We start from the raw sequence: 71764 nt of genomic DNA on the forward strand, positions 1-71764 counted from the left end.
GCTGTAATTTCACTGATTTTCAGTAAAGATGTAGGCTACTTCTTCCATTTGCAGAAAGATACTTACTGGATCATTCAGAGCTGAGTGTAATGTTGATGCTATGCAAGCCATTTCTAAAGTTTACTTTTTAAAATGATCATACGACAGTGTGTGTAATTGACAGCTGTGTGGGACACTACACTTAAAACGTTTTAGTCTGAACAAGGAACTTTTGACATGTGGGCTTTGGGAGAGCTCTGAAGTTGACGTCTCTCAACATAGTGAATGCTCTTACTTTGGATGTGGGGAGTTTAGAAATGGGAACCTTCCCACTTCCCAGCCGCATGAATGCATGGTGCGTTCATGAGCAACTGGGAAGTGGGAGAATTCTAGAGTTTAGGGTGTGTTTGTCATACCTGAACTGGGAACTTCCCATAGTTTCATGCATAGAATGCCATCACTTCGGATGTGGGGAGTGAGAACCTTCCCACTTCCCAGCAGCATGAACGCACTAGCGGAGTGGACCAAGGGTCTCCAACAGGTTACTCGCAGCTATAGCTCCCCACCTGTTTCTGAGTACCTCTAAAAAAAAGTTCAAAGAAAATGTTTGCGAATTTGATATCAAAGCCACTTAATAAACTTTATACAATTCCTATCAAAACAAATTCACAACCTAAAAAGAGTTGAAAGAAGAGTTAAAACGCATAGGCCTACAAAAGTTGTTCAGCTATTTTGGGTGGAGATCAGCTATGTGAATACATGCTACTAGCCTTGAAAAAAATAGTAGCTCTCGGCCATGTTCATTTCATCAAAGTAGCTCTTGGAGGGGAAAAAAAGTTGCAGACCCTTGGTGTGCATCAAAGAGCTGCGAAAACTTTGAAATAATGGAACGAGCAGAGCCCCACCCAGTTCACAACTACAGAACTATGGCGCCATCTAGGGTAGGCTTACAGTAGGGCCTAGGCCCAATACAAAACATGGAAAAAGCACTAAATGATTTCACTGAATTAAGTTATCAATGAAAATATAAATATCTTTCCATGTTTTCCGTATGCAAAGAAACGAGTCCACAGTATTATATCAATTTACTTGTAGTAAAAACCAGAGATAGGCTATTGGTAAGGGTTGGGGTTAGGTTTAGGAGGTTGCAGCCTTATATGCAAACTCCTTCATAGTTCAGACTATGCAAATGCACTTATTATATAATTACTTGAAATGATAATAACATTCAAACACATATAGCCGACATGATGCATGCGGGTAATATTTTTCTCTGTAAGTTTTACCAACACCTATGATGGTTAGCCTTCAACATAGGCTAGGCCTACTATGAATAAAACGGATAATGATCATGGTGGCGGTAGGCTACATATCAGAATAGGTCTACAGTTCTGAGTGATTCTTTCTAACAACATTAACTTAAGTACACGCTTGGGTGCACAATTACATCCGATTAGGGAGCAGTTGGCTCCAGCTAGTCATAATCTGTCTGTTATCCTTCTGGAAACCCGTCGACGTTATCAATGATCGTCTACAGTGTAATTTCACGTACATTCACTCATTTAGCCTGTAGCTTAATTAAATTTAATTCTGAATTCAATTAGGCTTTTGTGTGCATCACTGAGCGTCTATGACGGTAAGGTCGGTATAGGCTACCTTGTGCAGGGCCCTCTCTCGCTCGGACGCGGCAGGAAATGGGGGAATGACTGTTGCCTCGGCTGAATTTGTGAAAGGGAGGGAAATAAAGAAGGCGTATTACGACGAATTCAGCCGGTCTCATCTTCCTAAATCCACACAGCAGCATTATATCGGATTCTACGTAGGCTACTGTCACGTTGGTGCCTCTCATCTGTCGTTGCTTTCTTTTTTGCTTATTGTCTTGCTGCTGTCAGGCACTTTGCGGAAGATTGCACAGCACACCCTTATCCCCGCCGCCTAAGGGTAGGTGAAGCGCTTTTTCACTGTCAAAGACTGTCAAATGAACAGGGTGCATCTTTGTTTCCTTTCTGCTCGGACTGTTTCATGGGTGTTACCGCATAGAACTAGCTATAATAAGTCTACTTCTCTGCCTTTTCCCAAAGTTGCGTTAAAGTGTGACGAGACACCATGAGCGACGAACCTCAAGTTGAACTCTTTGTGAAGGTAAGCGGAATGACAAGTGAATGACAATGAAGTCGGAAACTGTAACCTACTAAGTTGATATGGCGGCCATTAGCCTACTTTGTAACTTCTTAATTACCACTGGAAAGATTACGTCATGGTAGCATGGTGGATGAAGATGTGACTGTTGATCAGTTAGACACAGTGTTTTGAGACAAATCTGTTTACCTTGGCGTTTTATAAACATGATAAGTTATCTTCACAATATCGGGAGATTGCATAGTCTACATCTTTTGAACACTTTGACATGTTTAAACAGTTTACCACTGTTACTTCGAGTCGTTTCTGTGAGATGAAGACGTCTTTGGATATTTCTGTCAAGTGTTTGCATTGTGTCCATTGGGAGTATTTAAAGGCTGGATATAGGCTAACTTGCCTGGAGTTCAGATGAATTCTCTAGTCTATTTATAGTATCTTATGGTTTGGGCGTTGTCGTGTGCGTGGAAAAGCAAAATATATACTCTTCCGGTGTCCAAAGTCGCTCACATAAGGTCCACTGTCTGAGAGATTATATATTTCTAAATTATTTTCTTTACGCATAAAGCTTCTTTGTCGCGATTCCCCTCTACACCCTGATATCCGGTCTCCTGCTATACGACCCAACCTGCTACAGTTCAGCAGAGAGGAAACGGACACAACCACCAACTAGTCTAGGTGGCCTACAAAAAAAATAGAGACGCGCCCCTAAATTAATCGCATTAAGACATGTCCAACGTCTGCTTTCGAACACCAAGGCCATTAAACAAATGGAAAGCTCTAAGGTCCATCTAAGTAGATGAGTAATGAATCTAAATGATGAGAAGATGAAGTTAGGCATATAATGTGTTGAGTATTTCTGAAATTCATCTTTCACACACCTGTTAAATGTAGGCTACAATATGCAATTCATGGTAATTTCAGGGTGTTCAAAAAGTTTCAGGTGTTTGTCTACTGTCTAGGCTCTGTAGGCTATGGTAAAGGCACATGATGGCTGCATAAACAAACCCAGCCAATCAACAAGGTGCCTCAGGAGTGTGGAGGGAAAGGGTCTAATTTGATAGGCTGTTGTGCTCAAACCTCAACAACCTTGAGATTTGATATATTCAGTAGGCTACCACAGTGAAACCGAACTGTTGATTTAGCCTTTGCCCTAACAGAGAGGTACACACTGAGGAGTGCATTCACATGTTGTTCATAGCAAATGCCTTTTGCCAATGGCTTGGGTCACCTTTACCAATAGACACCTCTCTGCTCTCCAGGCTGGCAGCGATGGCCAGAGCATTGGGAACTGTCCTTTCTCCCAGCGACTCTTCATGGTGCTGTGGCTGAAAGGGGTCACCTTCAACGTCACCACCGTGGACATGAGGAGGTCAGTCCATCCCTACACATAGTGACTGGCCAGTGAAGAGCTGTGACTGAGCCAGAGAGGTGCACTACAAAGGGAAGTTACCGGCTTATGCTGGAAACTTCAGGAGTAACCACTTATCTAAAGAACACTGTGATGTGTTCTTTTGAGATGAGTGGTCACTCTTGAAGCTACCTGGATAAGAAAGTAATCTCGCTTTGTAGTGGCCTTCATCCCTCTAATGGCCATGAATCAACTGATCCAAACTCAGATGTTGCCAGTGTAGCTTGTTATACAGGGATTTGCCAGTTTTTAAGGACATGTGTCCATAAGCGTTTTTCTCTGGCTGAATGTGCTGGTGGGAAAATGGTGGAGATTATTTGTTTGTTTCTATGACAACATTTTGACTACTAGTTACAACCACCCAGAGCCATATAGATATCTATATGGCTCTGCAACCACCATTGTATGAAATACTAGCATCGTCCCTTTGTGATGACACAAGCGCCTTTCAGGAAAGTTCAGAGATTTTTCTTAGCTAGAAGCACTGAGAGCAGCTGCACAAAAGCATGAGCACTCGGAATCAAGATACTGGGTGCAGTGCTTTTATCTTTAGGCATTGTCATCTTATATATGAACAACTGAAAAATAAAATTCTATATGGACACACAACCCTCATCAGTTTGAAGCTGTTTAAGAGTATTTGCATCTGCATCCATGTGTTGACCATTCATTTATTGGCCCACAAAATGGGGGAGAGAAATAAAATATTCTGTGATTATCAGTCATACTGAAATCTACTATGTGTGTTGTTTAGTCAAGCCAGAAATAACTAGGGAAAAGGTCATTGCCAATCAGCAGTGAGTACTGATGATTTGGTCAGTTGATGTATCTTGTAAGTTGCTTTTGCATCCTCAGATTTTAAGACATCTGTTCTCAATGTCCTCTCTGCTGTGCGTGCTGTGTGCAGAAAGCCAGAGGTCCTGAAAGACCTGGCCCCAGGTGCTCAGCCACCCTTCCTGCTGTACGGGTCGGAGGTGAAGACCGACACCAACAAGATCGAGGAGTTCCTGGAGGACAACCTCTGCCCCCCAAAGTACACTACTTCATTCATTCATTCATTCATTCATTCATTCATTCATTCATTCATTCATTCATTCATTCAATCAATCAATCAATCAATCAATCAATCAATCAATCAATCAATCAATCAATCAATCAGTCTGTCAGTCAGTCAGTCAGTCATCAGTCATTCATTCATTCATTCATCCATACTTTCGCCATGATCAACATGATTACCCATGATTACTTCCTCCCCTATCTTTGTCATTACCCCCATTCCACCTTAGGTACCCCCGGCTAGCAGCCCGCAACCCAGAATCTAACGGCGCCGGTGTGGATGTCTTTGCCAAGTTCTCGGCCTACGTCAAGAACTCCAACCCTGGTCTGAATGATAGTAAGTGAAGTGCACAAACAGACACACACACACACACACACACACACACACACACACACACACACACACACACACACACACACACACACACACACACACACACACACACACACACACACACACACACACACACACACGTGTGAAAACCATGGTGTGGTTAACCATCTCTGAAACAATATTGACATGCTACTGTATATCACCTTTGGGTTAAAACCTGCTATATGACCTTTAGGTTAAAACAAACCTGTGATGAAACATGACAAAATGAGCAGAGTTGCTAGGTCAATCCTCTCAGGTCTTAGTAGCTTTATGCTTGCCTCTCTTTCGGTTTCTTACTCTCTCACTCTCTCACGTCTGTCAGATCTCGAGAAAGGCCTGCTGAAGGCGCTGAAGAAATTAGACGACTACCTTGGCTCCCCGCTTCCTGACGAAATTGATGAGAACAGCGCCGATGATGTCACTTCCTCTTCGCGCCCCTTCCTCGATGGTCAGGACCTTACTCTGGCAGACTGCAACCTGCTTCCCAAGCTGCACATTGTCAAGGTGAAAAGACTATTTAGTTTACCTTACAGTCAATGGCAAATTGTGTCTGATAAGGATTGTGCATATTTACCTCCCAAATTACTGTACTTTGAAAGCAATATTTGTTTCAATATTTGTTTGTCAAATTATTGAATGAGATTTTTTCCTATTATTTGAGAAAGAATGCACATATTGTATATGTCTCTCTCTCTCTCTCCCTCTCTCCTTCCTATTTCACACACACACACACACACACACACACACACACACATACAGGTGCTTTAACATAGATAACTTTTTAATAATATAACTCCTCCATCCGCAGGTGGTGTGTTTGAAGTGCAGGAACTTCTCAATCCCGCGCACCCTGGCCAACCTGTGGCGGTACCTGGACGCGGCGTACGCCAGAGAAGAGTTCTCCTCCACCTGCCCCACCGATCCCGAGATCCACTTCGCTTACGCTTCCGTGGCCAAAGCTCTCAAGTAGGCTGAGGATGGGATCAGACAGGACATGAAAACACACACACACACATACACACACACACACACACACCACTTTTAAACAGAAGCACATAGACATGCACAGACACGCAAACACACACACTAGAATATGTAAGGGATAATGTATAGAACGCTGGTCATTATCAGAAAATAAGGACCGATAGGGCGAACAGGACCCCGACTTGAAGCGGAGGGGTCTTGTTTCGCCTGAAGGTACTATTTTCCGATAATGACCAGCATTCTATACATTATCGCGCTTATTATACGGCTACTTGCCAATAAGAGAAAAGGGAGACAAACGTTTATGTAAAAAGTCAATGAATAACTTTTCAATCAGCCGTTACCGATCTATATGCAGAGTGAACCCGTTGCCATTGGCAGCGGTCATTATACTTTCGGAGCGGTCATTATACAAAAATAACTGACCTCAGAACGTTGGGGAGGCCCATTCAAAGTGAATGGGAGCTCCCTCTGCATTCCAGAGAGCCGTATAATATATACATACATAATAACAACCCCTTACTCACTCATATTTGTATATAAACATACACTCCAAAAATTTCAAAGGCGGGTCTTTGAAGGGGAAACATTTCAGATCTCGTGTGCAAAGTCATCACACAAGGCTAAAAGTTCAATTGAAAAAGTGTTTTGCATGTTATATGCATCCTCCCCCACCTACACAAACACACACACACACAACACACACAGTCACCTACAGATCATAGTAATGTATATTTCTCAGTTCATTTGTTTATGTCGTGTCCAGATAAACCCATTAGCCGGTCTAATATATCTCTCTCTCTCCACTAATGTACTAAAGAGAGAGGGGACTGCTCTCCTGGTCCAGGCGTCTCAGGTCAAGGAAATCTCACTTTCATATCATGTGCTTACTCTCATAGACTTGTTTAAGCATAGCTCGAGCTTAATCTAACAGTGCATTGCCAGCTCTAAATGACTAGTGTGTTTTCATTGTTTTGTCAAATGTGTCCTCGGTGTAACCTTTGAAAACACATATTTTATCTAATGTTTTGAAAAAAAAAGCGTCATATCATTTCCCTCTATGCAAATTAAGACATTTGTCAACGTCCTTGAGAACCAGGCATACGGGTTGTGCACACACCTATGCAGCCAGGGACACACACACACACACACACACACACACACACACACACACACGCACACAGCTAGACATATCCACACACAAACACACTCACAGACACATGGAAACTCTTTGTAGCCTGCACACCATATTCCATAGGACCTCTGCTACTTCCTATACTTTATGTGTAGCGTAGGCGTTTATTTAGTCACATCTGCTGGTTAAAACAGTTAGTGCTCCTAAACCTGTCCCTAGGAAGAAGACAAAGCCAGGGTAGGCTTGGAGCTAACGTTAGCTGCTCATGATAGGGCGTAACAGTGAGCAGTTAACCACAGGAAGCTATTGCCACAGACCTTGGCTTCCTTTTTCTGTTGTCTAAAAACCTCACCCATTCTCTGTCAAATGGCAGTGAAGGAAGATTCCTGAGTTCCTGAGAACTGAATGACTATTCATGTGTAGGCACATTTTAATGCATGTTTCTGATGTCAGTCACTCAAACTATACACTGTGGTTTGTTGTCTTTTGATAAGAGCACAAAGTAAGAGCTTACTGTGCAAGCAAGGTCTAGTTAGCCTGATAGGCTAAAAATCCTTCAATCCTCTGTCTCTCCCTACTTCCTAGACATGCTGTGAGGTGCCTTTAGATTAACCCCAATGTTGAAACCGTGCCACAGTGTCTGTTGCTTTTTTTATACTGGCATAGATGTCCAATGAGTGATTTCCAGGTCTCTGTTATTAAGGCTGGTGAGGTTAAGGACTGTTAACCCCCTTCCATCAGGTAAAAGTAAAGGTCTTTAGAAGCAGTATCACCGAAGTGCACCTCACAACATCATTCGTTTTTGAAGATCGTGATGACATTAGCCTCTACTTTTTTTATCTTGTGTGTTAGCACTGATGTGAAAAAGGAGGTGTGTTTGTCAGTTTAAGTTTAAAATGTTAAAATTGGTTTAAGCCTTTTGCTTGTTTAATGCACCATTCCAAGTAGCCAATTTTTACCAATGAAATCATGACTGAATTATGTGGTAACACTTTACTTGACGGGTTCGTTCATAACACATTCATAACAGCTGTCATAAACTGCACATGAAGCATTCATGACTATTTCATGAAGCATGACTCAACATTCATACCAACCCTTTCATGAATGTGGAAGACAAAACGTCAAAAACTTGTCAAAATAAAAGTCCAACAATCGCAATGGAGCATTGCTGTCTTTTTTGTTTTAGCCAACCTGATCATGTCACATCTTAGTCAACGGGGAAGTCCAGTGTCCAGGAGAATTTAGTTTGTCTGTTTGTTTATTTTATGATAGTAACCTCTGAAGAATGCAAAATTGTCTATAGATAGATATAAAACAGGAATGTCCAACCATTCAGAGGTCCACAAATGGTCAGTAGCCTAGTTCACTGCAGTATGATGAATACTTCACAACTTGTATAGTAAAGCAACATTTGAAGTAGACTATTCATGAGATGTTTACAAACGCTGGAGAGGATTCATAATACCCTGTATATGGATTACTAGATTGTTGGACTTTTATTTTGACAAGTTTTCGTCGATTTGTCTTCCACATTCATGAAAGTGTTGGTATGAATGTTGAGTCACGTTTCATGAATCAGTCATGAATGCTTCATGTGCAGTTCATGACAGCTGTTATGAATGTGTTATGAATGAACCCGTCAAGTAAAGTGTTACCAATTATGTTAGTATTTAAGATATCTTATAAGCACAGTGCATGAGTACATGCACAAATGGACCAAGGTCTGATAAAAAAAAAACCAAGCATGGTGTCTTATATGAAGTGGCCAAAACTGTATATTGTAAAGGACCAAGTTGCTTTAGAGGCGTGATAACTGTAATTGTTTTTTGTAACTATTTTACACATTTTTAGATGATATCAGAGACTCATATCAATGACATACACAAACACAGTTGTATTGCATTGAATTAGTATGCTTTAACATACGTAGGTAGATTTGATGGATGGCCTGTTGACAATCAAAATATTGTTTCTAACATTTTTATATGATCAGAGTAATGTGACTTTTTCATGTGAGGAAATTTCAAAATAAAACATTTTTTTGTGAGGAAAACATGTTTGTTTCAGTTTTTATACCGTTATGTTATATGTAAATTCAGCAACAACAGCACAGCACAAAAACAGATAAAGGCCTTCAGCTTCTCCAGTTCACACACAGTCTAATACAGAACACACAGAATCCCCAGTAAGCAGGGTGCTAGTAGAGCTCAGGCTCAATCACTCACTGTAGCTTTATGTGAGTAAGCCTGCTTTCCGGAGATAGAGGCAGTACTGAAACCAACTGACTCATTTTTAGCTTCGCTGGTTGTGGTCATCGTGCGTTGTTTTAGGCCCAAGGCCTGTCTTCACTTCCTCTTATTGTGAACGGGTGCTGTATCGGTTTGTGCACAGCCACACGTATGTGAGCGCACAAGCACGGGAAACTATGTATATCATTAGTCATCGCTGGAACAATGAACTTGTTTAGCGTTGGACCACGTGCAAGCCACTTTGACGGACACTACAAATGCATGTTTATATGAGTGTGTTAATTTAAGATCTTGAACCCCTTTCAGCCTCTTCAGGTTATACAGTCTACAAGGACAGGGGGACAAAGAGAGTACAGATGGGGTTGCAATGCAGATTATGTATCGGATCCAAGTCTGCATTGGGATAATTACAGGACATGCATCTTATCAATTTTGCACCAGTCAGCCTTGTATTTCTCTCTGCAGCCAAGCCCGGTGCTGAGTGCTTTTCAAAGTACTGGATCTGAATACCCAAGTGTAGTGAATCACAATCTCTTCTTAAGAGTTGAGAGTTACTTTTTAGACTCGCCTCTTAACATTCTGTCATTTACTCTGCAGCACATTACCCTGAGGTGGGACTCACCCTAACCCCTAACTTCTGTTTGTGTTGAGCGAGTAGGTAATTTTTTGACTCATTCCGTTAGAGTCACGTTGAGTGTTTGAGGTGATGAGGTTAGTAGAGCACAAGATTACAGTAGGGACTTCCCAAGGTCCTAAGGGTTGGGGTGACACGCTTACATCAATGACTGCATACGGAACAGTGGGAAATGCAGTGTCTCTCTCTTTATACATTGTCATTGGCCTACACCAACAGGAAGTGACTGACCTAAGGGATGGTACCAACACATTCTGTCCTATTGAAATTGTTTTGGTGAACCTGAGGTCCCACCCAACAGGAAGCATGTGTGTGTGCCAGTCATTCTGTAGAACCACCACAGTGTGTTTGTGGTAAACCTCTGGCCACCAATTGTGAGGTTAACTGCTTTTGATGCCAACATCAGAATCACACCTCACTATTACTCTTGTGTTTCTACAGTTAGGTCACAGTACACACTTTCTTATTTACATTTCAAATTGGAGAAATGATATGTCAACATATTGGTTTTATTCTTTACGTTTACGTTATGTTATTTTTACATTCCTGCAATCGTTGAGTATGATAATATCATGGTTATATCATGGCATTATCATGCCATTTCCAAAGTAGCAAAACAAAACAAGTATTGTATCTTCATAGCTTTAGTTTTTGAATGACACTTGCCATACTAATTCAAGTGTAAAGACATCACAAGCTGTTACATTTAGTGATGTTGAAAGGCAGAAAATAACCTGCCTCTCCCTCCCTCCCTCCTCTGTTATTCTCAAGAAGAGCCTGCTGTGTTCTCAGCTATTTTTAGAGATAATTTGACAGCATGACAAGCATTTAAGGACTAATGACCTTAATTAGCAGTCACTGTGGGGACATTCACCTGTTCATTGAGTTATCAGGCACAGTATGAAGGAGTGGGAAAGCTACAATGCACTCAGTCCTTATGTTAATGAGTATATGCGTACATATAAACATAGTTAAGCCCAAAGGCAGAGTAGCATCTGTTTACTGAAGTGGATGAAGATGATGCAGTGAATACAGTCTGAAGAAGGTCCTCTTGAACTCAGTTTTACTCGTCCTGGTTTTCAGCATGTTGTTATGATACTAGATTTACTGTATTACCTCTTCTCCCCCTCTCTCTCCCTTCCTCTGCAGGAAGACATGATATGTGTGTGTGTGTGTCTGTGTGTGTGTGTGTGTCTGTGTGTGCGTGTGTGTGTGTTGTCACATAGTGAAGTTGAACCTGTATTTTTCTTCCTAGCCTTTCTCAGAGTTAATGCCCATCCTTTTGTTATTGCACGGGTATAATGTTTCTATGAGTATGCGCTGGATCCTCTCCAAGATCTGCTTTTATTTTCAGACTCAAACCTGTTTGCTGAGATGAAAAGAGGTTAAGGTGCAGGAAGATCAGGTGTTTTTTACAGGTTGACAACAGAGATTGCAGGTGTGATAAAAAGGACAAGGAGTCAAAATGCATTTTCTCCCGGTTTCTTGTTGCAAGCATTATGTTTGGTATCTCATGGTTACTGCTCCTGAAAACAAAAAATCATGACAAGGTATAAAGTTATCTCATATTAATGAATAGAAGGTCAATTTAAAGACCAATACTTCTGCACATTTCTTGTACTGTCATCATCATTGTGTGGAGGATTTCTTTTGTTGTTATTGATGAAGTTCTCCCTTCATCAACCCCATTTTGGGGGGCCTAGTTCAGATACACGCAACACACACACACACACACACACACACACACACACACACACACACACACACACACACACACACACACACAAAGACTTTAATTTAATTATGTAAGTCATTTTAATAAGATTGTTGTAGACTGTTGAATTTCATAGAACAGTGTCATCACACACACATTTTCAAGATCATTGTCAGTTGCTGAGTTTGCAGACAGAAAACAGGACTTTGACAGGGTTTTTTCTTCCATCTCTGAAATAATGGCTAAAGACTAAATAAAGTTGACACTGACACTGTGGATAAAATGATTACATTAATCTTTTGTAACAATGTCATAAAAGTCATTGAATTTTTCACATTATTTCTTCTCTGTGTGTATATTTTTATGTTCTAGTACGTTAACTCCAAAATGTCTTCGTTACACAGACCCAATTCTTAATGAGTTACTTATTAAAGGTTCTTTAAGCACGGTTGGGGAACGTTACTGCTGCTGTTCTCCCTCCCGTGCAATTGAAATTGACATGAACGCGCATCTCACCGGTGATTGGCTAGAACAGTTTGCTATGTTTCATGGTCCAGGTTGGACCAGGCTGTTTTTGTTGCCGTTTGTGTAGCCTGGGCTGTCTACTGTATAGTGTATTCCGTGGACAGGCAGCTAGCGGATTGTGAGAAGATGTTTGCTGTATGTGGCAAAAAATGTTCTAGCTTAGAATGCACATAACATTGCATAGAGCACATTTAAAAGGTGAGTAGTGTGTTCACACTACTAGTAGGATGGGTAAGTTATGATGTCAGCTGAGGTGTCATGCTTTCTAGCTATACCAACTTATGATGAGTACACTGCTATTGAATAAGTTAATAAGTCCAAGTACCAAGTGTGGTTGTTATTGCTATGAATTAGTCGATTTGGTAATAGGATACCAGCAAAAGCAGAATGAGTTTTAAAAAAAGCTCACAGTGCAACTAGAGATTGCAACCAAGCAGCGATAGTGGCCATTATGGTTATTTTGTTCCTCAGTGTATTTTCAACCCCCTCGTTTCCTCATAGGCTACATATGCATGTGCCTTGTTTAATAGGGAAGTTAGTTTGCTTCAGCCTAAAACACACCCGTTATATTTAAACTATGAAAATATGTCATGCCATTTTGATTGTTTATGTGTAGACCTATGTCTCGTCTACTGTAGCACCAGGTGTGTGGAATTGACTTTATTCCCACTCAGCCAAATAGGTGCACCAGGGGGAGTGCGCTGAGGCACAGTACCAGGCCAGTCCAGGAGGAGGCAGCAGTGCCTGTGGCTGCATTGCACAGGTCAGTGTCGCAGCACTCGTTGCTGTAGGTGAAGTTGAGACCTGCGGCGTGTTTCTCCCCACTCAGGCCACACTGGCCAGGCATGGCACAACTCCTCTCGTACAGCACCAGGCGCAGGCTACCTGCAAAGACAGGAGGGGGCGATGTTGAGTTGTTCTCCACAGAGCCGTAGATGGAGTTCAGACAACCCAATTCCAACTGTTCTGTTACGTTCTGCACTGTATTTATATAGGCTGATTGGATTTACTGTATGATATTAATCCGTTTGAGAGTGCTAGACATTACAATGTTTACAATCACAGTAAGGTAGACACCAGAGCCATCTGACTTTAGGTCACAACATGGTGCCTTTCCAGTTGTCCCAACTCTAGCTCTGGCCACTTTATCTGGTCATTGTAACTGTAAACGTTTATAATGCCTGGACTCACATACAGATTGATAACACAGATTCATTTAATACAGTAAATCCAATTGGCCTACAAAAATATATAGGAGACGAGAGAGAGCGTTAACCTTCTTTAGTAATGATTAGTTAAAGATAGAACATGCAATTCTGGCAAAAGCCTTCAACAGGCAATCACATTATCCTAACCTCCTGAAGCAATCTGTAGATTGCCTGGAGCAGAGCGACTATTTTTCCTCACCATCAGGACTGTATACACACTACACCTACTGAACACGCTGCAGGGTTATCATTAGAGGACAGACCACTTATGTGAAAGTATATTGAATTAGAATTGCAGACTGTACCTTTAATATAGAAACTGTTGGATAAACAATATGCAAGCACAGACAGACACACACACACAAACATATGCACACACTCCACCTATTTCTCTCACCCTAACTCTCTCTCTCTCTTTCCCTCTCTCTTGTCTCTTGTACACACACACACACACACACACACACACACATCCTGCTGTGCTCGAAACTATTGAGACATAATTTGACAGCATCCCAGGTATTTCTGTGCTAATCTCTCCCTTCACTCTCTTGATTAGGAACACCTACTGACTCTTTCCCTCTCACTGTGACCACCACACTGAGAGATGCTTATGTGACAGGAACATTCTAACAAACACACAAAACAACTTGCAAAGTGCAAACCAATTTAGAGATCTGTTGTTAAGGACATTTCGAAAATAGTGGCAAGTACCATTTTTGAAGTAATTTATCTGAATTATTCCAGGGCCCTATACCTACTATGAGAGTTTCCATAGTAATTATCGATAGCATTGTTGCTCTTGTGCAGGGAAGTAAGATCTGATACACGAGAGACGCTTGGGAGATCACATTTAAGGCCAAGTGTGTATACAACTGCTTAAAGGTGTGAAATTGCCAAGATTGAATCCTATCTACCATGTGCGAATGTATGGGGCCCGTCTATGATTAAAGTTTTTGGTGTGGACGGATCTTACAGTAAAGGTCAGGTGATTTCAAGGCCATAACATTTTTTGTCACATTCAACAATTATAATGTAACAATGTTAAAAAAAAAACTGTAAATAAACAAGTGGGGGCAGCCTGTCCCCCAAACAAAAACCAAACCCTGTGTGGAGAGAGGGGTCAGCTACCGACATCTTGCACATTCGCTGACTGTGCCTTTAATATCAGAACAGGCCTGATCTTGAGTGACATGGAGATCTAGATCTTAACAGATCCAATCAGAATCATCTGTTTCGACAACTAGGGGGTCTACATATCGCCCAGACATGACAACTAAATCCAGTAAGCCAAACACTGCAATGACCTCATTTTCATGGGGGAAAAGGATCTGTAGAATACAGGGATTATTTTTTTCATGTAAAGATACTTGCACGATGGATCTATTGTGAAGAGATTGTATACACATTTCATGTGAAAATGCCATGCTGCTCAACATTCAAGGTAGGTCATGCATATTGTTGTTGTATATAAATGGGACCATGAAGATGAACATCTTTGAATTTTATACATATGGGCTGAAAGCTAATCTACTTTGTCAACTCGGCCTTTTGACTAAAGACACAAGAAGCCAGGCGACTGCAGACAGAGACTTCCTAAAGATGAGACACCGCACTCAAAGAATCCTTCGTAGAAGTGCATGGGGTTAGTTCACATTTGTTCGTTAGTCAGTTAGTTAGAGAGACTGACAGACAGACAGAGAGACTGACAGACAAAGCATAGATACGATAGACAGAGAAGCAGACTTGATTACACCTATTGGGACGAATGAGGATAATTAGATGCAGCAAGATGTAAGTCTGGCACAGACTGATACGGGTTCTGGACCAGATCAGGTGCGGAGTCCTCTGGCACCTGGGCCAATGCTGCTAGCGCGCTCACCTTGGGACGCTATGGCAGTGCTGGCCAGACAGCGCTGACCAACGGGACACTCCTGAGGATACTTCAGGCAGTCCATGGGGGAGATGGAGGGGAAGATACAGGTGTAACAGCGCAGAGACATCACTGAGAGATGGACAGAGAGAGAGGGGTGGACAAAGAGAAAGAGAGAGGGAGGGAGGGAGAGAGAGAGAGAGAGAGAGAGCAGGTGACCACTTAAAATTTTGAGTGAAATTGAGTTTACATTTTATATTCTTAAAAAATGTAGGCCTATATGAAGAAAATGTCAGGAGTCCATGTATTGAGAGGTGCAAATCCCCTCTACCTTTAGGTATTGCTCAATAGCGCCCCTAGAGCCAAAGCTTTGATTCTGCATAGCCACCAAAAACAGTAGGCTATGTGGGGAAAGATCCATTATTGAATTTGCCCAGCTGTACCGCCAGGACATAAATTAGGGCACACGAATCACAAGGAAACTGGTATTCACTCATTCTTACTGGCACAATGCAGACAGTATAGAAACAAACAAACTGACAAAGTGTCAAACATGGAAAACAAAGACATATGTGCCATTCACACTCTTTCTCTCCCCCCCTTCTCTCTCTCTCTCTCTCTCTCTCTCTCTCTCTCTCTCTCTCTCACAAACACGCTCACACACACACACAACACACACACACACACACACACACACACACACACACACACACACACACACAGAGAGAGAGAGAGAGAGAGAGAGATTCAACCTAAAGCTAAACTAGACAAGACTCTAGTTCCATATTGCAAACCAGATGACTGAAATGTCTCCTCTGACAGTTTGAATGTTATTCCTCATATTTGTAAGTCACTTTGGATAAAAGCTTAAGGGTGAATGTAAATGTGAGTGAATAAATGTAGGTGTGATGTAAATGAATAAATGTGTGACAAATCCATATGTGATGCTTCATTAAACAAAATAAATTAGATGATAAATAATAACTTCACGGCGATCCAATAAAGAAGTTCAAGAATGCTGACCTGCGAGGGGAAGACAGCAGAGGAGGAAGAGCTGTGCGGAGCGTTGAGACATGGTTTCACCGTTAAAAGTCCACCTGGTGTATGTAGTCTCCAAAAGTCCTCTTCTGCTTTGGGGATCACCTGGTTCCCAGTGGTCTACTCTAACTTTCTCAGCCAAAACTTTAACAGCCGTCAGTGAAGGACTGATCTCAAACAATTGAGAAGAAAATATCAACTTATTTTCCTCTCAATTCTAAAATGCACCAAGCAGAGTCCTCTCCTATGTCTTCAGTGCAGTCCACAGTCACCTGTCGTTGTCGTGCTCCCTCTCTCTCTCTGTCAATCAGCTGCTTGGTATTTTCCTGTGGTTACTTTCTCTCAAAGTCTCTTTTTCTCTCAAGTGATGCAACTAATAACCGAATGATGACTTTGATATTGATATCATCCCTCCTACACTCTGTCTGCCTCTGCTAAGTTCCAAGTTCAGTTCTGTGTCTCAGATATGGGCAGTTCCTTTCTCCCAAACAACTCCAAATTGAATTTAACCCCAAATGACTTAATGTCTGAACTGAAGAAACCACTCAGGGACATGGCCCTAGCCCATTGTTTTACTGCAGAATGTATATTAAAAGAGTAACGTGTGTAAAAAACGCACTTGAGACGGTAACTTGGGCGTCAATGTTGTGACTAATGGGGAGGGCTGAGTGTCAGTGCTAAGTCATTATGTCTCAGATGCCATATGTTACCACACAAATATACTTGGATGTGTGAACACGAAAAGAAACAAGTGTTTCCACAGGAAAAACAACATTGGCGGTAAGCTATAAATCAACCTCAACACATATGCTGTTCTGAAGGCTACAAAGGCACAGGAATATATTTGAATGTAGGGTGTGTGTGCTTATGAGACAGAGGGAAAGAGAGAATATGAGTAAAGGAGAGATAGAAAGATGGAGAGAATAAGCACGTAGCCTAATAATGAGAGACGTGAGGGGAAGAAGCATGCAGGCCAGTCAAGTGACACCAGTCTTGTGACCTGGGGTGGGACGGGGATGAGTAAACAGTTTACCCGTGATTACTGTGTACTCGCCAACACAAACACACACGTGTGCATGTGCGCGCACACACACACACACACACACACACACACACACACAAACAGAAAACACAAACCCAATGTCATAGGCCTATTGCTATATGAGATCAGATCATTCAGGTGAAACCTCATAAAACCTAGGAAGCAGTGGTGTAGACTATGTGGTACGCAGGGCTAAGCAGTATACCCACTTATAATGATAGGTATTAACATTTGGGGTTGATCACAGAAGGTATACCCACTCCAGCTTACTGTAATACCATACGACTACACCACTGCTATGGGAATACTGGTACATGGACACATGGATCAAAACAAATTACCACATGAATGTTGTTGAGTATTGTTTATGAGACAGTGTAGGAGGGCACAGATGGTTTAGGTTTTAATCCTGTCTGCGGTGCTCCACCAGTCGGTCGACTGCTACTCCCCCTTCGACCGAACGACCTCAATTTTTAGGAGAAGGGTAGGCTGAACTTTAGCCACCACTAGACGGTGCTATTCATTAGGCTGCGATAACCAAGCAACAAAGCAACCAAGCCATCTGGTGTGTGTGTGTGTGTGTGTGTGTGTGTGTGTGTGTGTGTGTGTGTGTGTGTGTGTGTGTGTGTGTGTGTGTGTTCGTGTGTGTGTGTGTGTGTGTGTGTGTGTGTGTGTGTGTGTGTGTGTGTGTGTGTGTGTTACTTGGTCGACTCACACAAGCAGTGACACAACTAGAATTCGACTAGGCCTGGTCTCAGTGCAATTAAATAGTATTTGTTCAGTTCAATGTCCAGTGCAGAACATAGACAGGGAAGATTATGCTGTTGAGATTAGTCCATGTATAAACGTCACATCAGGTCTGTTGAAGCTGTGAATAGCAAATAAACTGACTGTAGGACAAGAAAAGTGACATTTTTAATCCGTTTTTTCCAACACGCAATCGTCACACAGCTAAATATCGCGTGACCCACATTTGAGAACTAGAGGATTAAAGACACAAGCAAACACCAGACAGCATAAACCAATGACCCACTGAAGGCAAGAAGTAATTGTGCAGGAGCCTACACGAATGTCCCTTGCTCTCCCTCTCTCTTTCCCCGACAAAACTCACAGTCTAGTCTGGCGAGACGGCTGAACACGTGAGAAAGAATACACCTCTAACAATGATGTTTTATGTTGGCTGGATGAAGCTATCAACCTGTCGGCCATGGAGATGATAGAAAAAGTAGCAGATAAAGTTGTTAGTTCACGTGATGGGCGGTCGGACACATGCTGACAGAGGGCATTGGAGGTGTGGCAGAACAATAGATTTGTGGGAAACGTGAATGTTTGGATTTATAGCTGGATCGACCGATTTCACGGACCGAATATTGCTTTTTCGGTCGTAATTGTATAGCTTCTATTAAATGCTAACATTTAAAACATCGAGATAATTTGTTTACAATTTGAATACAGCGTTATCACAATATAAGCTTAAATGGAGGATTACAGGATTATCATCTGCTGGTAATGAATAATGTGTTTTTAGATGGTTACGCCGTGGCGCACTGTGATGGGAGGACTATGAGACGGGGTAGGGAAGTCTCGGCTAATGTTGGGTTATGGTGAGGACGGACGGAGGCGAGCGAGGGCGCCGGGTGAACAGAGGGAGAAAGAGGAGAAAGAATAACGGGAAAGTGGGAGCTATTTCAAAAGGAAACAGAGGAGGAAGTCGTCGACGAGAGGAAACGTTTTGAGTTTGTGGACGACAGGAGGATGTTTTTTTTGTTTAACACTTTCAGACAAGACACGGGTAATCAACGTAGATGGTATCAGAAATATAGCTATAACTCTTTTTAAGTTTTTTGTTATTGGGCGTCAACTTTGATAACTGGCTGCAGCCATGCAGAACCCTGTTGCTTCGAGTTTGTAGGGGGACTGTCCTCGAATAAACTGCGTAAACTATCATCCTTCGCTGTTCTGCGTAAAAGCTGTACAGGTCTTTAATGCCTTGAATAACATTTCTGTAGGCCTAAAGGTTTTGTCTAATGTTCAACTCGGAACGGTAGCATTCTATGGACATTATGTGGTGTGTTTGGAATGATGGGGGACATTTTATGGACAGATGGTCATGGCGTTCTGAAATTGTATCGTTTGTATTTCGAGTGTAGTTTTGTTACCGCTAATCTGTTGATGGCTATAGCCTACTGTCTCGTTTGCACAGCGTTTACTTGGCATTGGCAAGGGACAGGGTTTCTTAGAGAAAGGTTGGCTTAAACTACAATGAAAGACCATGTCACGCTCAAACAGACTTATCGCGTCCCTTAAATCCCGTACCAAAGGTTCCCAGGAATAACCAACGTCGTGTCTGGTCGATGTTGATAGACCTATTGCCTTTTCAAATTCAGGTGTTTTAAGATGAACAAAGTGTGGTGGTGGCACAGACGGCCATTCACGGTGGGGATATTATAGACTCAGAAGCAATATTCTCTTGTCCTAAGTTTTGAACAGGGCTAGGTCCCTTCATCCTACAGCCGGCCAGCTAGCTCTCCAGTAGTCTAAACTGTAATTATGTGGAGATTACTATTGGTTTATGCATGGGCTTTTCTTGAATGCAGTCTGGTCTTCAGGTTATTGCTGTTTTTATTGGGTTGATGTTTGGCTTGTAATTACAGTGATGTCCAGTCGTGGGCCAGTCCACTGGTATTACATGGAGGAGTCTTTAGGTTAATTGGGTTTTAAATGTCATATCAATGTCAGTTTATAGTAACCACAGAATCACATTGCTACAAGACAGTTTCAGCTGTCAGAATAGGCCTACATTTTAGTCAAAATCAGAGATTAAAGGTGACATTATATCTCTGCTGCTTTCAGTGACCACTATTTAATGCTTTAGGCCTAAATAATCTAATGATAATAATTGATCTTATTTCATGCATTTCAATCAAATATTTTCTGTTATGGTATTGTCTACCATTGTAACATCATGCATCATGAGTGTTAAATCCTCTAAACTGGCAGTAATCTGCAGTCTAAAATCAAAGAGGCTCTTTGGTTGATAAGAATGGGGTGGCTCAGTGCATTGGAAACATTTCATTTAATGAGGAAAGCTCTTCCTTTGTACTTACTTTGAGCAATTGAGCACAGAGTTTACCTTGACTCTTCTCTTTCCCCCTATTAGTGTCAACATCTGTCTCCTCTTCTGTTTCCTTCTCCAGATGGTAAACAAAACAGAAGATCCTGCTCCTATCACGCTGTAGTTTTCTCCTGGAACTGAAGAAAAGTGGAGATTGGAGCATTTTGGAAAAGTGTGCTTGACAACGTGTACATAACTCTGGAAAGTGCCGTGTGTATGCGGTGTGTGTGTGTGGTGAGGTGGGCTCTTTGTTTTTCTGGAATGTTCCACCGAATGCCAGACTCCCTGTAGAGAATCGGTCTCAGTCCAGGAGATCTGTTTGGTTCCCAGCTGGCTGGCTTGTCACACCTCATACATTCTAGTGCTGAGGGCTTTGAACAGACTCTGGGACGCCCACTTCCTCGCATTGGGTTCTGGTGGAAGAACACTAGAACCACAGACAGGCCCAGACCACAAATAGTCACAAATACAGACACACACACACACACAGAGAGACTGGACATACATAGCTATACCCAGGACCTCTACCATCCAACAGCCATGGCAAGTGTGTGTCCCTATGGACGTTTCACTCACGCTATCGTCCGAGGTATCCCAGAATCCTTTGGGAAGGCGGGCGATGGCGGCGGCGGGGACTCCACCTCCACGGACCTGGCGAAGGCCCAGCGGCAGTTCGGCGTGCTGACGGGTGCCCTGAGGCAGAAGGTGGGCCTCCAGCTGATCGAGATTCCCGCAGACGCCGAGCTGCCGGAGAGCTGGAAGATCGAGGACGTGGCGGTGATCCAGGGGGACACGGCGCTCATCACCCGTCCTTGGAAACAGCAGAGGCGTAGCGAGGTGAGTGGGTGTCCAGTGAGGGGAAGACCCACACAGGCCTTGGCAGGAGATGCTCACATTGTTCACAGAGGTTATGCTGTGCCTTCAACAGTCGTCTGTCTAGATCCTCAGAATTCAATATAGACCAGCCATTCCTAGTCCTCAGTTTACAAGAGTTTACAAGAATATCTTCTTTCCTTTACTGTCTGTCTTCCTTTTTAAAAATGTGACGGGCCAGGTACCACTTGCTCAGGCATTTCTCATACCATGTACATTTTTGTCTCAGTACTCAGAAAGTTTAGACCACTTTAGATGTGTCAAGATGTGATGGACAAGTCCGGTCCATGCAGATTTTTATTTTGCATATTACAAACAGCACACCAATGAATGCCAATGAGTGATGATTTGGTTCAAACATCACCACATGTTTATGTAGTGGAGATAATATCAGACCATGAGGAATCACTCAGTTATAGTATGAATAGTGGTATTTAGTTTTAGATTCTCTTCATTCCTTGTTTGCTTTCATTGTCTGTTTGTCTGTCGGCCTGTCTCTCTGTCCACCCATCTTTGGACTGCATAGCAGATGCTATGTGACTCAGTCTATGAGTTAATGCGAGTTTCAGTCCCAGTCTGCAGAGAGTTCGCAACAACTCTTCCTAACAAAGAGCCAAGTGAAAGGGAAGAGCATATCCCAAGGGGACATGAATGATGAATTCATTTTGGACATCGCTCTAGGTGTTAACCCAGAGGAGAATCATCACCAGAGGATAATGAGTCACACAGTTCAAATATGTTTAGTTCAGGATCATTTAGTTGATGCAGTCTTTCTTCCTCTCTTTCTTTCTTTTCTTTTCTTGGCTGCTTGTCTGTCTGTCTGTCCAAATGAGATGGGCTGAGCCTTGGATCCTCCATTTTCACTCCAACCTCTCTATGTTACCAAAAAGCAATTTTAACTCCTATGCCGGTACCGTCGGAATGTTGGAATGTTGGAAATGGAATGTTCTAAAGAATATCTGGGTTCATTGAATTCAACCAGAGCCGATATGGCTGTGAATTCAACATGGAATTTTAGAACCATGTTGTTGCAAAACAGAATCTTCTGTTCATTTTCAGAACTCCCCTGCTGACAGGACAAGTAGACAAGACAAGTGAAGGCAGCATCAAGCTCACCGAAGAGAGTTTACTTAGGAGTTTACTAGAGGGCTTCATGATCAGAACACTATTTCATTTCTACTTCTTATAGTTTTCTTTCTTTCTTTCTCTCTTTCCCGCTTGCTTGTTTGCTTTCTGCCTGTCTAAATGAGTTTCAGTTCCTGTCCTCAGAAAGTTTACAAGAACAACTAGCAAAAGTGTAAGGAAAGAGAAATCCCCGAAGAACATAACGGATTTACCTTGGATGGACTTTATTTAGAGATCATAAGAGCATGTGGAGTCACACTGTTAGAATGTGTTTTCTTTCTCTCTGTCTCTATCTTTCTTTATTTCCTTTTCTATCTGTATGTTCATTTGAAAGGGCCTAATGAAGACATGACAAATAAATTTTTTTGTAAAGTGACCACTTACTATCACTCCCCCACTTAACCCTCTTTTTCTTTGCATCTATCTGTCTGTCTGTCCTCCTCTATAGGTGGAGGCAGTGCGTAGAGTGCTGACGGAGCTTAACCTGTCTGTGGTGGAGATGGGGGTTGAGGAGGGAGCATCCGGAGGGGCCACTCTGGAGGGCAGCGATGTGCTCTTCACTGGACGAGAGTTCTTTGTGGGGATCTCCAAACACACTAACCACCGCGGTGCAGAGGTGCTGGCAGACACCTTCCGGGTGAGAGGCACATTATACTCTCCCTTGATGTTTGAAAACGGCAGGAAATCTAATATGGGATGAATGAATGAATGAATGAATGAATGCCTTTATAGTCATTGTATTTCAGTACAATGAAATTAGAGCCATTGTAGTGAGGTGCATCATCAACACATATACCACATATATACTGTATATATAACTCATCTCCAACACATTCATTGCAAACACACACACAGAACCGCACACACTGTGCCGATGCTGTCTCCAGTTAAGAGCTGCTCTTGACTCTCATGAGTCACATTACCTTTTTGTTTATAAAAACGTATTTGACATAACTGTATTTAGGCATACAGTACTATAGTACATTCTTGAAATCCAAGCCTCTATTAATCTCAAACCCACGATAATTTCGGTCATTATGTGATCAACAGTCAAGCTTTTTGAATCCTTGAGTCCATGAATGTTGTCAGAGAACACTTCATGACAACACTGCCTTTGATTTGCCCCCGCTTTGTCTTGATCTTGACTGTTGTGTTTGGCTTCATGAAATGTCTTCTTAGCGGGCTGTCCATCGAAGAAATGAACTATTGCATACTTTCCATATCTACTCTGCTTGTATCCACAACCCCAAACAAAAAGAGCTGCAGAGCTTCAGACACTCTCTACAACCATGTTGGGGTTGTTTGATGTCTCTGATAGTCAATGTCTGGTTCCCACAGGATCACACAATGAAGCACAGCTGGTTACACCATAAATGTTGATCAGACCTCTTAAGTGCATGCCTCCATGTCGATAGCATGGAGCTTCATGTGTCTGTGTGATTTGTGTCTGTTTTACATTAGGAAGGCTTTTCATTTGGTTATTCATTTGTTTGGGTTAACTTTTAGTCTTACATGTTCCGATCATGTATTTGACCAAACGCAGATGAAAGCGTTCTTCTCGTTGACAGCATTCAAATTGATGCAAACAAATGACACAGAACCCCATGCAGATTCTGTCCAGCAGCTGCCGTTTGATTTGAATATTCACAAATCTCTCCAGACGTGTCCTGCCAAAGGAAATATTTGTCCTTGCCCTTTCCTTTTCTTTGCTGCCATTGTAAATATCACTGATTCTCAAGAGCTGTTGTTTAGCAAACTATGCAAAGCAGTACAAAGGCCTACAGTTTCTGGTTACTGGCAGAAATTCCCTTTTTACTGAGGGATAGTCACACAGTCACACTGTAGAATATGTACTCACACCTACCCTATCAATGGTGTAAGCATACTGTTATCTATATTCTCTGTATCTGTGCAATCCTGTGCCCATAGAAAAATAGATATGTAAAGTAAAATGCATTGGATCACTGCACTTTCACAGTAGGTTAGATGCTAACGGTATCGTATTATATCGTATATATACATATATCATGCACGATTACATTAAAGGTGGATTTAATCTGATCTGATCTAGCAATGAAGTATAACATAATCACTGCAGACGGAATGATGCACTGTATGATAGATGCATTTAGTTTTAAGAGCCATTAAATAACGGAAGGATTTTGTGTTTACTCATTTTGATGATGCATATAGACCGATTACAGGCAGTATGCGTCTCCACCATGGCTAATATGGTGTTGCACTGTGAAATGTTGTTTCATTCAATCACATTTTACATGCATGTGCGAATTCTCTTTGCAATAAATGGGTACTTGGTGTGTCGAAAACTTATGATAAGGGGTATTATTACCATTTCTTACAACGTTGTGCTTTAAATAATTGTGTGTGTGTGTGTGTGTGTGTGTGTGTGTGTAGGACTTTGCAGTGTCCACTGTGCCTGTGTATGGAGGCTACCGGCTGAAAAACATCTGTTCCATGGGAGGCCCAGACACCATCATCATCAGTAACACCGAAGGGGCCAGGAAGACACTGCGGGTCAGTGTGTGTTTGGGTTTCTCATCACCATGAAGCTACACAGATACACACAGGGTGGAATGCTGGAAGGAGAGAGAGTGAAAGAAAGGAAGAGAAGAGAAGGTTAAGATAAAGAACTTTATGAGCCTAAGGTTTAGATATGTTATCAAATGCTTTTATCCCAAGTAATAACTAACAACTAACATTTAGAACAGTTTCAAAAACAGACGTTAACAACAAAAGAAAGAAAGAAAAAGAAAAGAAGGAAGAGGGAGGGCTCTGCCTCACATGAGAATGCTTGTCGTTCCCTGTGTGCCTAACCAAATTAAGACAACATACAAAGTGCACATCAGTCAGTTGACCTGCTAAAAGCCATTAAACGTTTGAAGGGCAGACCACTAAGAGCTGCAGGATTTCAGTCCAAGTGACCGAGCCAGCTTGCCTACATGATTAATGTCTGCATCTGTTTTGAAATTACTCTGACCAAATTATTGTAGTAGGTCATGGGTGATCACTGTGTGTGTGTGTGTGTGTGTGAGAGAGAGAGAGACATACACACACAGAGAGAGAGAGAGAGAGATGGGTGGCTTTCTAGAACATGTGCTTGAAAACAGCTGGAAGTGGGAAAGGGAGAGATGGATGTTGTTGTAGTGTTGTCCATAGAAACACCCAAACGTGTTGATGCTTTTGAAGGTCAGAAATTCTAATTCTGTACACTTACCTCATATTCAGCGAATTGCTCCACACAGTCCTCTAGCTGTCCTGTCAGGGCTTTCTATTTAGGGCACAGCTGTACAGAAGAGAGAAGTGTGATGTGATTGACTGTTGGGTGAAAATATGAAGAACACCTATTGCGAAAGACAGACATACAGTCAAGGCTACATGGGTTGATACTCTTACATGAAAAAAGAAAAAAAAAATCTATAAAAATAATTCACAGACATTAATGTATTTTATTCCATGTTTAATGGAAATGAGACTCTGCCTTTAACTCTTCTTATGAAACTCATTATTTTCAAAATAATACAAATGAAAATGGAACTGAAAAAAGGATGGTGCCCTTTTATTTACCTAATGGTGGGTTGCACAACCTTTAGAGGCTGTCACTGCCAACAAATTATTTCTGTAGCTTGCATCTTTTGCTGAGCACACTGTCTGAGATGGTCAGTGGGATTCATATGGTACTTCAGGCCATTCTCTGTTCCTCCTAAGTGTGTTTTTGAGTCATTATTTTGGGGTCATTTAACCAGGCTGAATACAAGACCAAATACGTAATGTAATACTAATACAGTTGTTTCCAAGAAAGATGTTTGCTGCACTTCAAAACAATTTGGTAAGATTTAAATTTCACTGCCGGTTACGCCCCTGGAAATGATAAACGGGTTGTTTGAGAATGGCCGTCCATGGGATCTTTTCCAGAAAGACCTACACAGCACTTAAAATGGACCCCAGACTGATCTGGCTCCGGTCCCAACCGACAGACCTGAGCCAGACCTGGGCCAAAATCATGCCGGAGCTGAGCTCACCATGCACCATCGGGGACCTTGACATTAGCGTAATGTGATTCGCAGGCCCCGTCTGCTGATGTTGCACTAACCTCGTTAACGAGGCGTGTGTGTGTGGGTGTGTGTGGCACATGTCTCTGATGTCCATGTTTGACAGCTTGTTGGTTTGTTTCTATATCTGTACTGTGACCCTAAGAATGAATGTGAATATCATTGCATATATTTTTTTACCTTAATTCATGATCTCTCTCTCTTTCTTTCTTTCTCTCTCTCTCTCTCTGTCTGTGTGTGTGTGTCCCAGATGATGGAGCAGCTAACGGATCATCACTATGAGGTGCTCACGGTCCCCGAGGATGCAGCGGCCAACTGCGTCTACATCCGTGGCCCGGCTAAAGTGGACTACTTGCTCCACCCTACGGCTGAGGAGTGTCCCAACAGCGTGACTGTGAGTGTGACCGATGTCTACTGAGATGTTTTTTTCCCCAATATTCAGAGAACATGGTGTCCATGCTTTTTATTTAAAAAAAAAAAAAAACGGTATTTACATTGAATATGGTTCTATCTAAGAGCAAGTAAAGCTTCTTTGGTTTCTGAAATTATTGATGTTTTCATAAATCTGTGCTGGTACAGTTGCTTACTTGCCGGGTGTTCCCATGCTGCCTTGGACGCGATTTGATTCACGCTGCTAAGGCAGCCTGGAATCAACCGCCCTTTGCCTCAGATAGGGGACCAATCACAGAACAGGGGGAAAGCAAGACGATGATAAGCTATGCACAGATGCATTTGATAGACATCCGTGGCTCCCAATAAACAGATCTGGGCGTTTGGTTAACGTTTGGTTCCCAGACCTCATTGAGAAGTGGTGGCGCTAGCCAGGCTATTTGCTTACATGACCGATGGCTTTTCTTTAAAAGCAAGTGAAAGAAAATATTCAAAGAGGAAGGAGAAGTACAAATGGAAATATAAGAATACTTACATCCTTGACTCGGCCTCAAAACATCAGTCACACCTACGTCTACATTTCAGATACAAAGGGAGAGTACAAAGATATGGAATTATTGAAAAACTCTTTTATTTATTTTGGTTGCACAAAATCCAAGTAAGTTGAGAGCAATTGGTTCTCAGTTGTTTCAGTTGTATTGAGCCTTTGTAAAAAGAAGTTTGAGATGGTAGCTTGGTGGTTAATACATTATCATCAGTCTTGCTCGAAAGTCCTATAATTTGATGTGGTTAAATACAGAAGCCATCAAATCCTTAAAAACAAAATTGATGGCATGGTAGCTGATTGTAACTGATTGCCTCAGCAATAGCAACACACAGGCAGTATAAGCCTAGCTTCTCCCCCCTTTCCTCTATTGGAGAGGATTAAAAAGAAAAGATTAATACTGAAGGTTCTTTCACAATGCACATCTTGTTTATCTTGTGTCCTCACCCATGGCCTGAGGGCCAACTGGAGATACATTGGGTTCTTTGCTCCCACTTACTTTTTAATGATGTTTAGAAATTAATCGGCACCCAGATAATTGTGGCTTGATGAATAATTGATTCATGAGCAGTAATTAATTTCAGGATATTTACGAGAGGGAGCTAGGATTTCAGTTTTTCCCCCCGCAATTTAGTCGCAGGGATTACAATATCCATCTTTGTTTACTCATCTCAACTACGACCCCAGCCCTGTCCTTTTCTCCCCCTCTTCTTTCTCCCTCGGATTAAATTCTCTGTAAAAATTCAAATAATATTTGCCATGACTGGATAATAGTTTTGTCAAAAGGAAAAAAAGGAGTGCAGGCAGTCAACAAATGCTTGAAATATACACACACACACACACACACACACACACACACACACACACACACACACACACGCAATATACAGAAGTATATATATATTTAAGCATTTGCCATAGAGATGTGTAATAAACAAACAAACAAATGCTCTTTCTTTGTCTCAGGCCTTCCAGAAGCTTCCAGACTACACCCTCCTCCCTACTGCCTGTAGTGAGGCCTCGAAGCTCGGCGGCTCACTTTCCTCCTTCTGCCTTCTAATCAACAGAAAGCATCAGGCGTACTAGCACTTTCTGTGGAGTCGCAGGCCCTCTTAATCCTCTCATGATACACACACTCGTGCTCGCTCACCCTCGTGCACACTCTCTCACACTCACACACACACACACACACACACACAGTAGCCTATGAATCGCATTCTACAACTATTTATCCTGAAAATATAAACACACTTAAAACTGCTTATGTGCCCAAAATTTGGGTTTATCCAATGAAACGTAATGTTATGCTGTCTTTCTCAAGATATTATACAGTAAAACAGCCCATAATACACACAGTAACCAAGTAACCAGTTGAGAAATATTCACCACTTAAATGTTTCGGATCGCTGGCCTCAGTCGTGTCCCTCTGTGGGAACGATTTCCTGCTGGTCCAGCACAGCTGCAGCTTGTGGCGTATCATACCTGTGAATGTGCTTAGTCCAAGGGCCTGGGGATGGAAAAAAACAACAACAACAATAACAACAACTCCAAACATCTGTGGACTTGCTTAGGTGTCAGTTTCCTGTGTAAACTGTACATGGAATGCTTTCCCCCACTTGAATTCACAAAAATACCCCATGCCCAGGGACTTATTCAATCGGAGATGGAAGTGACCCTGGTTTGTCCAACACATCACAGAGGTCATAACTTAGCAGTCTGATGCCACTTCCTGTGGTTTGGAAATGAACACCCTTTTTTGTTCACTTCTGTGGCTTTGTCTACGGTGTCCAATGTACTATCTCCTGCCCTTGAAGCACCTCTCTAGGGATTTATTTAGGCCACTGTGGAGACAACTGTATACAAGGGACCGAATCAATCTGTCAACCAATCCAAACTAGTTACTAGTCGATTCCTAAATTGCTCGTAAAGAAGTAAATGTTCAGTATGTTTTTTTGTGCACACACATAGAAATGGTTGCAAACTTTAACCACTTCAACTGTGTGATTTTGAAGGCATAATACATTGTTACTCTTAGTATTCCTATGCATTCTGTTTCAAGTTTGTTAATGGCATTTGTTGTACATTCCTGTGGCCCTAATAAATGCACTACAACTATGGAAATAAACCTCTCACCAGACTTAGAATTTGAAAGCCTTTGAATTTCTAAAACATTTGTTTGCATTGAAATTATGTATTAGAATTTTCTTACCTCTGAATTCAACTCATTCAATTTGTATCGCTGTTTTTTCAAGTAACTGAATTTCAATTTGTTTAAAATGCATTAAAAAGTATGTAGGAGAGAATGGACGGGTTTCTTTTCCTTGACCTACTTGACCCAGTAGACTTGTAACCATGTGAAAATGAGACCATAAAAACAAATGCATTCAACACAACAGATGCTCTACAAAATGGAAGTGCTTTTCTTGCTCATTTTGCCTCCATCAGGGATCAATTCTGCCATCTGAAAAAGTAATTAACAGCCTTTGTTGACCAGATTTTAATATACAATTGGATTGTCAGGTCCTTTCTGTCAACATTTTATTATTACCTCCGCCTAGGAGGTTATGTTTTCATCAGGGTTTGTTTGTTTGTCTGTCTGTCTGTCTGTATGACTGTTTGTTCGGAAGAAAAGTCAAAAAGTTATGGATGGATTTCAACAAAATTTTCAGGGAAGGTCTGAAATGACCCAGGAAGAAACGATGGGAGTGATCAGTACTACATCTGGATCCAGGAAGCGGTTATGTTTTCACTTGGCGGAGGTCTGAGCTCAGAGTGCTTTTCTAGTTTTAAATTGTACAACTAATTGGTCTACATTTCTAATGTTCTGAATTTCCATACTGGAAGTATCCAATGACATGGATACCTATCGATTATGGATATAAAAGGCGACATAGGTCAGGGTAGGAGACTGAACCTGAAGTTTAACTCTGACAGGCTCCTTTTCTGCATGAAAACACACCAAATAAGCTTTGAGGACCGTATTTTTCATTGATCAAGCACCACAAAGCTTGCACCGGTATACCCTATAGCCCAAAATTGCAAACAAAGGATTAGCTAAAGGCATTCCAAATATCATTTTTTAACCAGAAAACAAAACGTGTCAGTAGCAGCTTGGTCATGGTCCCTGTTAAGACCGAAACATTTTTATAGCTATTCTCCACTGTGGGTATGGTATGTTGGTGGTTGACATTTTCGCTCCATCCCAAAATGGACCACTTGATCATGGATGCTGATTATGGATCACTCTTCGCCAAAACAAGCACAACTCAGCTTAACCTTTATAAAGGCACACCTGGACAACACATTTTGGTTTCGCTGGATTTTTTTTTTTTTTTTTTTTTTTTTGACCCAGAGAAAAGAAGTATTAAACCCTATATCAGGAAACTACAGCCATCTGCTGGACAAAACTGGAACTTCCCAATGGATCACACTTGAGGGGCAGGGACAACTTTCCCCCATTACAGTGACCTATTACAGCAGCTTTGAGTTTTGTCCTTTTTGCTCTTTCAAAAATGTGTCCATTTCAGCAGTGGAAGCTAAATAGCAGGAGCCCTCACAGAAGTCATGGACTTAAACACCATGTAAGCGGTCACAACACGGAGTCATGCCACATGCAGAAGTTTTCAGACGATACTGCAATTGTGGGATGTATCAGGGATGGGCAGGAGGAGGAATACAGGAGCCTGGTGGAGGACTTTGAGCAATGGTGCAGGCTCAACCACCGACAACTCAACACGACCAAGATCAAGGAGATGGTGGTAGATTTCAGGAGGTCTAAGCCTCAATGTCTGCAGCAAGCTCCTCTGGATGTTTTACCAGTCTGTTGTTGCCAGCGTCCTCTTCTATGCTGTGGCATGCTGGGGAGGAAGCACTAAGAAGAGGGATGCTGGGCGACTGGACAGGCTGGTAAGGAAGGCTGGCTCTGTTGTGGGAGCTGATCTGGAGAGCATCACTTCAGTATCAGACAAAAGGACCCTGAACAACCTACACAGCATTCTGGACAATGACTGTCATCCACTCTACAGCACTATCATACAGCATAAGAGGTTGATCAGCTGGAGACTACGCTCCATGACATGCACAACGGACAGACTGAGGAAGTCATTTGTACCCAGGCCAGGGCCATACAACTGTACAATGCTTCACTGAAGGGAAAAGGAGAGTTGGACTTTTATGCATAGTACACTGCTCAAAAAAATAAAAGGAACGCTTTGAAAACACATATACATTATTATGCTGGATATCTATGCTGATATGGACTGGTATATGTGTTACGAAATGAAAGAAGGGTGTTGGATGGACCAAAACATAATGTCTGAGAGGTGTTCTATTGCATTTAAGTCATGGAAGTGTGGGGGACAGTCATTGGTATCAATTCCTTTATCCTCCAGGAGCTGCCTGTACAATCTCGCCACATGTGGCCATCATTGTGCACCAGGAGAAACGCAAGGCCCACTGCACCATGAACAGGGTCAGAAAGTTTCATCCCGATACCTAAGAGCAGCGAGGGTGCCGTTGTCTTGCCCACAGAGGTCTGTGCATCCCTCCAAGGGTATGCCTCCCCAGACCATCACTAAGCCATCACCAAACCAGTCATGCTGAATGACGTTGCAGGCAGCATCATGTTCTCCACGACATCTCCAGACCCTTTCATGTCTGTCACATGTGCTCAGGGTGATCCTGCTCTCATCTGTGAAAGCACAGGGCTCTAGTGGCAGACCTGCCAATTTTGCATTCTATGGCAAATGTCAATTGAGCTCCACAGTGCTGGGCAGTGAGCACAGGTCCCTCTAGAGGCCATCGGGCTCTCAGGCCACCTTCATGAAGTCTGTTTCTGACAGTGTGGCCGGAGACATTCACATCAGGGTCATTCCACGCCAAATCAACCAGAGCCCACGCACTTGCGTCTCAAAAAAATCTGAAAAAAATACCATGTGTGCCTATGTTACCCAGGAGACACTCTGTAAAATGTTTTTGTGCTAAGATCAATACTTTTCAAGTAACAGCCAGTTTTACAGGGGGAGGGGGGTGTCAAATTTGTTCTACCTCTTTTTTTTGTCAAAGTTCACAAGCTCATTGCTCAAGAACTAGAATCTGTAGGAGGCTCAAATTTTGCAGGCTGGTGCATAAATAGGAATAGTATGCAGTAAAATCACCACGAGTAGTCTGGATGATCCTGCATGGTCATAGCAGTCCCTCAAAGTTGATCAAAATTTTATTGGAGTTCTTGGCTGGGCTCTGTTTAGGCTTACAGAAGACATATTTTTACTCAACATAGGCTCTTGATTTTTTTTCTCTTATTGAGATCAGTAGAAACACTCTCCGAAAAAGCAATGAAGAGAAAAGAAAATCCATCAGGGACTGAACAGTAGACCTCACAAGTTTGAAAAATAATTTTGGATCTCATATTCAGAGCACCCTAACACCTTGTGGGAATATACAAAGATTTTTTTTATATTTTTTTCGTTAATCTGCATCACCTCTTCTTTTTAAAAACACCAATTTGACTTGTCTTATGCGAATCTTTCTTTTTCATTTTCCACCCTAAACATGGACAAAATGCACCATTGAGATCAATATGTTTTGTCCCCACCCGGCAATTTCAGTGATTCAGTGATTTTAGTGGCACCTAGTGGTTACTCTATACAAAACAAATCTCTCAATAGATCTCTATGGTGCATTTTGCCCTTGTTCAGGGTGGGAAATGAAAAAGAAAGATTTGCATAAGACAAGTCAAATTGGTGTTTTTAAAAAGAAGAGGCAATGCAGATTATAGAAAAATATATAAAAAAAATCTTTGTATATTCCCACAAGGTGTTAGGGTGCTCTGAATATGAGATCCAAATTTATTTTTCAAACTTGTGAGGTCTGCTGTTCAGTCCCTGATGGATTTTCTTTTCTCTTCATTGCTTTTTCGGAGAGTGTTTCTACTTATCTCAGTAAGAAAAAAACCCCAAGAGTCTATGTTTAGTAAAAAGGTGTCTTCTGAAGGCCTAAACAGAACCCAGCCAAAAACTCCAATAACATTTTGATCAACTTTGAGGGACTGCTATGACCATGCAGGATCATCCAGACTACTCGTGGTGATTTTATTGCATACTATTCCTATTTATGCACCAGCCTGCAAAATTTGAGCCTCCTACACATTCTAGTTCTTGAGCAATGAGCTTGTGAACTTTGACAAAAAAAAGAGGCAGAACAAATTTGACACCCCCCTCCCCCTGTAAAGCTGGCTGTTACTTGAAAAGTATTGATCTTAGCACAAAAACATTTTACAGAGTGTCTCCTGGGTAACATAGGCACACATGGTATTTTTTTCAGATTTTTTTGAGACGCAAGTGCGTGGGCTCTGGTTGATTTGGCGTGGAATGACCCATCAGTGACCTGCAGGAGGTCATTCTGTAGGGCTATAGTGGGGCTCCTACTGTCCCTCATTGCACAAAAGAGCAGATACTGGTCCTCCTACTGGGTTAAGGACCTTCTGCCATCCTGCCCTGCTCTCCTAGAGCAACTGCCTGTCTCCTGGAATCTTCCATGCTCTTGAGACTATGCTGGGAGACACAGCAATCTGTCTGGCCATGGAACACATTGGTGTGCCATTCTGGAGGAGTTGGACTACCTGTGCAACCTCTGTAGGCTCCAGATATTGGCTTATGCTACCAGTAGTAACACTGACCCTATCCAAATGCAAAACTAGTGAAACATCAGTCAAGAAGGATAAAGATGAAAAAATTACCAGTTGCCACCACCTGAAAAATCATTCCTGTTTTGGGGGCGGTCTCACATATGGCCCTCTAGTACACCTGTAGTAAATTTTGTTGACATCAAAGCAGGTCAACCTGATTCCCAACCACCTCTGTTGCATAACTGGCCAGATCAATATCCCAAAAGTGCGACTGACTTGATGCTATACTCCTATGAACAAGTGTTGCCTTTATTTTTTTGAGCAGTGTATAGCTGCACCTCCACACTCTTCTACACTTACATGTCTACCTTTTTGTCCATATATTTGACCAATGACTTATGTCTGCACCCATATATAACTATCCTTGCACTGCTGCTATAACTCTTATATTACCATGTTATGTTTATTTTAATTGTCCATATATTTATACTAGTACTGTTATAATGCTTACTTTTTTGTACTGCACATATTTATTGTTGGTCACTAGAATTTAATCTTGCACTGTACTTTACTGCTCCTTTAGTCATGTTGATTTGTTGATTTGCTTTGTATTTTCATGTTTACATTGTAATGTATGTTGTGTGTGGTGTCTTAAGCTGTTGGGACCTTGAATTTCCCCTTGGGGATCAATAAAGTACCTATCTATCTAGTGTAGTCCTGGTTGAGTACCAGCAAGTCAGAGATCACAGAAAATGTGTTCAGATATGTAAAAAAAATGATGTAAAAAGTATGTAATTTCATCTTATGATGGGTAGGTTATTTTTTCCTTATTTCTTTTTCCAACTACTGTGATCGATGTGTGGAGGATTTTAACGCTTTCCCCTTGAAGCTTTGTCATGTGTAAAAGTCAATCCTGATATGCAAACTCAAAACTACCATTTACTAAGTAAATATTTGAAGCTTTTGTTTTTCAGGAACAGCAAAGAAACAATGTGTTTATCAATTTTATTTCCCCCTTTTGTAAAAAGTGACTGACATGTTTAACGGTTAGACTTGGCCACTCTCTCCAGCTCATCCTTCTTCTTGATGGCGTAGGAATTGGAGGAACCCTGAAACAAGAAAAACACAATTGAGACTAATTGTAAATATGCATCAGAAGGCACAAGATCCGTGTAGTTTAGCCCATTTCACAAGATGCTGCAGAAAGTACTAAGCAGACAGTAGCAGAAAGTCACTCTTCTACAGCAGTCTACAGGAAGATGCTTTACCCTGCCAAGGTATCAGTTCAATGGAGCTGGAAATCCAGATTGTGAAATGGGCTAATTGGGGAAACAGGGGGAAATGTTTCTAAGCTGGTGATTGGCTGCGCAACAATTAAGCAGCAGCCAATGAATATGCAAAGAGTATTACTCTGCGAGGACTCTAGCACATCCAGACAATGGTGGAATGTAAGGACGTGACTCTAGTCTCGCTTGAAAAGAAGTGTAGAAACAAGAAATCTGGTAAATAGGTGAACAGTTTTGCAAGTCAAAATTAAGACTATTAAGACCCTTTTAATTCCACATATAAGTTGTCAACTTCATAGTTGAAATTGTCTTAACTACTTGCCCTTAACATCCATAACATCTCATTCAGGACGTCGAGCAACTGCTCAATCACAATTATCGGTTTATTGCATCAACTGCTTATGCTACTGGTCAACAGACAAGACATCAGTTTCTCTTTCTGAATAAAGATAAACAGGGCAATTCTGAATGAATGTCATTTTTCTTTGAAGTTAAGCTGGATAACAGTTGATCTGAATAGGTACACATCCCATCATAGTGAAGCAACAAGGGTTCCATCATTAGCTTTTCCTATACCTACATCAAGGGACACCTTTTGGTTGTATGACCAGATATGGACCACTCACAGGGCTTAGCCCACACAACGGTAATGTTACCTAGTCAGAAAAGTCAACCGAAATTGACACTGCATTAGAGAGCTATGGCTCCAGTATACAATTAGCCACAAACACACAGCTTATGCTTTGCTACCACATTGAGTGACTAATGGCCTCACTTTGAGACCGACTTAAGCGACAACTTAAACTTACCATCAACAACTCAAATGTCACTGCAATTATCAGAATGGTCATGTCAGACATACCTCTGATTCCCTGTTAATTACCAACTCCATGCTTGCCACTAACACTACACACACTCAACTGGTCAACTATGAGTCCATGTCTTGTACACTCGGCACAGATTCTGGGATTCTACCAAGATATCAATAACCTTACATCTTGCCGTGGGATGAAATAGACCTTAATATGCCTACAAAACAACCCAAAGCTGCCACCTTTACCTATATAAAGAGATGTGGATCTCATATGGGCAAAGATGGTACCTGGATATCCTCTCTTAGTAACTCCAGAGGTCTATTGCAGGGGTTTTTCTGTGTCTAATATTAGATTTCTGACACTGTGGAACCCTATGCTTGACTTACCTTAGCGGCATTGATAAGCTCATCAGCCAGGCACTCAGCGATGGTCTTGATGTTTCTGAAGGCAGCCTCTCGGGCACCAGTGCAGAGCAGCCAGATAGCCTGTGGGAGAGTAACAAAGTATTCACTTTCTAAGAACCAGAACATCAACCAACTCAAAAGTAATATTGATAATACACAAGGTCAAGAAAAGAGTCTGTATCTAAGCTGGTGATTGGCTACGCAACAATAAGCAGCAGCCAATGAATATGCAAAGAGTATTGCTCTGCGAGGACTCTAGCACATCAAGACAATGGAGGAATGTAAGGACGTGACTCTAGTCTCGCTTAAACAGAAGAGTGTAGGAACAAGACATCTGGACACCAACTACCAGACAGTGTCCAGCACCATTACACTAGCTACAAGGCAGGCAAGGAATATTTCTGTGCCTGACCTTACCCTAGAAGTTTAAGCTGCTATATATATATTATCCATTCCAGCACAACACTTGAGAACTTTAAGCTCTGTAGCTAGCAAAGTGGATACTGGTCAAATTTGGCAAAACAGGGGCCAACTAGCCCTAGTATTGCCTTGTAGTTAAGTAGTCACAGTGACACTTCAGGTTCTGTCTGGGTTTACCTGGTTGACCCTACGCAGAGGTGACACGTCTACGGCCTGTCTCCTGACGGTACCAGCACGACCGATACGAGTGGAGTCCTCACGAGGTCCACTGTTGATGATTGCGTTGACCAGAACCTGAAGAGGGTTCTGTACAACAGAAAGAACAAGTTGTATTTAAGACTAGGTAATGGTGACCCTTTTACTGGTTGTCCGCTGTAAACAAACACTTTAGTGATAAAAATGCAACACTTGCTCTAAAACTTTTTATAAGTTTGCAGAGGTTTAGGTTCAAAGATGCAAACACTGTAGAGTCACTTCAACAGCACAGTCTACAAGATGCTTTATCCTACCAAAATATCAATAACTTTAGTTCAATGAAAGTGGAAACCCAGAAATTGGGAAAGGGATTAACTGGGGGAGGGGGGGTTGGTGTTTCTAAGCTGGTGATTGGCTACGCAACAGTTAAGCAGCAGCCAATGAATATGCAAAGAGTATTACTCTGCGAGGACTCTAGCACATCCAGACAATGGTGGAATGTAAGGACGTGACTCTAGTCTCGCTTGAACAGAAGTGTAGAAACAAGACATCTGGTAAATAAGAGTGTTCAGGGTACCCCCAGGGTTGTGTCAAATTTAAGTGTTCCAACGCCGCCTTCACACTTGCACCGTAGATACGGCTGCGAAATGACCGGAAGTCATTCATTTCCTATGAAGATTCGCAGACCATGGGTCCGAACAGTGCGGTACGAAAAAAAAAACGGGTCCGTTGGTCAAAAAATTGAACTCGTACGACAGCAACGGACGGTTCCTATCCGACGGAAGTTACCGTTGCTATGGCACTGATAAACAAATTGAATATCTATCTTTTATAATATCATATTACATGCTTTTAAACGATAAATTTTATAACAAAAGTCATCGAAAAGGAACGTGTATGATCCTTAGTGGTGCACAAGCCCATCTTGTGAAAAATAAAATGAACGGTTGGTGTAAAATAAATAATTATTTCCAAACTAAGTTTTTTGTCATGTCACTGTCTTACATGGTTTCTTAACATTAGGGCAGTTAGACAATTGGTTTAAAAATAAAATAGCACCACTGTATATTTTACTCCCAAACTCGAAAAGATTCCGACACTTCCAATGGTCGAGTCCGACGGGAGAGTACTGCGTATTACGAAGCGCAAGTGTGAAGGCGGCGCAAGACTTTGCAATGCCACTTACATTAAGTTCAATGGTGTTACAAGAGGTGGAAGTAGTCATATGAACATACAAATACTACACATGCATACGAGTGTAAATGATTGGTTCTGTTGCTGTTCACATCTGAATTGGCCAAACGTGTCCAACTTGTTTGACCGACGATCATGGTCATCTTATAGATAGAACTCTATGGTTGATCACTAAGACAGGATTCGTACCTCGCCGGTCAGGAGATGGATGATCTCGAAGGCGTGCTTCACAATGCGTACGGTCATCAGCTTCTTGCCGTTGTTGCGACCGTGCATCATCATGGAGTTGGTCAGACGCTCCACGATGGGACACTGGGCCTTGCGGAAACGCTTGGCAGCATAGCGCCCTCCGGAGTGGGGGAGGTACTTGGCATACTTCTCCTTTACGGCAATGTAATCCTGCAAGGCACACCAAGAGAACAGGTAAGTTTGGGTTGTCTAACTGCAACTGCAGTACTACTAACCTACACAATACATTTTAGGTTGGTGGATACAACTTGAACAACTATTAATGATGTTTCTGAGCGGGTGATTGACTGGGCAAATGAAAAGCAGCAGCCAATGAATTAGCAAAGAAAATTTCTCTGCGAGGACTATAGCACACCAGGACAATAAGCGTGTCAGGATGTGACTCTAGTCTCGCTCGGACATTGGAAAACAGGTTCTGGATGTATAATACTAATACATTTTACCTGCAGAGAGATGTCATTAATCTGAACATCATCTGTGCTCCATTTCCCGAAGAGCTTGATCTCCGGGGTTTCAGCAACAGCGGGGGCAGTCTCCCAGTCTGTCATCCTATACAATGTGAGAAAGTGTAAAGTGAATTCACAGTAATGACCATCAGTAAATTTGTTTCTATATTCTACTCTTTATCGGAAGCTCATTGAATGCAGATCGTCAGTGAAGCCGAGATTAAAAAACGTTTAGTCACAATCCCCTACCGCAAAATCGTAACATTACTTGACGCTAACATTAGCTCAGGCCAACATTCACTTCAGGCCATTATTCAACTGTCTAGCGTGGTAGTAAGCTTGGATTTCAGTATTTCGGTGGTCGAAAATACTACATATTATTATAACAAATATTTATAAAAATGGAACGCATGTTGGAATGGCAAAACTGCGCGAGCACTGCCGCCCTACGAGCTAATGTTTCGTGGCTTCTCAAAACTGGCAAAGTTGTCAGTCAATTCCGTCTCAGTAAGTATTTCTACTTCCCAAGCGACTACAACTTAAGACAACGGTTACACTTCACCTTTTTCATTATTAGTTACTGTTAAATTGGTATAATGACTACACGAGCAGCCGCATGACAATAACGCTAGCCATATAGCTAGCCCGCTAGTAAGAGACGTCCATGTAGCACGGCAGTCACACATGGAGAGCAAGTGATTTCGGAGTGGCTTTGAGAAACGTTTTAACATGTAAAATTAAGTAAATCCACATTTGTTGATCATAAACAGGTGTACAAGCATTCTAACAATAAGACATCCTCAACAAAAAGCCTATTCTAGTGCACAACAAGAGCGATTTTCGATCTTTTTCGTACTCACTTGTGTACACGATTCCACTCCGCACACCCTTACGACGGAAAAGGGCCTCATGGCGGCGATTCGCCGATGACATAGGAAGCGCTCCAACCACTTCCTGTAGAGCTACACATCAGCGTCTGGGTCTTGTAGTCCAAAAGCACTGTGAATGTAGGCCTACTTGGGAGATGTGCGTTTTTAATATATATATATATATATATATATATATATATATATATATACAATATATGTATAAATACTTTATGTCAAATAAACTGAAATAAAATTCGATCAAATGCATGTTTCAACCCTAGGAAACGCACATCTTGTAGGTTAATTTTGGTAAAGTCATTTAGAGGCAGGCTAAATATTCACTTGGGCCCTTCAGACAGACAGACAGAGAGAGAGAGAGTGGGGGTGGGGAGTGTTGGTTATTGTGAGTCTGAAACTGCAGTCTGCATTTGTTTAGTTTATGTAATATATATATATATATATATATATATATATATATATATATATATATATATATATATATATATATATATATACATATATATATATATATATATATATATATATATATATATATACAGTGCCTATAGAAAGTCATCATACCCTTTTGAAATAGTTACTTTTTTTGTCTTACAGCCTGAAATCAAAACTCATTTTAAAAAAAAAATCTTTTCCAGTTTTATTTACAAATGTAGCTGTACAACATCAAAATAATGAAAAAAAAGTCAACAGTTCTGAAAATTAATAAAAAATTAAAAACTAGAATAACAGGGTTGGAAAAGTCATCATACCCCTGACTTAATACTTTGTAAAGCTTCCTTTTGCTTTCATTACAGCCATCAATCTGTTTGGATATGTCTCTATTATAGCTTTGCACACCTAGATAGGGAATATTTGCCCAATTTTCCATGCAGAAATGTTCAAATTCAGTCAAATTCTGTAGGGAATGGCGATGGACTGCTCTCTTCAAGTCAATCCACAGATTTTCTATAGGATTTAAGTCAGGGCTCTGACTTTGCCACTCAAGGATATTCACCATCCTATCCTTAAGCCACTGCTTTGTTCTTTTGGCAGTATGTTTAGGATCATTGTCGTGTTGGAAGGCGAATGACCTCCCCATCCTCAGCTGTCTAGGAGAGGGACACTGGTTTTCCTCAAGAATTTGGGTGTGCTTGGCAGCATCCATTTTCCCTTCTATCCTGACCAATTGCCCAGTCCCTGCTGAAGAGAAACATCCCCAAAACATTATGTTGCCCCCACCATGCTTCACAGTAGGTATGGTGTGTTTTGGGTGTGTTTGGGTGTGTATACTGTGTTTGGTTAGCGCCTGGAGCTCAGTCCAAAAACTTCAATCTTAGTCTCCAAAAAGTTCGATCTTAGTCTCATCTGACCATAAAAGCTTTTTCCACATGGTAGCAGAATATTCCAGATGTGTTTTTGCACTGAACTCCAAGTGCAATGTTTGGCGAAAACCAACACAGTACATCACCCAAAACACATCATACCCAGTGTGAAGCATGGTGGGGGCAACATTATGTTGTGGGGATGTTTCTCTTCAGCAGGGACTGGGCAATTGGTCAGGATAGAAGGGAAAATGGATGCTGCCAAGTACACCCACATTCTTAAGGAAAACCTGCGTCCCTCTCCTAGACTACTGAAGATGGGCAGGTCATTCGCCTTCCAAAACGACAATGATCCTAAACATACTGCCAAAAGAACAAAGCAGTGGCTTAAGGATAGGATGGTGAATATCCTTGAGTGGCAAAGTCAGAGCCCTGACTTAAATCCTATAGAAAATGACTTGAAGAGAGCAGTCCATCGCCATTCCCTACAGAATTTGACTGAATTTGAACATTTCTGCACAGAAAATTGGGCAAATATTCCCCTATCTAGGTGTGCAAAGCTATAATAGAGACATATCCAAACAGATTGATGGCTGTAATGAAAGCAAAAGGAAGCTTTACAAAGTATTAAGTCAGGGGTATGATGACTTTTCCAACCCTGTTGTTCTAGTTTTTAATTTTTTATTAATTTTCAGAACTGTTGACTTCTTTTTCAGTATGTTGATGTTGTACAGCTAAATTTGTAAATACAACTGGAACAAGATTTTTTTTAAATGGGTTTTGATTTCAGGCTGTAAGACAAAAAAAGTAACCTTTTCAAAAGGGTATGATGACTTTCTATAGGCACTGTATATATATATATATAGGCTATATATAAATAGACTCACTATATATATATATAGGACTATAAAACTTATATGTTTTGACCAAGCTTAGGGGTGCTCCATTTCCTAAAAACACTGGCGGCACGAGAAGGTGTTGCATTACCCATTAATAGAGCTGTTAAAGTTTAAGTCCGGCGAAAATGTTAAGAAATGTGTTTTTCTGAATGAAAATAGCCTACATCAACTAAGCCGTGGAAGAAGTTCATCACGCAGTACAGAGCTAGCACAGGCAAGAGCTACAGCCCAAAATTGCAAACAGTGGGTTAGCATAGATTAAACAGCCACACGCTTTCAAACTCGCATTTTTAAACCACTAACATTGCTCGAAACAGCGCCAAACCTTGTCAGCAGCTTGCTGTCTACACATAAAACGAAGCACCAATCAGTCTGTAGACTTCAGAATAGTTTGTATTTAGAATCAGTTCGAGACCGCAACCCTATCTGAAGCACCGAAATGTCACGCGAGATCTCACACGGAAGATCTGGGATATCGCCACTCATCTCTCGGCCAATCAGAAATAAACAAATTATTTAATGGAACCCAGTTGATGCTTGAAAGGACAGGCACAAGTGCGTTGTTATTGACCCGATTACTAATATTTTCACAGGTGAAAGAGAACTGGACGGTGATGGGGTTAGACCTGATGGGGCCGCTGCAAGAGACGCAGCAGCAGATGACATACATTATGACGCTGACATACATTACATTATGACGATGACATACATTATGACGCAATTTTGTGGTCGCAGTTGCTCTCCCGTCGAAATGTGGCTATGAAGTAGCAAAAGCTCTTGCTGCACAATTTTATTTGTTTGGGCCCGCTAAGAAAATCATTACTGACAGAGGGAGGGAGTTTGTCAATGAGGTACGGGAGGTCTTTGTTGGTTTTTGGTCTGATCATATTCATGAGGTATTGTCAAACTATGGATTTGGCAATACTGCAATCATATTGTTCCAATATTAATGATTTTTGCATGAATTTTGCATGTATTTACTTAGGTCAACACAGAATTATTCTCCCCGTTTAATATAAAACATGCTGTGACAAGTGCCTACCATCCCCCAATCAAATGGCCAGGTAAACCTGGCAACATTTTATTGATATTATGTCTGTAGACATTGCGTAGTGCATGTGTATAATAAGGCCAAATCTTTTACAGGATGAACGTACAAACCAGAACGTGAAGAACGCACTGAGAGGCTAAGTTAACCAGCACCAGAATGATTGGGATGTGCACTTGCAGGCATACGGCATAAACATTGCAAAAAAGGTTTGTGTGCTTTTTCAACCAGCATGTAACGTTTCACTTTTTCTTACGTTGGAGGCCAAGCATTCAGACTGTGTAGGCACCCATTGTGTTTCCACAGTTGGTGCATAGCCTCAGGGGCCATTCCATACTTAAAATGGTTAGGTTTGACCACTGTGATTGAAGGAGTACTATAATTACAGGAAGTGTCTCCTTATCTCAGCAATGCTTTCACGTATCGAAACTAAACTTGGCATAAGAATATGAACACAAAAAACAAAGTGACAGGAACCAGAGCTGCATAGGCATCCATTACCATTCATAGCAATTTACACCTCCATATCCCGAAAATTGAAAATCTGCTTGTGGTTAAGAAGAAAAAGTTGATACAAAGACAAACAAGCAACTTACAACTGAAAATGAAACTTGTTTACTTCTGCTTAATTTCTTTTTCTTGCTGCAGGACTCAACAAAGTACACACCTTTTGAGGGTTTAAAAAAACTGGTCATCCTGGGGTCATGGGGTCATTAATGCATGGATGGATTTTGAGATTGATGACCCAGAGGAAGATCTGGATGAACAAATGAACAAAGTGATCGATAGTAGATGTATCGTACAACATGTGACTGCAGCATTTTTATTGTTGGTAGGTGTTCTGTTTTACTAGTAATAAATGAGGAGGACAGAGGTAGCCTACTCATTTCATGAACTTTACTTCATCTGTCTTCACGCAGATACAACGGGTCATATCATGGTAGCCTGTGACTCATTCTCAACGCACCTAGTGTGTTGGATATGCAATACTTATGTAAGGGATAATGCATAGAACGCCGGTCATTATCGGAAAATAATTCCCGACAGGATGAACTGAACCCCGACGCGCAGCGGAGGGGTTTTGCTTCGTCCTGAAGGGAATTATTTTCAGATAATGACCGGCGTTCTATACATTATCACGCTTATTATACGGCAACTTGCCAAAACGAGAAAAGAAACTTATCTCAATGTGTCTTTAGCAATGACTTGGCTACCGTTTCGTGGCTTCTGCTACAACCAGCGGAGTGAACCCGTTGCTATGGGCAGCGGTCATTATGCAAAAATAACTGACCGTAGAACGTTGAATGTGAATGGGAGCTCCCTCAACATTCTAGAGAGCCGTATAATAATAGAACATAACATTTCCCCCTTTCTTAATAAGGTTACTTCTCCTTGGCATAATGGGGTAACATCCAAAATGTATCAAAACAAAATCCTCTAAGAAAAGTATTACTTAAACAGTTCTATTTATAACTGTGCTTCTTCTTTTTCAGTGCTGTAACAACAAACATACACATTAACAAAAATGCATTATTTAGAACACTGTTACAACAACAATCCTCTATGTCTCCCTATTCTATGGGACATAATCACTGATCCACGTGGGTTGTCTTCTCACACGTTGGCTTCTGTTCTCTCCACTCCCACTAGCAGGCTCTGCAAGTTCTGCAGGCCTCTCCTCTACTGCTGGGAAAGTGAATGTCTCGGGCAATACAGACAAATGTGAAGCATCCCAAGTTTTCCCATCATTAAGTGTGTAGCTGTGAGGCCCTTTCTGTTTTGTCACTCTAAGGGGCTCGCTAAACTTTGAATGTCCTTTCTTAACATGCAACGGGTTTCCCACTCGCACCAAACTTCCTGGTTGTAACTTTGGAGTCTTAGCATGTCTCTTTTCATCAGCGTATGCTTTCATGCGAAGCTGCTTCTTTTCCACTCTATCTCACAGTTCCTGATCCTGAGCAGGTTTGAGTTTTGGCTGAATGGAAAGTTTGGTTCGCATCTTTCTCCCATTCAAAAGTGATTTTCCTGTGGTTGCATGCGGCGTGGGTGATTTTCCTGTGGTTGCATGCGGCGTGGCTCTGTAGACCTGGAGGAACTCGGTGACGTGAGCCTTCCATGGAGCCTTTTCTCTCTGTGCAGTAAGGATGCTTTCTTTTATCACCCGGTTCAGTCTCTCCACTTCCTTGTGGATGGTAAATTGTGGTTCTGATATGCTGTATATCTCGTTCTCTCAGGAATGCTGTCATCTCAGAGGAGGTCAGCTGTGGGCCGTTATCTGTCACGATCGCTGTAGGATTTCCATTGCGACAGAACACAGTTTTCATAAAACTAACAACCGTTGCAGTGTTACACTGTGGTGCAAAACAAACCTCTGGCCATTTACAATAATAGTCCACCATGGTAATGGCAAACCTACAGTCAGCTGGACCGGTCTCAAATGGTCCCACTATGTCTAAGGCAAGCTTTTGCCAGGGTCCATCCGGCAATGGCACTGGTGTCATGGGTGCAGGAGCAGTATGTGTCGTCTTGTCATTAAGTTGGCAGGAAACACAGGTAGAAATTACGGAATGTACAAGTGCATCTATCTTGGGCCACCAATACAAGTCTCTTATTCTCTGCTTTGTACGGACTTTGCCTTGGTGTTGCTCGTGTGCAAGGTGTACCATGTGTGAACGTAAACTAACTGGCACCACCACCCTGTGTGTTCCTCTGATAATAAAAGAATCATGCATGGACAGTTCATCTTTTACTCTGTAGTACTGCATCATATCCTCTGGGCAAGAAGAGCAGGCGGCTGTGAAGTCATTCATAGGAATGGCTGTAAGCAGGGTGGAGACCTCAGCAACAGTCTCTGGTTCACTGTCAAGGCAATCATTGGGTTGGTATGGCAGCGGCAAACGAGAAAGGCAGTCGGCTGCAAAGTTCTCAGCACCAGGTCTGTAGACGATGCTGTAGTTGAAACAGAGTAACCTGGCCGACCAGCGTGCTATTCTCAGACCGGCTCTCCCCATGCCTTTTGTAGCTAATAGTGTAGTTAACGCCTGGTGGTCAGTTCTCAAGGTAAACTTTGTTCCCCATAAATAAGTTCTCCAGCGTTCTGTTACCCAGACACAGGCAAGAGCCTCTTTTTCCACCACTGAGTATTTCCTCTCAGCAGCACTCGGAGAACAAGAAGCAAATGCCACTGTCCGTTCTGTATTGTCTGTATGGACCTGAGGCATCTGTAGACACGATAGTGGGCAGAGAGGGGTCGAACAAGGAAAGTGCTCGACTGTCTGTGGTCAGTAGTTTTACCTGCTGGAAACTGTTCTGTGCATCAGCAGTCCATGTGTATGTGGGGTTACGTAGCACATTTCTCATTGGTTCCACCACGGTTCCATAGTTCTCTATGAATTTGGAGTACCACGACGTCAGGCCCAGAAATTACCTGAGAGACGCGGCGTCACTGGGGGCAGTTGCATCACGGATAGCCACAATGTGCTCGTCGTTTGGTAGCAGTCCATCCTTGCTGATGGTGTGGCCCAGGTAAGTGAGCCTATCCTGGTAGAAAGAGCATTTCTCTGTATTCAGTTGTAGTCCCGCCTCATGTAGTCTGTAGAGCACCACTTTCAGACGTTTTTCATGTTCGTCTCGGCTGGAGGAATAAACAATGATGTCATCAAGACAAGCCTGTACTCCAGGTAAATCTTTGAGCACCACAGACATCATTTTTTGGAATGCTGAGGGCGCGGATGCAAGCCCATAGCACACTCGCTTCACTGAAAAAAAAAATCGTTGAATTTACATGATTTTAATGTGTACATCGGTCCCACATGATTAGATTGTGTCCAATTTTTACACTTTGGTTCTAGTTAATTGTTGCTTGTAAATCCTACACAATGCAATCGCATTGTATTACATTAAAAAATCATGTTGAATGAAGATATTACCTTCATATTTATGTAATACCAATTTATTGTGTAATGTTAAAGTAATCTTATCATGTTAATTAATGGAAGTACATTTAAATGATACTTCTAAATTGAATTCTTAATGCTAATAAAAATTAAACTCATAAAGAAATGTCCCTAGCAGTACATCTTTGCATTGAAATGAGCCAGTCAGTTTCAGTCTTTTCATTTTTTCTATTGAACGCTACATGAGTACACAATGCTTTTCATCAGACACTTTACAGTGCAGCAGACATCTTACACAGAGAGAGGAGTGAGAGGGATGGAGAGAGAGTGAGAAGGGAAGAGAAAGAGAGGAAGAGAAGGGGAGAGAAAGATAAGAGTGAGAGGTCAGGGCTGAAGACGAGTGGACCAGATTCAAAGACATCTCTGTTCTGACCCATTTTGCAGTCAGGTTCAGAATAGAAATTCATATTCATGCTGGTCTAGGGGAATATTTCTTGGGGGTATGTGAGTGTGGAGTCTCCCCTGGTGGTGAGCCAAACATGGTGGCAAAAATTACACTGAGTATGTCACTGGAGGTGGGTGGGTGTGAGGTGCGTGTGTTTGTGTTTGCGTGTGTGTGTGTTGGTTTGACAGAAAAAGAGAAAGAGTGAGAGATAAACATGAGAAAGAGACCAAAAGGTGAGGTGTTGAAGTCCTTTGCGCATCAAAAAAAAAAGAAAAGCCCTTCATTGAAACAACAGCAACTACACCCTTCACAGGGCTACACAAGAACAAGCAGATATTAAGACACCCACATGGCAATGTTTCTTAAAGAAATGAAGTAATAATTAATATATATGTATATACTGTATATATACACACATATATACAGTGGGTATAGTAAGTATTCACACCCATGCTAAAGTTGACTAAAAAGAGGAATATAAAATCATCTTTTGAGAATTGATAGTAATGCCTTAATTCAAAAAATGAGTAAAAATCAAACCGCTAAGGACACAAATTTTCTTTGTGATTGAAGAATGTATCGTAAATAGATAAATGTTCTTCCTTAAATACAGGTTGCATAAGTATTCAACCCCTAAGTTAAATTCCCATAGGAGCAGGAGGAGTTTTTATATGTTTTTATTTTTAAAGGCCAGCTATTTCATGGATCCAGGATAATATGCATCCTGATAAAGTTCCCTTGGCCTTTGGAATTAAAATAGCCCCACATCATCACATACCCTTCACCATAGATAGAGATTGGCATGGTGCTTTTTCCAGTTAGCCTATTAGCCTGTTTGATTTGCATTGAGCTCAATGAGCATCAAACAGGCTAATTGGCTAACTGTAAAAAGCACCATGCCAATCTCTAACTATGGTGAAGGGTATGTGATGATGTGGGGCTATTTTAATTCCAAAGGCCAAGGGAACTTTATCAGGATGCATAATATCCTGGATCCATGAAATAGCTGGCCTTTAAAAATAAAAACATATAAAAAATCCTGCTGCTCCTATGGGAATTTAACATAGGGGTTGAATACTTATGCAACCTGTATTTAAGGAAGAACATTTATCTATTTACGATACATTCTTCAATCACAAAGAAAATTAGTGTCCTTAGCCGTTTGATTTTTACTCATTTTTTGAATTAAGGCATTACAATCAATTCTCAAAAGATGATTTTATATTCCTCTTTTTAGTCAACTTTAGCATGGGTGTGAATACTTACTATACCCACTGTATGTGTGCGTGCGTGCGTGTGTGTGTGTGTGTGTGCGTGCGTGTGTGTGCGCGTGTGGTCAAAAGAAAAAGATGCCATGACCCTTGGTCACTCGGCCTCAGACCTTGATTACTTTTAAAAGTGTCCATATAGGTGAGTAAAAACAGTATTGCATTTGTTTTCAATTATACCACACAGTTATGAACTTTTCTAGAACATGTGATTGAACTGAGCATCATTTACAAAGCATGAATGGCATCAAAAACACAGGACTATTAAAGAAAAGACAAAATGAAAAGCCCTTCATTGCAAGTCAGCAACTTACACCCTACACAGGCCTACAAAAGAAAAAAGGATTTGGAAGTTGAAATGAAAAGAAAAATGCACAAAAAGATGCATGACCCGTGGCCATGATTGTATTCTAAGGTTTCAATAGAGTTCATTTTCAAAGATGAAAAAAAATGAAAAAACCCTCCACTGAAACAACCTGTTTTTTAACACAGCAACTTTGTTGGAGAGTTTGCCCTCATCAAGCTCCATGAAGATCTTTTGCAATGCCTCAAAGGTGTATCTAAGGTCAGGCGGGTACCTGAGGTTAAGGGCATACATCAGACCCAACATCATCGTGACGGCTAACGGTATGCTATCAAGGTCAGTCAAAACCTTGATTCCTTCGAGTACCACCCCAATGTCCTCCGGTTCACTTGATTCATGTTCTCTCAGAACGTAAATCCCGACAGTTGTGTCTTCAATGGATTCGCTGACATCAACTTCATCCATGCCGTGATTAAGACAGACAAATGCACATAACAGTACGGAAATTAAACCCCTTAAACAAGCCCTATTGAGAAATTAATGTATGTGAAAATAGGCAGGCATAATGGCAATATAAACCTTGACAGGTTAAAAAGGACATAGGAAAACGCAGAGTGAAATTTCACCAATTTATGATTCTGATACCATACTAACAACATCCAGAATTTTGATTTGATCCAAAGATTGATAAGAGACCACTACAGAAAGTAGTCAAGTCTGAAATGTTACATTACTTTTACTTTACATGGCTTAAGTCAATAAGCATTGAGGATTTAACAATCAGAGCATTGTGCAGTCCATAGGAAAAAAGAATGAGAAAATTTGGCACAATATAGACAAAATACGGACAGGCAGCTGAGGCTGACCTAATGGGGCATCTCTCCTTAGTTTCAGTTTCAGTTGCCCAGGGTCTTCTTTAAGCTGCCTGTCCATGAATTGGCCTATGTTTTCCCATATTGTCTCGTTCTTTTTCCAATGGACTGCATGTGGTGAGCTTAAACAGGGCTATGGGATTTACACTAGATTTCCCCTTTACCTAATACAATAAGTGGAGTGTTGAGAAAAGCACCATTCATGTACATACCACATATTCCTGCACAAGGTTTTCAGGATCTTCCCCCATGTACATACAAAGTCCCTTCAGGAGACACTCCCGGCCAGCATCTACATCACACTGAAATAAAAATGATTGATTAGCATTAATCTAACCTTCATTTAAGTCAACCACTGCTGGAAACGATCATGGAAAAAGAAAGAAAAGTTTGACAAATACAAGGGATTTTGATCATATTGATATTTCTTCACATTGTAAGGTTTGCATGATTTCAGACCCAGTATCACTCACATCAGTCATTTTCTCAATGATGGCTTGGAGACCTTTCCCTATTTGTCCCCCTCTCTTTCGGAACAGCTTTATCAGGTTGTGTAGAAAAGGAGAATTTCTCCACAACCAAGGCACTCCAAATGATTTAAAAATGTCTTTATTAAACTGACATGTCCAACATGGACCTAAAAATGCCCACGCGTAGCGGCTGGGGCCTTCATCAGGGCATGAAGCTTCAAGCTTTATCAGGTTGTCAGAGTGAAGGTCTATCTGAGACAGGAACTTGGATTGAAGTGGGACCGTTGTAATTCTTTTGAATTCCGCGTTGATCTGAAATAAAAGCATTAACAGGAAGGAAAGCAGATTTGAAAGCTATACTTCATCACTATCATACCATCACACATACCACAGATCAAGACAACACATACAGCACCTAACATCTGGCATAATAGCCGTTTATCAGTGTACACAAGAGATTAATTTGATCAACGACAAATTCATAAATAAACAATCACACTTACTTCTGTGACTTCAAACAGTTAAGAAACATACAACTGACTGTCTCATTTCTTTTGAGGTGAGTATTTACATGAGCAAAATAATTCCTCTCTGATGCCAAATCATTACAAGCACAGAGGTGGCAACTAAATATAGCATGCTCCTTTCTAGCAACCCCTGTGGAGTGAATTTTACTTTGGTGGACAATAAGGGCATTCCACGTTCTAAATGTGCAAGGACAGTGTGGGTATGTACAGGGAAAGGGAGCACTACGTCCAAAATGTGGATGCTTAAGCTTGTAATGATTTAGGAGCGTGGACCTACTTGATACTGTTTCTTTGCACCCCTTACAACTCCACATTTCCACCACCTAACCCTGCAACAGATATATATATAAAAAAGAAAAACGGCACATTATTAAAACTTCAATCTTAACATCAAGCAAAGTGATTTACAATGTACTACCAAAATTCAGACTTCCATGTGAATTGATACATTTTTAACACAAACACAAATTTGTAGATCCTAATTTTGATTTGAATTTGATTGAGAAGCAATAAAACTGATGACAGTACTTACAATTGGATGTGCGTGCAATAACATGGACCTATGGAAGAGAAAAAATAATTACATCAACTCTTCATAAGCACACAAATCAACATGTCACAAAAACAAATGTACAAATCAAAACATGCCTAAATGTTGTGTTTATGGCACAAGGAAAGCTATAATCAATGAATGTATGCAAACAAATTATTTTGGGTGTGAGGATCCTTATGGGGAAAAAAGAGAGTAGGCTATACAATATAAGAATTTAAGCCCCTAAAATGCATATGTTGACTGCACAAACATGCACACATGATTCCAACTATGTTGGAGTCATTTGGACATTGATGGAGTGCTAGAGTGAACTAAGGTCACTAAACATGTTCAAGTTTAATTTCTTTAAGAAATCTTTTAAGCACATTTTTTTTTATTATCATTTTGCGGCACAAACTAATCAAAATACTTCTGTTCATAGTGTGGGGTACAAACATTCTAGAACTATCCCAGATAGAGCTCCACAGTCCCGCCCACAGCCTTGTCCGGAAGTAAAAATCCAATACAATTTCTCCATTGACAACTGGAGAATAAGCCATAAAATCGTAACCGTCCATGGTAGACGTAAAACCAGCTACGATGTGACTAAGCGATTATACCGGCTCATATAGATGTCAAAAGTTAACGGGGCATCAACCTTGTTTTTGAGAAAACAATGTTTTATTCACGATTTAACGAGAGAGTACTACACTACCCAACACCCTACCGTGTAAAACTGGTGAAAGCAGAGCCTTTGATTGGTAGAGATCGCCGTTGCCATGGCGGGGCCGGACCATTGGTCCGACATCCCATTAGTCAGACATCCCATTCGTCCGAAAATGAACCATTCAATAGAGATCCCATTAGTCCGACATCTCATTAGTCCGAAAAAAAGAGAACCATTGGTCCGAAATCCCATTAGTCCGACCATACACAGTAGAGATGCATGGATGACTTGAAACTGAAAGATGCAATTCGTGGAAAAGAGGAGACGTCTTTTTTGCAGCATCGTGTGTCTAACAACAGGTGGAAATAGCCTAACCTTTTACCTTCAGCTGTGTTAATTAAACGCACAAGTTTTTTTTAATATGACTAAATATGAATGGCAATAAACAGATAATTCTGAGAATGAAGTTCAACATAGTATCTGAGTGCGTCTCTTGATTATAACAATGAAACAATGTTGCTTTTTTCGGTTTAACAGTAAAGGAAGACGCACACCAAACAATAATGTGCACAGCGGCGCTTTATATTCACACACAATGAAATGTCCCAAACAATCCCAAGCGTTGCAATTCCCCCTTTCATTCAGCCCCGAAAATAAACCTAAAAGTCCAAACTAAACGAAAGATGTCCTGTATTTTGCCAGGACCGCGCACAAGAGTCAATAATCCAACCCAGAAAAACGAAAGGACCGCTGTCGACAAAACGTCCCGCGATGTAGCAAACAAAAAATATAATGCTCAGAAAAAAGGGAAAATGCGATTGCTGTCTCTCTTCTAGACCAAGCAATATGAAAACACAGTAAAGCAATCGATCTCACCAAATCTGGTGAATGCACCAGCAGTCCACGAAGGCTTTTTCTCTTCGTGCGTCCTCTGTTTGGTAACGCACCGGTCCAAACTGCGCACAGCGTTTGACTAATGTGAAAATAAGTTTCCTCAGTAGTCTTTTATTGTTGTTAGTTTCAAACTCGCAGGAAAACATTTACAAACACTAGTTGCCGCAGCACTGAGTACTAGGCTAGGCCTACTGGCGCCACAGATTCAAAATCTCACAGACGCACTTACCCTCTTCAGACCGCCCCCATCACCGGGTAAGGTGCGTGGGTGCGCGTGCATATAAAAAAAATACATATAAATAAGTACATATACATACAATTATATTACATGAGAACTACAGAGATATTATATGCAATTAACAATGTAATATTTAAGAAATGGCACAAACCAATGTGGCAGTGTGTTGTGCGACATTTTGGGAAGCCAGGACCACGAAATGTAACGACATGTTTTTGGAGTGAAACTTTGAATTTAGTCAGACCTGTGTGATAGAAGAATATGGCAAGGCTCTATTTCTAGCTCATATCGAGTAGAATGCACGATGGAAATAACTGTGGATAACTTGTAGCCTAGACCATAAAGGTAAGAGTTCATTGTCCTTACGTTTACCTATGTTGGAATGTAGCCTAGGCTAATTTGTGGTTTTGTCGTGTGAAAGTTTATACGACTGAAACACGTTAGCTTCCATGTTCGTTTGCAAAAATATAAAACACATCTATAGATATATAGAAGTTCATCGCGGGATGCGAGCCTGGGTCACCTGCGTGACAGTCATGCACCCACCCACTACACTATGCTATTGTAATCAAACTACAATAGCGTCACATCAGTCTAACTGTAAACAGTGGCAGACGGGGTTTTTAGGAAATAGACCAAAGTATGGATTTGTTTATTCATTGTATGGTCGGACTAATGAGATGTCGGACCAATGGGCCTCTTTTTTCGGACTAATGAGATGTCGGACTAATGGGATGTCGGACCAATGATACGGAACCGCCATGGCAATCCCAAACAAACTGTACTCAACTTTTCCCGCGCCTATCGTCCGGCTAGCGTCTCGCTGGAACTTCAAAACTTAAAATGGCTGCAGGGCTGTCCGGACCGATGTGTGGTCTTCCGAAAAAGAACAGTTTTCTCATCTTGAAGGTTGAATTTACTCAATGGAAACGGTAGGAAGTAATCATCTTCTTTTCTCAGATTAATATGGAACCATGTTAAACTATGGTTAGGCTGCAAATGTTGGAAATGTGTGTACGTTTGCAAAGCATCCTGGGATTTGAGTTCTCTAACTAGGAATTTAAGATATGTACACAGTCTTGTACCTTTCGCTTTTTTTACATTTTCTGTTCATTTTTTCACTCGAAATTACAAGTTATATGCTTATGAGTCACATCGCAGCTGGTTAGCCTAAGGCATGGTCTAAAACTCTTTATATCCGGATTTTTCCAGAAGTCAATGGGAGAAATGAATGAGAAATTTTCTTCCGGACAAGCACCTCTCTCGGAGGAGGGGCGGGACTGTGGAGCTCCCCATTGACTTCTGGAAAAATCCGGATATAAAGAGTTTCAGAATGTAGCCAGGTTGGTGACCTGCATGAGAAGAAGGTGCCAAGCTGTTGTGGCTGCATATGGATCCTCTACACGCTACTGAGGACCCTGACACTGAGTATAAAATGAACAAATGTATGCCTAACATGTTTTGTTTTCCTCATTTCTGTGGGAGAGTGCAATCGTCAATGCTTGAAGTAACAAAGGTGAATTCCAATAGCAAAACAGGCCATTTTGGCACATTTTTCGTTGGCACTACTTACACGTTTGCTTGTGTTGCTCATCCCATGATTGCCCTATGCTTACAACAGGCATGCAAACTCCTCACCTTTCGGCGAAATTCGCCGTTTTGAATCAAAAATAGGTGACTTACATGATTCGTGCAGATCCGATGAGAAAATATTTAGGGGGGGGGGGGGGGGGGGGTCAAGGTGAATTGAATTTACAACTGAGTTTAAAAATCATGCGCAGACGCTAACGCATCTTGAGGTGTTTCCAGAGCCGCATTTAAAACGTGTCTGATCAGCAAGGGATGCGTGAATGTAGCCCTTACGCGTTTAATAAACATTAGTGGAAGCTAATTGTTGACAAAGACGCAACGAACAGAGCGCGCACGCCAATATAGCCTCCCTGTTGTGAGCGCAGATAGATGCGTCTCAGGTGGAATAGTGATTCTGGACAGATGGAGGAGAGATGCCGAGGGATTTCACAGGTGGGTTAGTTGAAACTTTCAACTTCTATTAGAGAAAGACGCTGAGTGAAGCAACGGGCATAGGTTGTTTTCTTCTAATGTTATGAAAGTCAGCGAAATTAGACAAAAATGTAGACATAACGAGTTATTTTGATGAAGAATACGTGCAGTTTGAACCATCTAGATCGGCAAAAGGTGAAGCAAATAGGCAGACTTTATCAGTATATCAAAGGCTAATGTGACAGTTGAATTAAATGCTCATAAACTGGTCTGGTTTGTTTTGTCCGGAGACGTAGTTGATTGACATGCTAATGCTGTCTTTAAGAAACGTGGGCCCTGTTACTCGAAGCACACTGCGCATAGACCTTACGCAAAGCCTACGCAAAAGATCTGCAACTCAAATGATTCGCTATAGTAACGTAGCCAAAAAAAGTTGCGACTGCTTCAGACCACACGTAACGCACGTAACCGTTTGAGTGTGTGTGACTTGCGACAAGTTTCAGTTACACCCGGATCATTACGAGTTCGTAAGCCATGCGTAACGTAAATTTACATTTGATTGTCGAGTTACAGGACCCTGATCAGTAGCCTAGTCTGTGCCTACAGGTAGCCTACAGTTTAACATGTAATATGAAGACAGTTCACATAACTTTATTGGTTGGTTAAACACACTAGCACAATATAAACCACAAGTACTGTAGCCTAGGCTGCATATTAAAACATTTAAAAACAATTTGAAAAAATAAAGCCTATCTATTTTATATAATAATATTAGGCCTAGTTTGAAATAGTGTGTCTCAAGCAAGTTTATTGATTACTTGGTTTGGTCCAACAAATATTCAGACTTGTAGTTTAAAGGGACACTTCACCGATTAGCAGCTTTGTTTAGAAAACCAGTCATGTTTTTGAATGGTCGTGCATCATTCCCTCATTTTGCCTTGAGATGGGAGAAATACAGATTTCAGTGAAACCCATGAATAGGACTTCCTGCTTTCAATGATGTAAAATGATGATTTTTACATCATTGAAAGCAGGAAGTCCAACATTGAAATCAGTATTTCTCCCATCTCAAGGCAAAATGAAGGAATAATGCATGACCATTCAAAAACATGACTATTTTCTAAAGATACAAAGCTTAATGCTAATCGGTGAAGTGTCCCTGTGTCCATTAGGCCTATGAAATCATCAGAAAAGAAAGCGGGTCCGTCACACTTTAGAAGTTTTTTTTTTTCGCGCGGGGGGGGGGGTCGGAGAAGAGTCTCACCTTTTTCACCCCTGACCAGTTTGCATGCCTGTTACAAGCTATACCTCATTGTAAAGGTGACAAATCAACGATAAAAATGATATGAAACACTTTACTGGTTGGTATTACTAAAGGGGAGATATAATGGGCCAAAGTCAAGTTTCCTTACTTTTTGTGAGCGGTTTACAATAACTATAATATTGTTTATTGTTTATATTGCTATTGTAGTCTGACCAACGTTTTGAGATTGTTGACTGTTAAATTAATTATTGTATTGTTGTCATTTGTATGTCACTTTGGACAACGGTGTCATTTATACTTGATTTCTTCTGAAATATTGCTCAGAATTGGGAAATGAGCTGTGTTATTCTTCTCATCTAAATAACCAAGGCTTTGGTGGAAAACACCCTGATCAAAAGGAAGCGTACAGGCCCTTGCTTTGAATGACTTCTGCTCTGGTTTGATCTTAGGCCGCGTTCAGACTGCAGACGAATCTGATTAAAATCTGATACCTTCTCATATATTTTTAGGGCTGACTGTTCACACTGCCTTTAGCAAGTGTCCAAATCGGATATGGCTCTGTTCAGCCTGGGTCACATTAGTGACAGATCTGACAGGTTGCTGTAGCAACTAAAACAAACATTTCTGCCATCAGGATGAAATACTTGCTAATTTGGTGTGATTAAACATAGAACAATACAACTAGGTGAGTGTTCATTGGATGCATGCATGCATGCGTACACGTGCGCATTTGCGCGACAGAAACCGGAACTAATCGGAGGCAAGCTCCGCTTCAAACTGTTGGAAGGCTATTTAATTATTTAACGGCATTTAATAGAACAACGTGGATTCTTGCAACTTCCATAGAAACAGAGCAGAGACTGTATAATGCTCTATTTAGCATTGAGTATTGTTAAATCACGTTTGATATAACATGGTCAAAAGACATAGCCGTAACGTTGCTCCACAACTCAAAATAGGTGGGCGGTCACACACGGTTTCTTAATCATTACTTTGTCGCCAAGGGTTTTCCATAGGGTTTTGATCTGGACTGGGCTGGTCATTATATTGTTTCAATCAGATCAACTTAACTTCATTTGTCAACTATCAATTTTCTGCCACAGTTTTAATACTTTCTTCATTCTTTTTATAGCTGCTCAGCTGCACATCTTGACTCTGCTAGAAAATTTAAAGGAACAGCAAAACCAGCTGGCTGTTGCAGTCAACAACATTACCACCACCATGCGGCCCCGAAGTGATGCTACAATGGCAGAAATGCCACAAGATGTCCCCCTGCCATTGGACACAATTGTAGAAGTGACTCGTTTCGAAGATTGGCTGAAAGAGCCTGCAAATAGCTGGGGGAAACAAAACATGGTATGTATTGACAATTTAATTAAAGGTACACTGTGGATTTCTTGGGTTAATTCTTGGGGGAAATTCTCCCATTCTCTATGTGACGAGTTTGATTCCAAAACGCTATATATCCATTTTTAAAAACATTAAAAAGTCATGTTATTTAATTGTGTATTTCAGGTAATATCAATAAAAATGCAGTTGTTTTGTTTTGATTGAGTAAAGATAAATCAACTTAAAGTGTAAGTTTGGCGGAAATTGAAAATAAAGCTATTTTCTGAATGAAAATACATCAACTAAGCCGTGGAGGAAGTAATTTTCGCTCATCACGCAGTACAGAGCTAGCACGGGCAGGACCGACAACCCAAACTCGCAAACAGTGAGTGTGGATGGGGATTGGAGCCACACGCTTTCAAAATCGCATTTTTAAACCACTAACAGTGCTCAAAACAGCGCCAAACCTCATCAGTAGCTTGCTCTAGGTGTCTACACATGAAACGAAGCACCAATCAGTCTGTAAACTTTGGAATAGTCAGTATACACGTAGAATCAATTCGATCAATAATTTGTATAGGAAAATCCTTAGGCTAATTATGTTCAATGTTGAGTCAAATAGCCTAATTTTTGGATGAATGAATGAAAGGTAGACTAAATGCATGTTTCCCAAATTCTGGGCTATATATAATTAGGCAATATTATTGTTTTAAATGCATATGAGACACCAATTTTGCGTAGCTCAATGACGCTACGACTACTTTTTACAATAAGCGGGTCGGGTCCAGTATTTCAATAATAATTTTTTTGCGGTCCGAGTTGCGGTCGGGTTAGTTGTAAACGGCGGGGCGGGGCGGGTCGTTCAGACACGTACCCGCGCATCACTGGTGTGGACTGATAGTTGGTTTTATGAACATTCTAAAGACTACCAACAGACAACAACTGCCAACTTTAGAATGTTGGTGTTTGTTGGCACTTGTTTGGGCAGTGTGCAAGCTGCTTTAGTGGCAGCTACCCTTGTTTGGTTATACAGTATACATTAGTGCTGTCAAAACGTATGATTAATCCAGGTGATTCATCAAAAAATAAAAAATACTTGTTTGTAAGGTGGGGCCAAAGAACCTTCCGTGGACGACTTCCTTTTGAGGGCTGCTGAAGTAAGCTGCGTGTAGCCTACTGTAGGCTAGCCTACCTCTCTAGACGAGTTGGATGTTTCTCTTGTAGAGAAAAATGAATGCACAGGCACATATTGAGATCCATGTTATGCTTGGTCAACTAGAATATATCTTTACACAATTAACTTACAAATATCCCATATAGCAGTAAGCTCAGATAACATTTGGCTAAAGTTGAATTTTAAATCTCACACAGTGCCCACCAAACGAACTTGAAACGTTAAAGGAACACGCCACCCCCAGGTGAAATTGGGTCACTCCCCGCAGTCCCTAGAGTTGGATGAGTGAGCCAAAGCGTTTTGTAGCCGCCCCAGCCATTGCCCTTATCTAGAAACGCCCGGTTAGCTTTACCTTAGCATAGTCGCTGTATTCCAGAGTGTCCGGTTACCATATCGTTGCAAAAGTGAATCAAATAACTCAAGATTTGTTACAATTATTTCTCGTAACCTGTACACTCACATCGAGTACAAATATCAATGCAAATTAACACAAAGGAATTTACTAGACCAATTTAGATTCGGAACTATTTTCGGCGAAAGCACCGGCAAAGCACCGCTGCCAGGCGCAAAGACACAACGCAGCACCTGAAAATCCCCAACTTCCGTAAACATACCAGCGTGACTACACAGTCCTCTGCTGCTAGGCTAGAGTTCCAATGGCGATGAATATGGAAGATTACACGATAGACGAAGATGATGACTTCGACTACCAAGATACAAGACCGTACCTTTTCGAACCCGAATTCACTGAAGAGGAGTTGCGAGCTTTGGATCTGGGAAGAGAGGACGTTGCGACTGGTCAAGGCGAGTCGGATGAAAGGACGAGAGCAAACACGAACTGGTGGTGTGAGTGTGGAGTATGCCAACCCATGCCGACTGAAATGGAGTGTCTGTGCTGTGCAGAGTGGCATACAATACTGCCATCGATGGTGAGCAACGCTGCCGAAGAGGAGCGTGACGGTACCTGTGTCACTACTACCGACTTCTCTGCAATGATCCATCCTGCAGTCCTAAGTTTTTTTTTCCGGCGCGACAAAGTGAACTGGAAAAGAAACAACACACCGAGTGGACCCAATGGACAGCTGTGCACAGAGTAAGTAAAAAAAAGCAGCATTATTTTTTTACGGTGAAGTTCAACTATCACCCTACTTATAGAATTGTTGTTTTTACAGGCAATACATATTGGTATCGTATCGTGTTGTGTTGGAGTGGACCCTAAAGGGAGAGACACTGGGCAAAGGGAAGCGAACGCCATTGCCACCTTGTGTGATTGCATCAATCCGACAGAACTTTCCATCTGAGTCTGGTATTTACGTTGGGTATCAAGAGGTACAGGAGGCGATGGATATAGCCTAATTATTGCATTTTATGGCTTTGTAAAATCTTACTGTACATATCTATATAACCTGGAATATCTATACTGTTGTTACCAAATAATGTAATGAGTCTCTACACACACCAATAAAACCAATAAAACCAAAAATGAATTGACAGACAATTATTTATTTTCTTACTAACATGTAGAAAAGGGAACATATATACAACATTGAGATAGGAAATAAACTTTTAATACACACATGCTTATCAACAACTAGACTAGGATGAAACTTTGAAACGTGAAGTGTGGCCTTTCATGACATCCTCCTTTCTGGGTTTTGGCAGACCGATGTTCGCTGCCAGGTGAGGAACTTGAATGTGGGATGATCGGTCTCTGTATTTTATGAAGGGGTCCAGCCTTCTGCGGATCACTCCTTCCACAAGTTCATGCCTGAACTTTTGTGTCGTGTCCACGTAAACTGGCCTGGCAATCCATTGTTTGGATTGTTTCTGATAAACAATGTTGTGTCTGCGGTCACCTGTAATTAGAACATTAGTGAATGATTTCTGGTGATTTCATCAGGTCGATAGTCATTATTATTGGCCTTTTATAACAGATCCAGCACTCCTTTTTCTAGGCAAAACATCCATTTGTACAGATAGAATTACTTTAGCATTTACCATTGGTCTTGTTCGCCAAGGCACACACACACAAGGAATTTGGTCTCTGCATTTGATCCATTCATGAATTAGTGAAACACACAGTGAGGGTGAAGAACACACCAACCCAGGGCAGTGGGCTGCCTGCTTCAGCGGTGCCCAAGGAGCAGTGAGAGGTTAGGTGCCAGCTGTTGTCTACTGGAAGGGGATTGAACCAGCAACCTTTCAGCTCCAAGTTAGAAGCCCTAACCAGTAGGCCACGGCTGCCCCTGGCCCTGCATTACTTATCAGTACTGGTATTGCTATGGCTACAAAGCACAAGATATCTCCACAAGGTCATAGGCTAATTTTGGTCCTTACCAGTCTCTGTTGTTGCCTGTTGACGTGGTTGATCATGGTTTTCATTATGGTCCATGACGGCCAACATTGTCCGTGCCTGCATGGATGGATAGGCGAAGTGAAGACGCTTCGGGCAGTACTTCAGTAAAGAGTTGTGGAACACCTCTAGTTGTCCTGGTAAAGCCGAATCAAAGTAGACACAAATTAGAAAACATTGCAAAATGTAATTGATGTGCACATGATCTTTTCAAGAATGCCATGGTTTCATGATTGAGAATCACTCCAATATGTGTTTCATACCTGTGTGCTTGAAGAGGGTCATTTGATTCAGATCTTTCAGTAGACGTGTGTCCATAACAATATCGTACAGGGCTTTGTAGGCAGGTGAATCATGTGGCAACCACTTTTTTCTCCGTTGTTCATCTGCTGAGAGGTCATCGTGATAGCATCTGTGTTCATTTCCATCTTCCTCCCATCGATGAACACCACGGATATGATGAAGGACGGACGTCCATCGTCTCTGTAACTCCTGATTTATTGGAGTAGAAAACATGTTTGTATTCATTACATTCCTTGCACAGTATTTAAAACTGCACAGTATTTCACTCTGCATTATACTGTATATGTGTTCAATAATAATTTCGGAAATACATCTTTCACTTTCCACTGTGCAGGCGTGTACCTTTGCATCTCCTTTACATGAGCTGCAGCTCCACCACAGGTGGTTGCTTACACTTCTTGTCCATGGTGCCAGGTCCTTGCAATTTCTCCTGTTCGCTGCCAGAACCATTTTCTTTTTTAGCCCTAAATGTATATGGAAAAGAATGAAAATGCAGATTAGAGAATGCACATGCAAAATGATGATTGGCTCCTTTACATAATGGTCCCCTTGTAAACTAACCTTTTGCCACATGCCAAGGGTCAAACTGGTGTGTTACATCTGGATAGTCCTCTCTCATCATCTTCCTAATGGAGGGGTGTCTATCAGTGGTAACCACTTTTACAGCAATCCCTTCATCCAACAGCTTATCCAGCCCTTTCTTGAAACCCATCGGCTCCATGGCGACTGAATTTTTGGCTTGGGTCACCTAGAGGGCACAAGGTTACAAATAAGTCTGGACTACTTCAACAGCCCCCCCCCCCCCCCCCCCATTTCTTTTTGTTTTGTTTTGTTTGTTTACCTGAATTAATTCAAAACCAACAATTTGTTTGGTGGCGTCATCCATAAAAGAATAGGTCGTGTATTTAGATGAATGACCTGGGCTGTCACTCCTCCCATCCCCACAGATGTGCACTTCTTCTCCATCCAGAGTCTGGCAGATTACCCTGGCTTTGATAGCATTTTCCTGTTTCTTGTAGGTTTCATCAATAGCTGGAATGAGATAACTTGACTGTATATTGTAATAAGTTGTTTTCTGAGGTAGCTGAAGATTCAATAGCCCAGCCCAGTCCGCAACGTCTGTGTATGTCGCACCTGTAAAGAGTGTGACTGCTGCTGTGAGGAGATTATTCTCAGGCATTCCTCGTGTATTGGGACAGGATTGCCATTCCCCAGTGTGTCCATTATTGCACTCCCATTTTATTGTTAGTTGGCTGCCAATTGTTTTTTTGGTTTGGTTCAGATCGCACATTGAAGCTCCGCAACTTGGACATCTCTGAAATAATTCCATCAGTTTGGATTCATTTATGATCCACTTTCTCTCATACCAACTTCCTGGCTGTCCAGAAAGGCTTGTTGAGCTTCCTGTGGCAGAGGAGGAGGGGGTCGAGTACGGGACAAAACTTGTGTCCGCTGGATCAGCAGCTGGCTCTGAGGTCATGCTGATGTCGAAGGCAGAGGTTGCGCTGATATCCATCTCCGCCTGTGCTGTGTCGTGTGGTTCCTGTTGTTGACAAATCAACATAGTCCATCAAATTTTTAATATAACATTAGAATTAGTATTTTTTAACCAATCTTGCTGATCAAGCAATTTGGACTATGCTTTTGACACTATCGTGAATTGACACACACAGTGAGGGTGAAGAACACAATAACCCTGTAGCCTGCTACAGCGGCGCCCGGGGAGCAGTGAGGGGTTGGGTGCCTTGCTCAAGGCAAACCAGTAGGCCACAGCTGCCCCCACACACGTTAGTCACCTCACATAAAACTGTATGTAACACACACAGTCTTCTAACAGCTCCATAACTACGGTACATTTGTGCTTTACTGTAATTGTAAGCTAGACATAATGGATCATAGATACTGGACATCTAAGTTTACCACTCACATCAAATGTTAGACCTCTTCTTGGACTGCACACAGTGGTCAGTTTGGACAAAAATGCAGTGCCCTACAAAAAGAATAGATGCATGTAATAATGACTTTCTGGTAACATGGCACAGTAGTAAAAAAAAGCATGAGAAAATGTTCTTTAGCTTTACCGGTTGTGTCCATGTGGGTGCAAGTCCAGACAGTGACTTGGTGCATGTTGCCTGTGCACAAGCTGTTTGCTGAAAAGGTAATGGAGCCTTGAAGTCTGGAGTTCTTGATTTCTGAGGAGTTGACTGAGGTACACCCGCAAAAAGGGTGAAGGAATCCTCCACTTCTGGTGTGTCTTCCTGTACATCACTGAGCTCACCCTGATAAATGGTTGATATAACACAACCAAAATGATTACTCCATGAGGACCCAACCTTTTGAATAAAGTACAGGAAATGTACAAGGCAATGTACTGTTGGATAGCTGCCATTCATTACAGCAAGTGTAAGTAAGTATCACAGGTTAGGCTAATTAGTATTGTTTATGTGATGTTACCCTAAACAAAGATCAAACACTCATTTTGACATGGGAAGAATGGACACGCTACAAATTAGCTAAGTGATTATTCAGTTGAGTAAAAATATTTGGTTGGATGTTCTATTACGTAAGGGATAACGGCCGACGAGGTGACCGGTTCGATGGAAATAATGGCTAGGTGGAGGTCTAGAACTCCGGCGACGTGCGAAGCACGGAGACGGAGTTACCTCCGCCGTGCCATTATTTCCATCGAACCGGTCGACCTCGAAGGCCGTTATCCCGCTTATCTCCCGTTAGTATTCATAACCTGTATATTTAGAACATAGTTTTATTCCACCGTTGCGTCCGTTAACATCGCTAAAACTGTCTTGACTGTGGGACTACTTTCCGCCACATATCAACTTTCTACTTGCAGGACAAAACTGCCGTTACTAGTTCTAAATGGATAGTTGCTATGGCCAAAAGCCAGTCGTTAGTTCTAAATGGCTGGTTGCTACGGCCAAAAGCCAGTCGTTAGTTCCATCTCTGCCCTTGTCAAGCGGGCATTTCCCAGGATTCTGATTAACTTTAACTTTGAAAGATCGCTACTTTTATAGACTACATGGCATCCAACTAGCTACAATCCACCTCCGTCATATGCTACAATGTTACTATGGTTCTGCACGTCTGTATTTCAGCTTGGATGCAACGTGACAGTTCATTTAAACTTCGCAACGAGTTTGGCGAATTAATATTCAAGTGTGATACGGGAACTACTTCGAAGGTAGCAGGTTATACGAAGTTAATGGCCACCCCATTAGCCAATCAGAGAAGAGAATTCCATTGTTGAGGGAGATAAATAAACTTAACATGAACAGTGACGTCTTTGCAACTTTATTATCAAACGTTGCCGTACACTCTCGAGTCAACAGAGTGATTGTATGCTAGGTGTAACCAAGCCCCACAATTATTTTATTGCACATGTAACGGTAAAAGGTAAAGTCGTCATATTGTCAATAGGGTGAATCGGCAGCCTAATGAAGTTATTCAATTAAACTGGAAGCGACAATGTGAGTCGAACTAACGTTTCAGTTATAACGTTAGCAATGCTAAGGAAGGATAAATGATACTTACAGGTATGGATGATGACTGTTCTGCCTCTGTATTGAAAATGGATGGGACGGCCGTATCCTTCAAATGTAACAACATCTTTCTAGTAGAATACTGCATCTTTTCTTCGTAGTCCTCCGGTTTGAAATGCACATCACACACACGATATTGATTGACTTTATCAACCAGTGTCGTTGCAGGAATGCCGAGGGCAGCAAGCCAAACATTTCTTCGTTCCACTGCTTTTGGGATTCTATGAAACATTACGTTTGTGTATGTCCTCTGCTTGTTCTTGCAGCCCTTCACACAACAAATAACCATTTTTCCACAGAAGATAGTTCGTTTCAGTAGTTAGTGAAAATAACTTCAAACTACTAGCCTAGCAGAAAACGATGTCGTCACCGGTAGTCACGCTGGTGTATTTACGGAAGTTGGGGATTTTCAGGTGCTGCGTTGTGTCTTTGCGCCTGGCAGCGGTGCTTTGCCGGTGCTTTCGCCGAAAATAGTTCCGAATCTAAATTGGTCTAGTAAATTCCTTTGTGTTAATTTGCATTGATATTTGTACTCGATGTGAGTGTACAGGTTACGAGAAATAATTGTAACAAATCTTGAGTTATTTGATTCACTTTTGCAACGATATGCTAACCGGACACTCTGTAATACAGCGACTATGCTAAGGTAAAGCTAACCGGGCGTTTCTAGATAAGGGCAATGGCTGGGGCGGCTACAAAACGCTTTGGCTCACTCATCCAACTCTAGGGACTGCGGGGAGTGACCCAATTTCACCTGGGGGTGGCGTGTTCCTTTAAATCATAGCCGCTAGTTACCATGTACCAAGCAATTAGCAAGCCATAGCAAATCACACACCGTGCCCCCAAACAAACTGGCCACATTGAATCATAGCATGTAGGCTACAGTATAGCCATAGCAAACATTCAAAATATACCATTCGGCTAGTACGTTAATAGGTTAGGCTAGGCCTACTACAATATTGTGCCAACAATTAACTGATAATAACAAACTCTCAGCTTACCTCAATATGCTTTTTAAATTAGACGGCTAGTTTTTGAAAGGTCTTGAGTGCAGACCTTGAAGCAGTACATCTGAAATGAGTTGTTTTTGCATCCAACCATTTCGAAAATTCTTCCAGGGACGAGGGATAGCCTACACAAGTTGGCTGCTCTTCAGGGCTGTACGCTGCGAGCACCTCGTCGCAAATGCGAGTAAATATATATTAGTGCTAATTGAAAATATGAAATGGGAGCACAGGTGCGAGTACTGAATTCAACCCTTTTATTCGCATTATGCTCCTAAAAATCCACACCAAGTGGATCAAAGTATAGGCTAGTACAATTTTCGCGCATCATACAAATTTCATAGTTGACAACTCTAACGCTCCTGGTTGGAAACTCACGCTTTCAGCATCAACCTCGCTGTCTCTCACACACGCAAGAAATGTCACTCCAAAACCATTCTTCTTTTTCTTCAATCTGTTCGTTATCAGTTGGTGACTTTGTAGCGATTACTGTTGAAAACGGCAAACCATGATAAGAATGTTGACTATATAGCCTACAATTACCGTGTTCATTTCAAATATTATTATTATCACGGTTGATAAACACGGTGTGGAAACCGTGTTAGCTTCACCCCAGCCTGAATTTGACATAGGCCTGGTTGACTTCTATGAAAGAAATCCGACTGATTCTGTTGTCTAAATGATGGATTTAACCACGATTTGGTGTAGGCTACACCTGCTTTAAAAAGGCGGAACATTTTCATTGCAAATGTGCACATCATAGCCACTCTGCGTCTTTGGAGGTTACGTTCACATTAAATCCATTCCACTAACGTTATCCGAATACTGTAACGTTTTATTTTAAACACTGGTTGTCACTCATTGGATATAACAGATATAGCCTACCAAACTCCAAGACGAGTCATGGTAGAGTAAGTTAAGCACCCAGCCAATTAAACATGACCAAGGAAAAAGTGACAACTCACGATGCCATGCCATGGTAGGCTAAATCAAGTTAACGTTACTGGACAGTGGACACTCATCTTTTCTATTACACCAGACATATTTGTCTTTACCTTTGTTAGTTTTTTGAACATTAAGTTATTTAATGAAAACATGATGTATCCTTGAACTATGCTTGACTCTTTTCCTAAAACCGAATGAAACCTAATTATGTTCACGTACATCTTAAAGTGACAGGCACTCAATTAGACCTACACACCACCCCTGTAATATCATTAAAGACAAGTGTAATCAATATGAAGTATTCAGTTTACTGAATATTTTAAGCTATAAGTAATTATGCAGATCCTAAAATGCTATAAATTGTTAACAAAATGTATACAAATTCTGAATTCAAAATATGAAATAGAAACAAGACAAGCCATTTTCTGTGTGTGTAGGGTTTGAGCAGAGACTATGATTGCCACTGCTGTGAATGATCTGTATCCTGCTTAAGGAAAGAAGGTTTTCAAGGAAATTTCATAGTGCTCCAAATTTTTTTTCTGTGCTCCTAAACTTTTTCATTTAGGAGCACCTGTGCTCCTAGTGAAAAAGCTTAGCGTACAGCCCTGCTGCTCTTCCTACAGGTGGTGTGATGGATCGCGTGAAAACAAATGGGGTGTCGGAAACACTATTCGGATTGCGCAATTTATTTGGATGTTTTTTTTTTTTGAATGATGACAAGCCAAAATGAAATAGGAGTAACGAGGCTATTTCCAAAATGTAAGGAGTAGAAAGTACAGATACTTGCGTGAAAATGTAAGGAGTAGAAGTAAAAAGTAGGCTGAAAAATAATTACTCAAGTAAAGTATACACTAATCCAGCGTGAACTTTATGGGCGCTGCCATCTTGAATATCGCCATTACTGCGTGCCTGCGACTGTGACGAGTGACACTTGCCTGTGCTTTTCAATGAAAGCATCCTGTCAGAGAATGTCTAACAAGAGATCCCGCTCATGAAAGAAAATGTCAGGTGAAAGGGAACATTGGATCAATGATGTCAGACTGTGCCAAAACTTACCAATGAAGGTAATTTATCAACAACATAAGGTAAAGACGTGTATTAATGACAGCTAACCTCTGCAACAGCCGCCTATGGAACCAACGGGCTAATTTCTTAGCAGCCAGTCACGCAGTAATGGCGGTTTTGTGTTACTTCCGTGTTTCGCTGGATTAGTGTATAGATACCCAAAATTTCTACTTAAGTAAGGTAACAAAGTATTTGTACTTTATTACTTGACACCTCTGCCCAATAATAATAGTAATAATAATTAGGTAAAAATAATAGTTTCTGCTTTAGGGAGAAATCTCAGAATTCCCCTACAGCTAAAGTGGGAGCTATGTTTTTCGACTCAGTAGGCAAGCTTATGTGTGGAGACTTAAACTGTGAAGTTTGGCCCACTTATTGTATAGCAGTTAACAATTCTAGGTCCAATTAATTACATCCAACACAAAGTGTTATAGAAAGTATTACTGTGTGTTTCATTTAACTATTGTTCATGGTAAACATTTAATTAATTTAGGCTATGGGTGGTTTAGGTTTACATGCACTTTAGTATTCCGGTTATGAGGCTTATCCCGGTTTTGATCATATTCAGGATATGGTGTTTACATGAACACAGAGAAACCCGGTCATTAATATCCCTGTTTACATGACGAATAACAGTATTCCGGTTACCAACGCTAAAGTTCTATTAGCACTCCGTATCCCGGTTACTAATGTAATACGTGTTTTGCCTGAGAAACCGGCATAAGGTGTATACATGGAACAGTATCCCGGTTTCTCTGGGAGTACACCACCTAGCATAACCGGAATACTCGTAACCTGGATAAGGGCTTATCCGGGGTTCCGAAATCGGGGTATGATGTTTACATGTGCAAATACAAAACCCCGATCGTAACCGGGATACTAAAGTGCATGTAAACGCAGTCTATAGAACTACGTAATCCTTAATTGAGATTTCATTGAAAGTGATAGGTTGAACTTTTAAAAAGGGGTTTAAAAACTGTTTTTTGTACTTTCATTTTATTATGTCATACTGAACTGAATTCTAAGAGTTAAAAACAAAGGATGCAATAAATGTTTTGTGATGCTTGCATTGCATAGTATTTCATTTAGGATAAGCTATATCAAAGCAGGTAGAAGCAAAGCCATCGATATCTCAAAGTTGCGACACTACCGTTGACTCCCGTGAACAAACAATGGCGGCACTTCCGGGAACTATTCCATTGAGAATGAATGAATATAATACGACTTTTCTACATGACTTATAGTCGTGTGCATAATAATGCATTTTCATTGAGTAATGTATATGTATGTGGAAATGCAGTTTATAGTCATTTTCATCGAGTATTCACCGTAAATATTAATGCGATCGCTGCTGTCAATCCCGTAGTAAACCAGGGACCGAGGGAACTACTGAGTCTACCCACTAACCACGTGACCGCTCTAATCTGGCTTTAACATGGAAGTCAACGGTTGTCGCAACTTTGAGATATCGATGGCTTTGGGTAGAAGTAACTGTAGTCACTGTAGTCACATTTCTGAGGATTTACATATTTCCACCAGGGCAGTGGTAAAGACATTCTTCAGTGGAGGCACCACACTAGTTAATCAGGCTATCAACATCTTTTTACCTTTTCTTCTGTTATTACTATTCTTTAACTTTATGGTAGACAGTGAGTCCAGCAAATTGAGAACCTAGGATCCTGTTTATGTTTATGAATGTGACTCCAGTATATGTTGAGACATAAGGGTGGAAAAATAGGTTACATTTATATAATGCAAATGATTAAGTTGACAATGTCATTGAATATGTTGTACAAACAAGAAGAGCGAAATGGTAAACTTTTAAGAAATCATCATCCACATCATAGTTTGATGCTGTGTGGGGTTATGGACTTGACAGTTTTGCATGGAATTGCCCATACAGTATACATGTATATATATTAAGATTTGACACATTGCAGTTTTTTAATGCTGGGATTATTTATAAATCAAAGAATTGTGGGTAGATGTGGGTGAACTGTGCAACATGCAGTTTGTGGACAAGAGGCAGACGTAACAGACAGATATTTGGGTTTGAGGGGGTGGTGTGTGTATGTGTGAAAGTCTTCGTTGCTGGTGCCGTTGTGGGTCAACTCAGCAACATGCAGTTTGTGGACAAGAGGCAGATGTAACGGACTGACGCTCCTGTTTGGAAGAGGTGTGTGTGTGTGTGTGTGTGTGTGTGTGTGTGTGTGTGTGTGTGTGTGTGTGTGTGTGTGTGTGTGTGTGTGTGTGTGTGTGTGTGTGTGTGTGTGTGTGTGTGTGTGTGTGTGTGTGTGTGTGTGTCTGTGTGTCTGTGTGTCTGTGTGTCTGTGTGTGTCTGTGCCTTGTTGCCGGTGTACAGTATTTCTGAATATGAATGCTGTCTGGACAGGAAATGGCATAGCTTTTATCACATACAACCAATCCAAAATCGATTTCCTATTCAGAAACATTAACCAGTAACAGCCTGGTTGCTTTGACATATCAACACCAAATTTGATCCTATTACACCATTTGAACAGGTGAGTCGTCCTGTTTATTCTACCATCAATTTTAGGCTATAACACATTGCAACTTACTCAACAGTGAGTAAACAGCAGATGTTCCCTCAATACTCCTAACATTAATCGTATTTGTTCTAGAAACATGCCTAGTTCCTTAGGCTCCTTCCTTCTTTCAGTGGTTACGTGTTTCATGCTGGCTACACGTGAACAACTCATATATAATTCAATAGAGGTGTACATTTCATTTCCATACATCAAAGCGTTCGCCCATGGCAGCCAATCAAATTTGATGGCAAAATCTCCAAACAGGAAGTGAGGTCAAATCTCAGAAACCCTTTGAGGTGTCAAGACCATATTTGGTGGGATGATTTTTGACACCATCCAAAGTAGCCTCAGTAAATTTGGTGTAAATTGGCCACTAGGGGCGTCGCAATTAGCAAAAATGCATTTTGTCTCATATCTCTTTACCTCTTTGGGATGACATCCACATTTTTACATTGGAGGTGCTCTGGGACATACCACTGATGAACCTAGGCAACCCGTCACGTCATTGTAAGAATTCGGCAATCGAGGGCAACGCCACCAAACTCGAAGCAGCTTTGCGTCTTAGCCAAACTTTAGCGTTTTGACCTGAGGGCGAGCGGTCGCGTCTCCTACCGGAGCACTGTTGCGGCGCGTCGGAGCAAGCACACTTCGCACTTTCCCACCGGGAAATGAATCCTAGTTTTATTCACTAGGCTACTTATGTTTTTTTATACAACTGAAAATGTGTATATGCTACTGGTGCTGTGTTTAGCCAGTCTGAAATAATACAGTAATAATAAAATAAAAAATGTAACATTATATACAATGACACTAACAATAACAATAACACTTTATATACAATAACACAGGGATACTAGC

General features: G+C 41.3%; 4 protein-coding genes and 4 non-coding genes across 12 annotated transcripts; 2 read left to right on the forward strand and 6 right to left on the reverse strand.

Annotated features, from left to right (window-relative positions):
* The first annotated feature begins 1672 nt into the window (after positions 1 to 1672).
* clic1 (chloride intracellular channel 1) lies at positions 1673 to 9133 on the forward strand. Its single transcript, XM_062529038.1, has 7 exons — positions 1673 to 1920; positions 2061 to 2121; positions 3378 to 3487; positions 4434 to 4559; positions 4813 to 4919; positions 5281 to 5462; positions 5767 to 9133. The coding sequence occupies exons 2-7, from the start codon at positions 2086 to 2088 to the stop codon at positions 5926 to 5928; spliced, it is 723 nt and encodes a 240-aa protein (XP_062385022.1). The 5' UTR covers positions 1673 to 1920; positions 2061 to 2085; the 3' UTR covers positions 5929 to 9133.
* Positions 9134 to 11765: 2632 nt separating this feature from the next.
* On the reverse strand, positions 11766 to 17099 carry LOC134072391 (protein Bouncer-like). Its single transcript, XM_062529040.1, has 3 exons — positions 16304 to 17099; positions 15290 to 15412; positions 11766 to 13087 (listed from the first exon to the last, which is right to left on the reverse strand). The coding sequence occupies exons 1-3, from the start codon at positions 16353 to 16355 to the stop codon at positions 12873 to 12875; spliced, it is 390 nt and encodes a 129-aa protein (XP_062385024.1). The 5' UTR covers positions 16356 to 17099; the 3' UTR covers positions 11766 to 12872.
* A 1293-nt stretch (positions 17100 to 18392) lies between these two features.
* ddah2 (DDAH family member 2, ADMA-independent) lies at positions 18393 to 29870 on the forward strand. 5 transcript variants are annotated; one of them, XM_062529750.1, is made up of 6 exons: positions 18393 to 18499; positions 20558 to 21312; positions 22922 to 23110; positions 24889 to 25008; positions 26794 to 26937; positions 28444 to 29870. In XM_062529750.1, the coding sequence occupies exons 2-6, from the start codon at positions 21016 to 21018 to the stop codon at positions 28561 to 28563; spliced, it is 870 nt and encodes a 289-aa protein (XP_062385734.1). In that variant the 5' UTR covers positions 18393 to 18499; positions 20558 to 21015; the 3' UTR covers positions 28564 to 29870. The 5 variants fall into 5 exon arrangements, with proteins under 5 accessions (XP_062385734.1, XP_062385735.1, XP_062385733.1 ...); XM_062529751.1 differs by lacking the exon at positions 18393 to 18499 and adding an exon at positions 18585 to 18651; XM_062529749.1 differs by lacking the exon at positions 18393 to 18499 and adding an exon at positions 18660 to 18866.
* Positions 29871 to 35093: 5223 nt separating this feature from the next.
* Positions 35094 to 40066, reverse strand: rps5 (ribosomal protein S5). Its single transcript, XM_062529602.1, has 6 exons — positions 39972 to 40066; positions 39109 to 39214; positions 38606 to 38815; positions 37205 to 37333; positions 36590 to 36688; positions 35094 to 35211 (listed from the first exon to the last, which is right to left on the reverse strand). Exons 2-6 carry the CDS (start codon positions 39211 to 39213, stop codon positions 35143 to 35145), a joined length of 612 nt encoding a protein of 203 aa, XP_062385586.1. The 5' UTR covers position 39214; positions 39972 to 40066; the 3' UTR covers positions 35094 to 35142.
* LOC134073266 (small nucleolar RNA SNORA3/SNORA45 family) lies at positions 35442 to 35575 on the reverse strand. The gene has a single exon (XR_009937262.1). It is a non-coding gene; the product is annotated as a small nucleolar RNA SNORA3/SNORA45 family (small nucleolar RNA).
* LOC134073267 (small nucleolar RNA SNORA3/SNORA45 family) lies at positions 36781 to 36913 on the reverse strand. Its single transcript, XR_009937263.1, has one exon. It is a non-coding gene; the product is annotated as a small nucleolar RNA SNORA3/SNORA45 family (small nucleolar RNA).
* LOC134073268 (small nucleolar RNA SNORA3/SNORA45 family) lies at positions 37614 to 37747 on the reverse strand. Its single transcript, XR_009937264.1, has one exon. It is a non-coding gene; the product is annotated as a small nucleolar RNA SNORA3/SNORA45 family (small nucleolar RNA).
* On the reverse strand, positions 38929 to 39060 carry LOC134073265 (small nucleolar RNA SNORA3/SNORA45 family). The gene has a single exon (XR_009937261.1). It is a non-coding gene; the product is annotated as a small nucleolar RNA SNORA3/SNORA45 family (small nucleolar RNA).
* Positions 40067 to 71764: the final 31698 nt, after the last annotated feature.

The sequence above is a fragment of the Sardina pilchardus genome, chromosome 24 (assembly GCF_963854185.1).
Source record: "Sardina pilchardus chromosome 24, fSarPil1.1, whole genome shotgun sequence".
Classification (NCBI taxonomy): Eukaryota; Metazoa; Chordata; class Actinopteri; order Clupeiformes; family Clupeidae; genus Sardina; species Sardina pilchardus.

Bases quoted from the DNA above. Each gene is read 5' to 3' on its own strand.
- clic1 (XM_062529038.1), top strand. From the start codon at position 2,086: ATGAGCGACGAACCTCAAGTTGAACTCTTTGTGAAG. The intron at 4,560-4,812 runs GTACACTACTTC...ATTCCACCTTAG, and splicing joins GACAACCTCTGCCCCCCAAA to GTACCCCCGGCTAGCAGCCC. The intron at 4,920-5,280 runs GTAAGTGAAGTG...CACGTCTGTCAG, and splicing joins CAACCCTGGTCTGAATGATA to ATCTCGAGAAAGGCCTGCTG.
- LOC134072391 (XM_062529040.1), bottom strand. From the start codon at position 16,355: ATGTCTCAACGCTCCGCACAGCTCTTCCTCCTCTGCTGTCTTCCCCTC. The intron at 15,413-16,303 runs GTCAGCATTCTT...TCCATCTCTCAG, and splicing joins CTGCTGTCTTCCCCTCGCAG to TGATGTCTCTGCGCTGTTAC. The intron at 13,088-15,289 runs GTGAGCGCGCTA...CTGTCTTTGCAG, and splicing joins CACTGCCATAGCGTCCCAAG to GTAGCCTGCGCCTGGTGCTG.
- ddah2 (XM_062529750.1), top strand. From the start codon at position 21,016: ATGGCAAGTGTGTGTCCCTATGGACGTTTCACTCACGCTATCGTCCGA. The intron at 23,111-24,888 runs GTGAGAGGCACA...GTGTGTGTGTAG, and splicing joins TGCTGGCAGACACCTTCCGG to GACTTTGCAGTGTCCACTGT. The intron at 26,938-28,443 runs GTGAGTGTGACC...TCTTTGTCTCAG, and splicing joins AGTGTCCCAACAGCGTGACT to GCCTTCCAGAAGCTTCCAGA.
- rps5 (XM_062529602.1), bottom strand. From the start codon at position 39,213: ATGACAGACTGGGAGACTGCCCCCGCTGTTGCTGAAACCCCGGAGATC. The intron at 38,816-39,108 runs GTAAAATGTATT...TGTGCCTTGCAG, and splicing joins TTAATGACATCTCTCTGCAG to GATTACATTGCCGTAAAGGA. The intron at 36,689-37,204 runs GTAAACCCAGAC...ACTCTCCCACAG, and splicing joins CTCTGCGTAGGGTCAACCAG to GCTATCTGGCTGCTCTGCAC.